The 72,089-nt window shown below is 32.3% G+C and overlaps 3 protein-coding genes, 1 long non-coding RNA gene and 2 pseudogenes across 11 annotated transcripts; 4 read left to right on the top strand and 2 right to left on the bottom strand.

The window, feature by feature from the left end:
• Positions 1-12,362: 12,362 nt before the first annotated feature.
• LOC146887489 (uncharacterized) lies at positions 12,363-13,182 on the top strand. The gene is made up of 2 exons (XR_014993580.1): positions 12,363-12,501; positions 12,633-13,182. It is a non-coding gene; the product is annotated as an uncharacterized LOC146887489 (long non-coding RNA).
• Positions 13,183-14,116: 934 nt separating this feature from the next.
• On the top strand, positions 14,117-16,610 carry ATSLY1 (Sec1/munc18-like (SM) proteins superfamily). Its single transcript, XM_028063752.2, has 2 exons — positions 14,117-14,279; positions 14,372-16,610. Exons 1-2 carry the CDS (start codon positions 14,249-14,251, stop codon positions 16,210-16,212), a joined length of 1,872 nt encoding a protein of 623 aa, XP_027919553.1. The 5' UTR covers positions 14,117-14,248; the 3' UTR covers positions 16,213-16,610.
• A 3,955-nt stretch (positions 16,611-20,565) lies between these two features.
• MEF9 (mitochondrial editing factor 9) lies at positions 20,566-23,586 on the bottom strand. The gene is made up of 3 exons (XM_028061632.2): positions 21,416-23,586; positions 21,246-21,302; positions 20,566-20,955 (listed from the first exon to the last, which is right to left on the bottom strand). Exon 1 carries the CDS (start codon positions 23,514-23,516, stop codon positions 21,594-21,596), a length of 1,923 nt encoding a protein of 640 aa, XP_027917433.1. The 5' UTR covers positions 23,517-23,586; the 3' UTR covers positions 20,566-20,955; positions 21,246-21,302; positions 21,416-21,593.
• An 18,533-nt stretch (positions 23,587-42,119) lies between these two features.
• Positions 42,120-42,985, bottom strand: LOC146887488 (dihydrolipoyllysine-residue acetyltransferase component 4 of pyruvate dehydrogenase complex, chloroplastic-like; annotated as a pseudogene).
• A 4,330-nt stretch (positions 42,986-47,315) lies between these two features.
• Positions 47,316-48,289, top strand: LOC146887487 (zinc finger BED domain-containing protein DAYSLEEPER-like; annotated as a pseudogene).
• Positions 48,290-55,436: 7,147 nt separating this feature from the next.
• On the top strand, positions 55,437-70,631 carry MAA3 (P-loop containing nucleoside triphosphate hydrolases superfamily protein). 8 transcript variants are annotated; one of them, XM_028063649.2, is made up of 21 exons: positions 55,440-55,768; positions 55,876-56,056; positions 56,155-56,311; positions 56,845-56,978; positions 57,073-57,282; positions 57,473-57,664; positions 58,480-58,515; positions 59,835-59,920; positions 60,147-60,194; positions 61,327-61,438; positions 61,510-61,615; positions 61,894-61,991; positions 64,623-64,730; positions 64,810-64,902; positions 67,031-67,084; positions 67,470-67,528; positions 67,627-67,711; positions 68,931-69,299; positions 69,604-69,726; positions 69,820-69,906; positions 70,141-70,631. In XM_028063649.2, exons 2-21 carry the CDS (start codon positions 55,955-55,957, stop codon positions 70,351-70,353), a joined length of 2,472 nt encoding a protein of 823 aa, XP_027919450.1. In that variant the 5' UTR covers positions 55,440-55,768; positions 55,876-55,954; the 3' UTR covers positions 70,354-70,631. The 8 variants fall into 8 exon arrangements, with proteins under 8 accessions (XP_085527245.1, XP_085527246.1, XP_027919450.1 ...); XM_028063647.2 differs by having other exon boundaries at positions 55,871-56,056; XM_028063648.2 differs by having other exon boundaries at positions 55,853-56,056.
• The last annotated feature ends 1,458 nt before the right edge of the window (positions 70,632-72,089 follow it).

The following is a 72,089-nucleotide window of genomic DNA, read 5'->3' as shown; positions in this document are numbered from 1 at the left end:
TTCATAAGCATAGGACACAACAAACACATCAACACATAAAAGGTGTTTCCAATCTTCTACTCTATAATATTTTTTAAAATATTGGTGTTTCGATGTTCATAAGGTTTATGGATCTTTCTTTGTACTATATTGATATGACATGTTGTTGTATCTTGGGATAAAAGTGTATATAATGTTGTTTATGTCTTGTGCAGTGAGGGCGTTTTCTCTCTAGGGATAACGCTCTGCGTGCCTCAACCTAAGTTATTTCTATTCCTTTCTTCAATTATAATTGTATCATATTTTTTTTATTATTTGTTAGACTTGATGAATATTCTATTATCTATATATCTATGTTATTCTTATATAATTATTATCATTTATTTTTATTATTTTCCCAACATTCTTAGAGAGAAAAGTGTGTTATTTTAGTTTACTAATCATTATTCCTTTTATTGTAAAATTCAGAGATAATGTTATGTAATATATTTGTCATGGATATGATTAAGTCATTCTCAAATACATCTGAAAAATTTATGGGTAAAATTTATTTTTCTACTGGCAACAACAAATAAAATATGGTTATACTTTTTTGTGATATATAGAGCTACTAAGTAATATGTTATGATATTTTTGATAAATATATTTGATGTCATGGACATACTTTAAGTGTTTTGCCTAATAATATTTATAAAATATCTTATCATACTGAATTTTTTTTAAGTAAGGGGAAGCACTTAAATTGAAACAAGTTTGTTGAAATATTTTATGTAAATATTCTTGTGAAAAATAGTTGAGTTTGAAATGATTAATAATAAACCTATATTTTATCATAATCGTGAATTTAAAAAATTCGTTTATTATATGAAATTAAAAGGATTTGTTTTACTTGACACCATGCTTATGAGTTTTATGATTTAAAATTACCCCCTTTATTGCCTCAAAGTTTAAAAATTTATTTTTTGATGTTTTGATCGTGTGCCTCTGTGTTGAGCAAAAACATCGTTTTTATCTTTAATGCTTGCTAAAGTTAATACTATTAATATAGGTGTTGCATATGATTTTCCATCTGAAAGGTTTCATATCACTAACCTTAAGTTAAATTATGTTTAACTCAAACGATTGATTTATAGACTGAGACTAATGTTCATATGCATGCTAATAAAAAAATATTTTGTTTATACAATAAATAAAAGAAAAAATATTTTGTTTATTACTAAGTGGCTTTTTAATACAATAGAGTTTTTATTTCTGGATATGGTGATTTTGTCGTTAAAGGTATATTTATGATAGTTTTGTTTAAGACGGCTTATGCCTTTATCTTCAAATAAAATATCTAGTATTTCTTCATTGTTATTTTAAATATATGATAATCATGTTGTGAAATAATATGATAATTGAATTATGATTGTTAGCATGAAATATGAATTGGCTTGGTGGTTTGGTATTGATTTAGCTTTGGCAGGGTGAGGGTTTCAAATCTTGGTGAACTCAAATTGAACATTTTTTTAGTCATTTTTGGTTTTGGCATGAAGGTGAAGGGTTAACGTAAACCCTAGAGAAATGGCAGCCAAGAGGGGGGAGAGGCTGAAAACGGATTATAAAAGGGGTCCATGAATAACAATCAACATCACCATTAAGTCTAGGTTCGTTTTATATTATTACCTAGTTTTTAGGACACCTTTAAAAGGCTAAAGTGAGGTAAAGGGAAGGGTTTGGCAAGCTGGAAACTATACCTACAGAGAGAGCACGAAAACTCTAGAATTGGGTGAGGTTGAGTGAGAGTTGAGGGGCTGAATAGAGAGGAACCAAGGAGGGTTGGTGATCAAAGGATAACTTCCCAATTGTCAAGGTTTAAAGCTAAAAGGATCCAGGTTAGGGGAGCTTTTATATGTTAGAATTTTTATAAGTGTATTTGAATTGATGGATATATATATATATAATTGTGATTATTGCTCGTTTCTGGTTGAATCTTTGTGTTTCTGGAAAATTTCCAGAAACCGCCTGGCGGGCTGTTCATAGCCGCCAGGCAGCGCATGTAATTATATGTGATCTGGGTTCCTGGCCGAGGAACCGCCTGGCGGTGATGAATTTTCGCCAGGCGATGCGAGTCTGTTGGGCTCGATTTCTGGTGATTTGGGGTGTTTTGGATTGAGTTGATCGGGGAAAAACAAAGGGATAATGGTTACTGGAAGTTCTAACTTGTTTTCCATTGATTTTGAGCGTAATGAAAGGTTTAATCCGATGGAACAATGTAATTGAGTTGTAGGGTTTGGGAATTGGCGGTTTTGTAGAACTAAACTAGACAAAGTTTATTATAATAAAACTAATGTTGTTGGAATTAGACTAAGCGCGGATTGATGGCACTCGTATTAGGTTCTTGGAGAGGATTGGTTGAGATAGGAAGAAAAGGGGGCATCCAGATGGTATGAGGATCATTTTCGCAGGGGCTGTAAAACTGGGAAATTGCCCAGAAATCTATGTGCCGCCTGGCGGCACGGGCTTTGCCGCCAAGCGCCTTCACAGCAGTGTTGTTCCTGGGTGGTTGCGTGAGACAGTGAGGATGTGGGGGGATCTTGAGGTCAGGTTGAAGAGTGAATGAAATTAGGAAGGGTGAGGAGGGGGAATGAGAATTGTAACAGTTAGAGGATTGAGTTGAGGTAGCAGGATTTGTTGACAGGTCTTGGGTGGTTGTAAGTGGGAAGTTAGAGACAAACTTGGTAATGGTAATGAGTGAATTATGAATTGATAGGTGAGGAATATTAACATAAGATAAATCTGTTTATTTTATCAAGCATACGAGGATATATTACATGGATGGAAGTGGAAATTTTGGTTAGGGAAATGTCCACTCGAGGGCTGATGTACTATAGTAGTGTTATCTTAGCTGGAATTTGAAAGTAGAAAATGTATATATGAAGGTTGACACTGAACTCAGTGGGATCTGACTTGGAATGCAAACAACGTAGTACCCTTAAAGTGGAGGATCTTGATAAGAATAGGAGGTGCATCTAGTAGGTAAATCAGTAATGTTAATAGATGTGAGGCATTGTGGCAGTGTGATACACTGAAGCTTTAACTATTAAACTTGGTTGAGTGACTAATGAGGTCTAGTTACGAATCCTTGTGACTTAATTCAGAGCAGTACAGTAACCAGGGGTGCAATTGATATAGTGCCTGGCGGTGGGGGTTAGGCCGCCAGGCAATATCGAGGCAACAATGGGGTTTGGTGCAAGTGGCGCCTGGCGGTGAAGGAGGTCCCGCCAGGCGATAGAGAACAAACAAAAGCGCTATGGGGTCGCGTCCGCCCGACGGTGTGGGAGTTTATGCCAGGTGGTTGTTGTAGAATTTGAAATTATTTTGAGGCGCTTGGCGCCTGGCGGTACGTGTCCCCCGCCAGGCGGTCTGGAAGTTGTAGCGCCTAGCGGTACGTGTCCCCCGCTAGGTGATGTAGTGGCTGTAAGTCCTAAGTTATTGGACTTAGTAGGGTGATCTACAAGGCTTTTAGTGATGCCTCAAAGGTAAGATTGCTGGGTTCCTTGAGTTGAGCTCGGAATGTATCCCTTGAGTTGAGCTCGGAATGACATCCCTCGAGTTGAGCTCGGGATGGCGGATGAACACGAGGAACCCTTGAGTTGAGCTCGGGTTGGCGAGTGTTGCCGGTGTGAGTGTGCTGGTTGTGGCCAGTACGGATGGGTCCAGGTAGATTGCCCTCCTCAGTTGTTGGTTGACGAGTTTGGTAGTCTTGGGACATTACGGACTATGTTCGTAATTGGAAACTCCACCTGGCGTTACGGTGTATGATCCGTGGCATTGGTTCCCGCACGTGCTCTGTCGGTTGTGGCCGACAGGTTTGGCAGTAAATTATCTTGGGGTAATCACTAGAAGAGGTAGAACACGAATGGTTTGGTTGTGGCCAGACGTTAGAGAATTGAGTAAGCTATGGTATCTTGATTTTTGTAGAGTTTACAGCTGTATAACTGATTATTTGATTATTGTTATGATTTGTTGTTTTCATAAGCTCACCCTATCTGCTTGTGTTTGGCGATGATCGTGTACGCGGTACACGTGAGCAGAGAATGTTGATGTAGGTGGAGCCAGTGAGGATTAGTCACGGAGCGTGGAAAATGCTTGGGAGTTTTATACATTTTTGTAATATTTTGGGTTGGACTATTTTGTAAACTCTTATGAGAGGTTTTATTATGTTGTTTCAGTTTTATTAACTATGGATTTTGCTTTTATCCTTGTAAGTTAATAAAATTTAAATTTTCCGCGTTTTTGGGAAATGAGGTTTATTCATAAATGCGGCAGCTTTATAATTTTAATAGTTTTATTTATTTAAATCAGTAATATCCTGACGGGATGTTACATTGATAATGACATAACTTAAATGGATTGACATTTAAGTTGTGTTGTTTTTGGTAATGACATTGAAATTATATTATTTTTATACATGATAAAGTTAGCAATATATATGATGAAACTTTATATTTTGCTTGTCATTCTCAAATAGAATTCCTTATGGGTTATGAAAAAAAAAAGGATAACCACATTTAAAATAGTTCAAAGCGTGGGGCAAAGGTTAGCATACCTCTTTATAAGAAAAGAAAATTTCATTGTTATGTATTGTGAAGTGAGTGAAATTTCTTACAATATTATAATAGAATATAAGAATGTTTCTGTTAAAGGATAAATTGAAAAAAATCGTTTGTGATACCTTTAGTGATAATATTATTTGTGATTCTTTAGTAATGATGTTTATTATGTGAAATTTCTTGAGATTATTGAAGGATATATTATTACAAATTGAATTTTGATTTTTGGTGACACAAAATCAACTATTGGTTGTGTTTTTACTTTGGGTGGATGTGCAATATCATGAAAATGTATTAAACAAAATGTTGTCTCACGATATACCATGGAAGCAAAGATTCTTGTTGTAAATACTATTGTTGCTAAGACAAATTTTTATTATCTACATGATTTACACTAATCAAGTGCCAACCCCCCCCCCCCCCCCTCCATCAAATTAAGAAACTAAAACAAGTTGAAAAATAAGAGATTGAGGAATTTATGCCTAAACCAACACACCCAACAATAACACATCCCTACACTTGAATTATGGATGACAAAAGTTTTAAGAGGGCTCTTATAGAAGATGAGGCAATCCAAGCATTGAATTAGAAGTTATATGGTGACATGGTCAACCAAGAATCCTCTTCCAAATCCTTTTATGAGGAAAACTTCATGACAACCATTTAAGACCCCTACATTCTATGAGTTGTGTGAACTTTGCCTTCTAATGGCACTACAATGTTATTTCTTTAAGAACTATTTTTCTATCTCTTGAAGAAATTATAAAAAATTCCAAAGGATTCAAAAGTCAAAGGTTTGTATGGCCTTTTTGAAACCTCACCAACCATTATTAGGCCAAACCTTTTGAAAAAGTTAAAAGTTTTACACTCTATCCATTAAGGAGATCCATAATCTGAAAAAGGATATGAAGTTATATGCTCCAAAGCTTATAACAAATCTTAAGGCATAGGCTAACACAAAAGCTAAAATTGAACAAACATTATTCCTCAAGCTAAAGGATATTCAAAAAGCTCTAGATCAAGTAAAATTATTGTTACTGCTAATCCTATTCGAGATACCAAGGGGAAATATCCTCCTTCATTTGAATCTCAAATAACAACACTTATACCAACAATCCCAATGAACAATGCCTCTGCCAACATTTTGTACTCGACTTAATGAGTGGTCTAAGTAGTCCTTAATGAAGAAAGGAGAGAGAGACACAAGCTTTGTTCTATGTGATAGAGTAAAGAAGAAAAGGCCAAGATTAATCAAATTGCCACATCCTTTACTTTGTAGATTCAACAACATTTTTCATAACTTTAAAAATGATTTCCATCTAAAACACCTTATTCTCCTGCTAATCCACCAAAAGATCAACCTTTCTCATCCCAACCAATCAATTAGCCACTTACAGCTAAGCTAAAAGAGGACAACTTTTTATACTTAAGATCGTAACTTTTTCTAGGGGTGGTAACGAGGGATGACCCGCACCATTTAGTCGTATCCAACATTTTACCAACAAAAGTGAGTTGGGGAGGATTGGCTCGTATCAGAATCACATACTAGTTTTGTTGTATAAGAAAAATCTTAAAAAAAAGAGACTTATGTAAATGTTGCAACAATAGTCTTCTTTTAATATTTCACACCTTTGTTGTACTCCATGAGTGTACATTGGATGTAGAAAATAAAATCCAAATAAGCTAAATAAAAATAAGATTAACAACTACATAAAAATGTCAAAGTTAACTCTTTCAGGAAAAAGAAAACATAAAAAAAAATTATAATTTAAGCTACTAAACAACTATAGTAATTAACCATAATCTTTTCTTGACTTCAGAAGTATCATTATTAATTTTCCATTTTAATTACATTGGATATAGCCTCGAAAGAACTTTCATCTTCCATTATTTCGTAATTATAATTTTTCCCATTATAATTTGCATACCTTTGAGCAATGACAATAAATGAATTAAAAATAAAAATAATAAAATAAAATTAGGATAATTAAAAGGATTATTACCCTTAGAAAATTCATACTTCTAACTAAAAGTGCAAATAATTACTTGCACATTTTTAAGCAAGAGATAAGTCCTATATTTGTTAAGGATCCGAGAGGTAATTCGTATGTTTGTTCCTCACTAAAACCATAAGATATTAGTAAGTTTCATAATCAAATTTTGGATTTCTATTAGATGCTTTATTTTTCATGTTCCTTTATGCACTTTCTCTATACTATTCCTAAATTTCTAATGTCCTCTCTTATGCATTAATTTTTTTTTTCACCTTTAGCGTTTGACTAATTTCAGCTTACTATGAAATGCTTCCCTTTAGTTTTTAATTATTAACATATGTTTACAATTAAATAAAAATAATAATACTTTAATAAGCGATGAGATGAAACAAATTGATATGAAAAGGGGATGAGTGTAGATTTGAGAAGAGGAATCAAATGAAGATGTTCATAATTTTTTACCTTTCTTGCAAGGAACACATAATTCTAAGGACAATTATGATGTCTAAGATTTTTGTCTTTTTTTTAGTCGAACTAAGATATTGTTAACTTTGATTCTTATGTTGTCACTCCTAAACTTCTTTTGGACCTTAAGAAAGTGTGCAATCAATGAGAATGAGTTGTATATGTAAAGTTAAAAGGAAACATAGGTGCTAAGCGTATTTAACTAGGAAGAGATGCCATTCTAATTCAAGATGTTAGAGTTACTATCATACCTTGACTCTAATACCAAAATATCAGCACTTTGATTATTCATAACTTTTCAAAACAGTGTATATGTATCAACCTTTTCGTGAGCTTATGATTAAGATATGATCATTATTACATATATTCTATTTCAATAAAAACAAATTCACTCTAATCTAACAAGAACCATGAGTTGACATGTTTTAACAAAATCATGTCTTTAATTTTATAGGTTGAATTCTCTAAAAATGAACTCCAGCAACTAACACTGACAAGACTTTTTATGTTTGATATTTTAGGAATTTTACGTTTGTTTTTGGTTTGCAGAAGATGTAAATTTACGTCTGTAAAATTATCAATGTAAATTTATGTATGTTGGCTTTATAATAGACGTACTTTTACATTTGTTGCTCTTATACAAATGTAAATTTATGTTTGTTGTAGACAAAAAACTTAAATTTTAGAGTTTTTTTTCTCTATTCTACACCAAATTTACATATGTTATTGTAATACCAAATATAAATTTACATATGTTAGTGTCCTAACAGACATAAATTTACGACTGTTAATGCAATAACATGCATAAATTCTTGAGTTTTTTTTTTTTTAAATTGAAATGGTTTTGGCATGAAACTAAAACTTGAAAAATATAAAATATCTAGAACAACATATACATTTCAAATATAACATTTCTAGAAGATAATATATAAATTCAAAATAAGTATGTATTAAATAAAAAAGGTAATCCAACTTCGAACAAAAAGCTAACAAAAACCTAATCTTCTACATTGTTTAAGAGATAATTTGCCCACTCTAATCTTATTTTGATCATTTTCTCCTTTGATATGAGTAAGCAATCCTAAAAAACCTAAAATAATGATACAATGTTATTATGTATAGTTTTCCTCAAACCATACAATTCATGCACAAGTTATATAAATGTTTAGCATTGTCCAATTTTGAATCACTCATGCCTTAATGATAGTTTTGATCCAATGCATGATGTAGTACCCATATTTGTAGAACTACTCTACCTATTAAACTAAATTGGACATAAAAAGACAATTATGAAAGTTGTAACATTATCCTTGTGGTAAGGTCTTTAGTTCATTGTTGGGTTTCTTATGAATGGAACATAACAAGACAATTATGGATTTTTCAAGAATGAAAACTTCAATGTATCAATCCAAGTAAAACTTTCTTGGTGAGTTTGTCATCCATGTTATCAACCCTTATGTTCTAAATTTTTGAATGCTTTGGGGCTCCAAAAATCCATACAACGATGAGCGACTTAGCTTCACACTCATTGTGTCCATGTAGCTAAGACAATGAATTATGTTAGTTTTGAAATGGTTGAAATGCCAAGAAGGGGGAGGGGGGTTGAATTGGCTAGTTAAAAATTTAGGCTATCTTGAAAGCTAAAAACCACATTTAATTGAATCAATTATATCACCAAGTTAGGATGCAAAAGCTACTAAACTGTATACTTTTAATCGGTCAAAAATAGAGTTAATCGATTGATTTTACTAAACAGATTCTATTATGGTATAATCAACAAATTGAAACAGAAAAACAGTCGACTGAAATACTGGGAAAAATGCAGAAATGCAGATTTGAGTTTTAAACCAGATTAAAAGAGACATTTTAACCTGTTGAAAAACCATTCAACAAATTAAAAGACACACCAAAGACCAAATACATCAAATTAATGCTACAAGGTCTACAATATGAATTACAAACTTCAAATATACTTTCTTAATAATGTAACTATGTGAAGAACACACGTTCCAGCCTTGATCAACATGAATACCATCAAATCTCATTTCCTTCATCAATGTAGGCTTCATTCCAATGGTAATGACTTCAAGGTAATTCAAAAGGGCTTCATCAAATCTTCATCAAATCTTCAAGAGGCATACCACCTTGGTTTCACATGTCTACAAATTATACGTTAAACGCAATAATTTTAATATAGTAAATGTAGAAGACACATTACTACGTTGAGACACCAGAGTTGGATGGTAGAAATGTTCAATATCTTGTCTCCACCATACACTTCCATTGCATCAAAAAGGGAAATGTAAAATGAGACATGAGATTCGATTCCAAATACTCGAAAATTCCATTATATTTTTATTGGATTTCTATTGAACTTAGGCATAATGTTGACAAGATTTGAAAACGATCATCCCATCTTTTGTCATGTCGTCATATTCATCAATAATAGGGTTTTACACCTTCTTTTGATGACAAGGAACTGAAACAAATATATGCAAAACGTTTAGCTCATCTATTTATAAATATAAAAAAAATTATTTAAAAAAGGCAATGCACAACCTGTTTTGTGTAACATATACCATGAGGCTAAGGCATAAATGTGCCTAAGGCCTCACCTACAAGTTAAACCTCTAAAGTTGGCAGAGGCAATCAAGCAATAGAATCTCTAACCTCATCAACCATCACATGTGTTTATTCTGGCTATATAGGAACACCGTATGGTTGTTAAACCCTTTGTCACTTAAGGATTCAACAAAAATCCAATTCCCCTCTTTAATGTAGTAGAGTGATAATCTGAGCATGTGAAAATTGAGTTTTGTTGATTGTGATGAGGGACTACAATATAATACTCTAAACAACATTAAAATGATCCTAAAATACCAATGAAATAATGCATGAACTATATTTAATGTTACAACTAAAATTGGGTAGAATGCATATTTCTATAATTGAAATCTATGGTTTTGATATCTACAATGATTTTTAATGAATGGAAATAAGATATGAATGCATGGAATGTGTTAAGAAATGATAATGAACATATTTTGTACTTTAAAAGTAGCTAAAATGACGTCGAACAGTGAAAACAAAAAAGTGTTTGTCAAAATGCCTAAGAAAATCTAATATGCAACAAGAGTTTAATGAATTGTCTAAATGAACTAAAAAAATATGATTTATGCAAAACTAAGACTGGGAACAAGTTTCTATACCTAAAACTAACCATGATATGCATCCAAAACTAGTAAAACATAGAAAATGATCAAAATTAAATTTCAAAACTAAAGTTTGGCAGAAATTGCAATGAATATAAGTTTTGATAGCTTTTCAACACAAGGCTCATATGGTCTATCATGCAAGAATTAGTTGTATATCATGCAAATGCATGGAACCTATTTGAAACATTAAAATTATGCTTTTTAGAAAATAATTAGGAAAAAACAGGAGAAGTAACCCATTCAATGTTTATCCCCAAATTCCGATCAATCAATCACTTAATATAATTCAAAGTTAACAATACATTTGCAATTGCCACTCAATGCAATCAACTTCCACTCAACACAATCAACTATAAGGGAATTAAAACAAATAGCAACAATGAGGGTTTCTATTCTATTATATTTTCTATTAATATTATTTTATTTACAAGCAAACAAATTATGGTGACATAAATTTATCGTAAATATATTTATCTTTCAATTTTGTTAATTTAAAAATGTAACTTTTCTTTTTTTTTAATTTCTCTCTATGTTTGGATTAATCACACATAAGATTTTGCACAAAAAAGAAGAAGAAAGAATTAGATAAATGATGCAAAAAGCAATATGTCATAACCGAGATCACGACGGGACGACGAAAAAAAAACGGGTTTGAAAAAGATTTGGAGTCGCCACCATAGTTATTTCTAGAAAACTATGAAAAACTATAAAGATAAAACAAGTCTGCGAAAAATCAAATTTTCGGATCTGAGAGTCGATTACGTGCCTCTAATTAAACATGCAAGTTGATGTGATTTTCAAAATGCTAATTTTCCCAAAAATAATAAGACCAATAATACTAAAAAGAACCAAAGTATTTTTTGGTTTTTTGGGTCCGACAATGATTGACCTTGGTCCTACGTATTCTCATTAAAAATGAGAAATCAGGGTTACGTAGTTCTTTTAAAGATATTTGAAAAACTATTTGGAAAATGATTTAATTTTTTGGAGGTGAATCTGACAAGGACGGGCCTTGCTCCTACGTATCTCGCAATAGAGAATCAATGATCACGTAGTTTTTAAAAAGACTTTTGCTTGAAAATGTTGATGTTTTTGTATTTTGAAAATTTTATGTTTTTCTTGGTATTTTTGAATTACTTGAAAATATGTCTCACGACGCGAGCGGTCGGACGAACACTACAAGAGAAAAAAATTATTTTTGGTATTTTTGACAATGAGTGTCACACGGTGCGGGCGATCAGATAGACACTAAAAGAGAAAAAAAACTATTTTTGGTTTTTTGAAAATGAGTGTCACACGGTGCGGGCGACCGCACAGACACAATAAAGTGAAAGAGAACATTTTTCATTTTTTTAGATTTTTCTATTATTTTTTTGTAATTTTTGATAATTTTAAAATATTTTTGTTTTCTCTTTTTTAGAAAGAAAATTATAATGGTGGAATTAAAAAAGGATAAAAGTGGAAAAACAAAAATGTAAGGGTGCTTGAATAATGTGTGAGGTGCATGAAGTAAACACAAAACAGACCCAAAAACAATAAACAAAGACATATGGGTGCAAGATTATCACATGTGGGAATGTGCAAGTAAAATATAAAACAAGCCCAAAATAAGAGTAATACACAAATGAGTGGTGGAGTCAGTAAACTTGGTGGTGCAGGAAGTAGTCACTAGAGGTGTGTGTAGTGAAACATGGGCTGCAAACAGTAACAACAAACAAGTCCAAAACAAATATGGGGTGTGGGGCTAGCAAATATCAAGGGTGCGTAGAGAAATACACAAATAGTCCAACACAAATATTGGAGGTGCAAAGATTAAAAGCAGGGGGTGCGCAAGTAAATAACATGGTTAGACCCGATTTCTACTCAAACTAAACCTAATTAAAATTAAAGCTTCTTTTTTACCAATGGTAGCAGTCTCTTCTCGTTTCCCCACAAGCCACCACGACTCCAGCGGCTGGACATGCGCTCACCTTTTGGCCACCACCAACGACACCGGCATCCGCTGGAGGCCTCACCGGCGATGCCATCGTCGTTCACTCCTCCTTGTGTGAAACGCTCCTGCACTAGCATCAATAGTGTCTCCCCCGTTTCTTCAGCACGTTCGAGACATCACGACTTACCACCATCACACCAGCCTTCGCGACTGGGACACGAGAGCACCACAAAAACCAAACCCCTGACCGTCGCGACCCAAACCGCCTCTGTTCTGCCTATTTAAACTCTGACTCACCAGCGGCAACGCTGTCGGCGATGGTTCTATCTCATTCTCACTGTTTCTGATTTGTGTTGGGTTGAGATGATGAATTTGTTTTTAGACGAATGAAGATGATGATGTGTGTTGAAAGGGATGGAATTTGTGATTTGGTTTCTATTTATGCTTGTAGAAAATGTGGTGTGTATGCGCGATGACAAAGATGTTGAAAGGGATTGAATTCGTGGAGATGGAAAATGGTGTGGTATGCTGGTGTGCATTGTTGATCACAGTTAAATGGTGGATGAAACAAGTTCAACGCCTTAAAGATAAAATCCACTGCACCAATCACGACTCCATTTCCTTTTGGTTGTAAAATTGCAACTTTTACACAGGTTGATGTTTTGAAAGCAATTGACAACTTCAACAAAGACATAATCTTAGGAAAAGAAGGAAAATGAATCATATGGCAGACAAATGACGATGAAGAGACTCCAAGGGGAAGGTCTGAAGGGTGAGAAGGAATTGAAGGCTAAAATGGAGGTTCTTATTGGTCATTATTTTGGTTGGCTTAATGATGGACAAAAGACAATTGACATGGTTAGGTACAATATTTGGATTTCTCACAAAACAATTGTGATTTGGATATTTTTATTAAGATAGTTGGATTATATAGTATTTGGATTTCTCATTGTTAAACTTAGATATGGACATTGTAATAACAATTATTTATTTTAATGATACTCTTGATTATCTACTATAATTATAAATTCTCTACATTGCAAGAACTATTTTGAACTTTCATGATGATTTCGAATGTGTCCAAAATTGCGTACATATTGTAGAAAAAACCAATTTAATTAAAATTGTCAAACACGTTACCAATTGATCAAATCAGTAATTACCTACATATATATTCATATATTCATAAGTAATTAGCTATGAATATATTCATAGATAAATTGGTTACGACTAATTTACTTACAAACTTTTGCCTATAGACAATCCATAGATAAATTAGTTTTACCTATAGGTTTTGTGTGTTATTTACAAATTTTTATTTTATATAATATATTTATCTAAAATTGAATATTTTTATTATTACTATTAAGACGATTTAAGACAATAATAATAATAATATTTATTTATTTATTTATATATTTCATGGAGATTTCGAAGATACGATTTTATGTCAAAAGATAAAAACATAAAATTAGAGAAATATAATCAGTTTGTTATGCTTATTCTTGTATTACATTTAATTGCATTCTCACATGAAATGTTATCTTATTTATTTTATTATGTGTTAAATTAAAATAATATTTTGACATATATTTATAATAATTCAAATAAAAACTTAATCTTTTTTTCTTAATTAATTATAATGTTTAACAAAAGAAACTGAAAATTGCAATTAAACGTGAACTAATTCGTACCGGGAGAGTAAAGAAAATGGCGGTTGTTTACTAAAATAGTGGTGGTAAAAGTTTTGGAAAAATACTTATCCAGATTTCCTTGACAAAGAAGTCTTAGACAAAATAATAATAATAATAATAATATCTGTGACAATATTTTAAATAACAACAAAAAGAAAAAGAAAAACGTGGCATTTTCCTAAAAAATTGGTAGTATTAGGATAGCTACTTAACGTTGAGCAAAATTAAAAAAATATAATAATAATAAAAAAAAAAGAGTTGAATAGAAATAGGTGTAAGAAGAGGAAGAGAGAATGCATAGTGTATTTATATCTGAATCCAGATCCACCACCGTTTCAGCAACCCCAATTCCCATCGCTCCGCCGTCACAGCCATGTCTCTGAATCTCCGTCAGAAGCAAACAGGTAATCACTCTCAATTCCGATCTCTGCATTTTCCGATTCCCAATGAGCCCCGTCGTTTCAATTGCCACGCTAACCATCCATTGGCGTTTCAGAATGCATCGCGCGCATGCTCAACCTCAACCAGCCGCTCAACGCCACCACCGGCACGGCCAACGAGGAAGTGTACAAGATCCTCATCTACGATAAGTTCTGCCAGAACATTCTCTCCCCCTTGATCCACGTCAAGGACCTCCGCAAGCACGGCGTAACCCTCTACTTCCTCATCGACAAGGATCGCAAGCCCGTTCACGACGTTCCGGCGGTGTACTTCGTCCAACCTAACCAATCCAACGTGCAACGCATCGTTTCGGACGCGTCTAAAGCACTCTACCAGAGCCTCCACCTCAATTTCTCCACCTCCATCCCCCGGCCCCTCCTCGAAGACCTCGCCGCCGGAACCCTAAACTCGGATTCAATTCAGCGAATCTCCAAGGTCCACGATCAGTATCTGGAGTTTGTAACCCTAGAGGATAACCTTTTTTCGCTGGCCCACAAATCTTGTTATGTTCAACTCAATGACCCTTCTGCTGGAGACAAGGAAATCGAGGAGCTTGTTGAGAAGATCGTTGGTGGGTTGTTTTGCGTGTTGGCCACTCTCTCTGTTGTGCCGGTTATCCGCTGCCCGCGTGGCGGCCCTGCTGAGATGGTTGCTTCTGCGTTGGATCAGCGCATTAGGGATCATTTGTTGTCCAAGAATAATTTGTTTACAGAGGGTGGGAACTTTGTGAGCTCGTTTCAGCGCCCTGTGCTGTGTATTTTTGACCGGAATTTTGAGTTGCCGGTGGCTATTCAGCATGATTTTCGCTACCGGCCTCTTGTTCATGATGTGCTTGGGTTGAAGCTCAATAGGCTGAGTGTGCAGGGGGAGAAAGGTGGTATGAGGTCTTATGAGTTGGATTATGCTGATTCGTTTTGGGTTGCGAATGGATCGCTGGAGTTCCCGGAGGTTGCGGTTGAGATTGAGACACAGTTGAACAAGTATAAGAAGGATGTGGATGAGGTGAATAAGAGGACTGGTGGGACTCATGGTGCTGAGTTTGATGGGACGGATTTGATTGGGAACACGAAGCATTTGATGAATGCTGTGAATTCTCTGCCTGAGTTGACTGAGAGAAAGCAGGTGATTGATAAACATACGAACATTGCGACCGTGTTGTTGGGGGAGATCAAGGAGAGATCCCTTGATTCTTATGCTAAGAAGGAGAATGACATGTTGGTTAGAGGGGGCATTGAAAGGGGTGACCTGCTTGGTGTGCTCAGGGGGAAGGGAACAAAGATGGATAAGCTTAGGTTTGCCATCATATATCTTATTTCATCTGAAACCATTAATCAGTCTGAAGTAGAGGCTGTGGAAGCAGCTCTGAGAGAGTCTGAGGTTGATCCTGCTGCTTTTCAGTACGTGAAGAAGATCAAGTCGTTGAATGTTTCACTGGCATCAGCGAACTCTGCCAGCAGAAGTAATATTGTTGATTGGGCTGAGAAGCTCTATGGGCAATCAATTAGTGCAGTGACAGCTGGTGTAAAAAACCTTCTATCTAACGATAGGCAGCTAGCATTGGCAAGAACAGTTGAGGCCTTGACTGAAGGTAGGCCAAATCCTGAAACAGATTCATACCTTTCCTTTGATCCCCGGGCTCCTAAGTCTGGTTCAGGAGCAAGTAGCAGCCATTTGAAAGGACCATTTAAGGAAGCAATTGTGTTCATGATTGGTGGTGGTAATTATGTTGAATATTGTAGTCTGCAAGAGCTTGCACAACATCAGCAGCCTGCCAAGCATATTATATATGGAACAACGGAAATTCTAACTGGAGTCGAATTTGTAGAGCAGCTTACGTTATTGGGGCAGAAGATGGGTTTGGGCAATGTTGGTTCTAGTTCTACCTCAGCTCAGTAGTTCACAGGTGAATGTATTCACATTTCAGTTTACCAAATTATTCTTTAGTGTGCAAAGGAAAACCCTCAGACACAAGAAAAGTCAATCTGCTTTTGTTTTTAATTGTCTATAAACGATGAAGGATTACGAGCCTTACACTGTTTTCTTGATTATACAGCTAGTGGATTGCATATTTCTTGGTAGTTTCCTGTAGCACAGTCATATATGCTTTGTCTTCAATGTAGTGGATAGTTTTTTGAGAAGCATGGTGCGCCATTTATGTTTATTTTCATTCTGTGAGATGTTTTGATTATTGAGAATCATTTTGTATTAATTAAGATTGATCTGTTTGACCGATTAGGGAGTTCCACCTTAATCATTAATGTTCAACTCTTATAATGAAGATATGTTTATTATCAGGCTGATGTCTTTTATCATTTTTATAATTTTTCTCTTTTGTTGTCAATCCTAACATCAAGTCAAAATCGACAAACTGTTTGATGGCACATTTGTTCTGCTGTCCTGTATTTTACCACCACTTAATGGATTATCATCTCAAAGAAACGACTAACTTTTTTGCATAGCAAGCTTATGATGTTTTGGTTTGAATATGCTTTAATTTGACTATTTCTATGTTTTTAAATGGACTGGTGAGAACGTCTTATTTTGTATGCATTGGATGCCATACGGTTAAAATAGAAATTCAGAACTTTCTCTCGACTCCTGACAAAAATATCAATTTTAGTTTTATTTGTTTAAATTTCGAGATCAGCTTTCCATGAAAACATTTTCTAAAGGAAATCCAAATTCGAAAAGTTTCAGCCTACCTCTTTGTTTTCATTCTTAACAAACCAAGTTCATGCTTCTCGCTGTCAATATCTAACCCCATTTGCTTCCCTCTGCTCTTCTGCACACGTGTTCATTCCCATCCCTCATCTGCTGTGCACAAAAACTCGAAGTGGTCTTTGTTTTCTACTTTTCTATCCTTTTTTTTTTTTTCCTTTTTGCCTATTTCCTGTTTTTTCTTATTTGTGTTAGATTCATATCTTCTCCTTGGTTTCCAAACTAAAAGTTTTGTCCTCCCTCTTTTTCTTGTATGTCATTTTTCTGTCTATTTATCTCTATTGTTTTTATATCATTATAGAATGATATATAATGGGTCTATATTTTTGGTTGAGTGCTAGTAACAATATATTATTAGTTAGAATTTATTGAAAATTACAATTTTTTTGTGGTTCTCATTTCTCATATGATGATTTTCCTGATTTACAAATGAAACGTGTTAAAATTTGATTTCTAATAAATTTCAACCAATAGTAAAGAGAGTATTAGAGGAAGTATTGTTAGCATAGCTGATATTTTATTTCATTTTAAAGTTGATCCTTAATTCTCCATTTTTCGATTTTCAGTATATTATTTTCCTCTGTTCAAAGATCACTGATTAATAATAATAGGTATTTGTGGGAGTTGCAAGTAAAAGTAGTGATTTAAATATCAGTTAGTGCAATTAGGGTGAGTTGCTCTGTTGTGGAGGATTCCTGTTAGGAAAGGTTTTTCCCCCTCATTGATTGTTTGATTAAAATTTACTTAGCACAATTGCATAAGTTTTAAAAGCTGTGGTGTTATGTGGTTGTTGCACTTTAAATGATAGGGAATGGATTAGCTTGAGCAACTGCTATTGGGCATATGTGCAGGGGATAATTCTTGACTCATTTTTTATTCCAAGGGCCAGACATAACTATGCACCAATAAATTAATCCCTCAAAGTGGAGTTAATAAATAAATGAAAACTATGTTCAATTATATTCCTATAATATTATAATTTTGAGAAAAATAAATGTATTATTTTGAATTAGGAAAAATATTTATTGAAAATAAAACTATATCCAATTTTGAGAATAATACTATATCCATTTTTCAATACATATTTTGAGACCTAGCAAATGATTCATTGTTGGTTTGAGAGAGTTTCCAAAGGCATGGCACTGTTAGAATGTGTATTCTGTCGCATGAAAGGATAATTAATACTTTTTGGTTGAAAGACTCTGTTGTTCATCTAAGACTCGCATGCAACCATGTGTAGGGTGTTATGAGTATTTTGTTTTCTTTTAAGTAACTGATATAATATGTCATATGCAACTATGTCTGGCAACCAATATTTTATGCATAGGGGAAATACATGTTTGTGATTTTTTTTATTCTTGGAGTAATACTGGTATCCCTTTATATTAATTTAACTTTATCTTTGCGAAAAATGGAAAGAAATAAATAGGAAGTTAAACAAAAAGAATGGTCAAATAAGTTAAACAAAAAAGAAATAAATTCAAGGCAAACTAAAATTTTTCCAGTGGTAAATTAAGTCTCAAATACAATCTGCAATCTGCCAGTAGGGTGAGTCAAGTAAGTTTTTATGAGATTATCATGACAATGGTGAATATTGTAAAGAAAATATAATCCTATATGAATTTGAAGAAACTTCTTTTAGAGACATTATATCTTCTAGGGGTGAGCAAGAATCGGTTTGGGTCGGATTCAAATCCAATTATCTCAATCTGACTCAATCTGAATTTGAAAATTTAAAATCACATCCGACCAATTATTGTCCCGAATTAGTCGGATTCAAGTACGATTATATACGAATGGATATATCGAGTTATCTAAATAAAAGAGAATTTTTTTAAGAAAGACAAAGAACGGTAACAGAGAAAAATAGCTCGTGCAGGGTGGAGGCCATGGAATGGTTGACTACATCTTTGCTGCACTCCTTCTCAGATCCTCAAAGTTTCTTTCCTTAATCTATAATTTTTTATTTTCCTAAATAAAGAGGAACCAAAACAACCACAGGTAGCCACACATTAAAGAAATAAACGAACAAAAAAGGAACCAAAGCAACGGTGGCCACCAAGTGGGAAAAACCCTAACGCCCTCCACCACGGCGACATCGACAGCAATAGCGCCACTACCGTCTCCCATAACATCGACAGTAACGACACCACCAATAATCAAAAAGATTCGACACCAAGAACATCCTTCAGAGTGATGAAGGGCACAAAAGAAAAATGAAGGAGGAGAGGGAAGGAGTGAGGGCTACCTTCAGAGTGACGAAGGGCATGGAAGAAAAACAAAGGATGAGAGGGAAGCAGTGCGACGGGATAGAATTAGGTTAAAATAAAATTTGAATTTTTATATGTAGCTGATTCGGGTCGAGTATCCATGAAATTAAAAATTAAGAATCATATCCGACCGCAACGATCCGTTTTTATCTGAATATTGTTATCCATTACAACCCGACCCGTCTAAAACTAATCCATTAACAACTTTTTTTCTCGGGTCGGGCAGATTTGGACTGGCCCGCATAATATGCTCAGGCCTAATATCTTCCACAAATCTTTTGTTATGGGTGTGGTTAAATTTTTATCAATTGAATGCTTATAAACATCTTTAAAAAAAAAATAATAAAGATGTTACTTAGAATCGAACTTATTGGAGATGATGTAAAAAGCATTTGATTCTTCTCATGACTAGATCCAATCTCCTAGTCCCTGTGGAAAGGAAAAAGAATTTCACGTTCTAGTGTCTATGCATTCACAATTAAAGGTAAGAAGTACTAAAAAAAAGAAAGTTCAGGCAAATAATAAAAGAAAAGATTAAATATATTTTTGGTCTCTTAACTTTCAGTGAATCTTGAAATTAGTCCATTTTGAAACTTTGAATCAATTTAGTCTTTCATCTTTCGAAATACGTAAATTTAATTATTTTAATCAAATTTTGTTAATTTATTTGATGTTTCATATGCATTCCAAGATTATATTTGAGTTATTTATACTATTTGACACATTTTTGCTTTAATGTTAAGTCAAATACTATTATGAAATGCGCTTGAAATGTCAAATAAACTTAACAAAATTTGATTAAAAACACTAAATTTACGTATTTCAAAAGATGAAGGACTAAATTGGTCCAAAATTTCGAAATGAACTAATTACAAAATTCACTGAAAGTTAAGAGACAAAAACATATTTAATCCTAAAAAAAAAAAAAATACCTGAAATAAATGATTGAGAACTTTGTAATAACACATTCATCCGTGAGCCTCTAGGATTTAAGTAGTATTTATAAATTTCATCATTTATTACTAAGTACAATTTTGATATTTATAGAATAAATTCTAGTCACTCATAACTTTCTAACTTTAAATAATTGTCACCATTGATAATTCTGATTTTTGATCTCTTCCATTAACGAGTTCCTGAACTTGATTCTTCAAAATCCCCACTTTCTAACAATCTTATCATAAGAAACATCACTGAAAAATCGAAACCTGTGGGAGTTAAAACATACTTCATAGAATGTGATGATTTGCAGAAGAGTGTCGGATACTAAGTTCAGCCCATTATAAATTTCATCCATAATACTTTGTAGCTGACAGATTTTAACTAATAATTTTGGAGAAACAAAATAATATATTCAAACTAAATATAATGAGTGTCCTATGTACAAATTTATTAGAGTTTAGTCTGTACCGGTTACAACGTAGGGTAGTGGAATTTTTTTTACTTCACCTCGTTTTTAAAGTCTGCCACTCCTTTCCAAGTATACACTGGTTCAGCAACCTCAAAGTCACTTAAACTTCCAAAATATTGGTTTGTTAGGTCAAACTTCCGACGCACTTTACCAGTGCCAAATAGAGCCACATAGAACATTTCATGGCAGACAAAATTCTTTTACAGGTAGGAACAAGTGACGCCTTCAGCATATGGAAGACTGATCCAATGAACGCACAAACAAATAATATTGTTAATAATAATACTATATATCCAATTTCGTAAAGGGTGCTGAATGCTTAGAAAAAATAAATCAGTCCTCAAAACACTTATTTGCATTATGTTTTCCATCTACATTCTATTCTTATGTAAGGCAATGCAATCATGAAATTGTTATTCCAAATGAAGTTAATCACGGGATCAACATCTTGTAATAAGGTTACACACATATCATCATCATCATAATAAAATATTTATTTGAGGATCAACTAAAAAAATAGTAACACATACCTAATCTTCCGGCCAGCCAAAGTAGAAATCACGTAATGTTGACACTGGCAAATTGATCTATTAAAAAAAACAGAAAATAAGCTGAGATTTATGGCAGCTGATACCACTACGCTACTAATTCACAAAGTTAAGTTCATCCAAAAATAAAAAAAAAACCACCTCTTTCTTACCTCTGAATGTTTGCCAGAAGACATGTTTCTTCCCTTTCAAACCAATTATTCTACTTTAAAATCTGCTTAATCACAGTATTTGTATGGTTATGTTGAATGCGACCATCTCTAACACTAAAATTATCTGACATCTATTGTAGACTGAAGATTTCTAAAACAATAAAGTTGTCACCGGCAATCAGTCTACCCAACTATATCCTGCTTGCTTCTTGACATTCTTTTCTTCCATCAAAACTCTCACACGCTCAGCATCTTCCCATTGTCTTAAATTAGCATACATGTTATATAACAATACATACGGAGCTGAACTTTCTGGTTCAAGTCTGATCAAAGCATCAGCTGCTACTATGGCCAATTCTACATTATTATGAACTCTACAAGCACTTAGTAATGCACCCCACACAGCCTTATCTGGTTTAAATGGCATGGTGTTAATCACATCCATAGCTTCCTTAAGCTGCCCCTGCCGTCCCAAGATGTCCACAAGGGAGGCAAAGTGCTCAACCCGTGGCTCAATACCATAGTCGGTAACCATGGATTTGAATTGTATCCTCCCTTCTTCAACTAGTCCTGCGTGAGCGCATGCATTTAAAACCGAAATGAAGGTTATATAGGTAGGGTGAATTTTAAGCCTTTTCATCAGTTTGAAAAGCTCTAAGGCTTCTGCCGCTAAGCCATGAGATGCATAGCCTCCAATCATTGCATTCCAAGTGATCACATCTTTATAAAGTTTTCTCTCATTAAATACAGTGCATGCATCAAGTATTGACCCACATCTCGAGTACATGGTAATAAGGGAATTATTTATCGGTGAATCAGGAAGAACAATCTTCGTGACAAGCTGATGTATCTGCTTGCCTAGGTAAAGATCCACCAACCCAGTACACACACTGATAACTGATGATAATGTGTGTTTATCTGGTCTCTCTCCCTCAAGCTGCATCTGAGAAAATAGCCTAACAGCACCTTTATAGTCTTCATTTTTCACATAACCAGCTATCATCGTATTCCATGAGATCAGGTTTTTGTGGGGCATCTTCTCAAAGAAATATCTTGCAAGATTCAAGTTACCGTTCTGCGCAAACCCACAAACTATCGAATTCCATGAAAGTACATCAGGACTGGGCATTTCCCTGAAAAGCTTTGAAGCTTCATCCATGTTCGAGATTTGAACATATCCACTGATCAGAGTGTTCCAAGAACAGGTATCACGCTTCACCATCCTATCAAAGAGTTCCCTGGCAGAGACTATGTCTCCCGCTTTCACATAGGACATCATCATTGAATTCCATGAGACCACATTTCGCCTGAACCTCCTTTGATCCTTTTCACCACCACCTCGATCATCTGGAATCTCATCAAAAAGGCGCCGAGCTTCTTCCACATGACCTCTTTGACCATAACCTGCAATCAGGGTGTTATAAGCATGCACCAAATTATCCTTACCACCATCATCACCACCAAATTCGTGCAAAATCCCAGCAGCCATGTCCAATTCACCGTTTCCAACAAGCCCTGAAATAAGGGCACTAAGAGAGGCCGAATCATGCTCAGGCATCGTCTTAAAAAAACCAACTGCCAAATCCACATCTCCATTCAGCAAGAACCCAGTGATCACAGCATTGGAGGACACAACATTACGCTCCGGCATGGCATTGAAGAGCTTCAAAGCCTGGTCCATCCTGCCATTTTTAGCATACCCACTGATGACCGTGTTCCAAGAGACACAATCTCTCTGGGGCATTAGCTCAAACAGCTTACGTCCTTCCTCAATGAACCTACTTCCACGACACGAAAAGTAACCCGAAACAATGAGATTCCAGGACACGATGTCCCTTTGGGGCATTTCGTCAAACAACTGGCGTGCCTTGACAATCTCTCTCCGATGCACGTACCCACTGATCATGGAATTCCAAGTAACAGCATTTCGGTGCTTCATGGAATCGAAGAGAGCTCTCGCTTCTCTTAATCTACCATTTCGAATCAGATTGGATATATATTTGTTGTGTTGGTGTAGCCCTGACGTGCAATAGGTACGGGTTAGAGAAGCTGAGGCATAACAACAGCTTCTTCTGCTTAATCTTCCGTACAAAGTAGCCATTAACAAAATCAAGACATTGAACAACGTCTGAGGTCAAGTTTCTACGATGTCATAATTCTTATTGGTAATATTACATCATAATAATATTTTTTATTGACAATAAAAAATCTCCTAAAACAAATTCTATTACGCCTTGAATACTTATCTTGATTCATAATTAAATACTTATTTAATAAATGGTTACGAATCACACAAAAAAAATCATATCACAGATCTGATGATGAAACTTGCAGAAATAAATTGTAGTAATTTATAAGCTTTACTAAGAAATTTATTGAAATGAACTATAATAAATATACAAAGAAAGTATGTTACTTCCTTAATTCAAATAATTATTTAAAAAATTCATCTAAACAGTTCTTAATTTTATAAAATTAAACATAATTGTTTTATAAGTTCTTTAGGTTTATTTTAATAAGTTCCAAATAAAAAATAATTTATCTCAAATTGAATTGAACGAAAATTTTCAATTCCTTTTATCAATGACAGCATTTAAAAATATTAGTATTCAGGGACGGAACTACATTGTGACATAGGGAAGCCACGGCTCCCCCAATTTTTTTTTTGAATTTTTTTATATATATTTATATATTTTTTAAAATTATATTTATATATTATTTATATTAAGTTTATAGTACGAAAAATTATAATAAGAGATAAAATAAAAAAATTTAATGGAGACATTGTTTTATAAAAAAAGATTAGGATTTTTATTTCTGGCTATAAGATCTTTCCACCATATAAATTATCATGAAAGTGTATGAAAAGAAATAAATACAAAGAGATAGATTGAAAAATAGAGGTTGAGAGACACATAGATTGAGATTGAAGTATACATTCTTGCATGATTTCTCACATATCAAGGTTAGTATCTTATTATGATTTATGTATATTAAATTTATTATTCTTTTTAAGATGTTTCTCCCAAATTAAGTTTATCTCAAATTAATATAAATCCTAATTATGATTTTTGGGATTCTTTTATGAGATTGGTATGAACCCTAATTATAATTTTTCCCAAATTTTAGGGATTTTGTGTTTTTCGTTGCCTATGGTAATTTTTTTAAGTTTTGAATTTATACCATGTTGCTTATTTAATTAAAGTGGTATGAGTTTTGTTATGTTTTGCACTATGATAATTATGATTTGTGAATATAAATTTTATTTTTTCTAGATAGGCGAGGGGTGATAAATTTATATTAGAAAGATTATAATAAAAAAATTGATTCTTTTTTTTTAAAGAGGAAGGTATGTGATAAAGATGAAAAATTTTTTTTATCTAAAATGGTATTCATGGTTTGGTATCATGATATAATAGTGAATGATAGTAATATTTTTTTTGAATTCTACTATTATGTGTGCTTGTTTTAAGCAGAGGAAATGAAGAGAAACGATGAATAGCATTTTTTTTCTAAGTAAAAACAAATTATATATAACAAATCTAATTTGGCACCCCTATATTTTTTTTCCAAGTTCCGCCACTGTTAGTATTATTCTTTTGCATAAATTTAAAATAATCAATGTTTAATATAATTAAATATTTTCAAGAAAGTTTTAATTTTTTTATTAAAGTTTCTATAAGCATAATATCAATTAAATATTGTGTATGTTTCTTCTATTTTCTTGATGTAAGTTGGCTTACATTTAACATTTTTATACATTTTTGTAGTCTTATACTACGTATATACTTGTTTGACAATAGATGTATTTATGAAAAGTAAAAGAGGTTTGATCGTCTTTTTGAAACATTCATGGAAATTAATATTTTTGTTAAACTTGGGTGACTAATATGATAATGTTAAGGATTTATTAGATGAATAACTTTTTGTATTTGGTAGATCTTTTACTGTCACTTTTAGAGGTGTTAATTTTACAGTCCCAAAAGTCCTCTCTCAAGTGGGTTAGGGTCAGGTCTAAGGTTGACCCACTAAAATACTTTAACTAATTCTTAAAAACAATACTTTGAGTCCGACAGTCAAAAAGTGTCAGGCCAGGTTGACGTGGGTCAACTCGGGACAACAGCCTAGACGTGTCGGCCCGAGTCAACTTTCTTGATGGGTTGGTCTAGGCCGACAGCCAAGACAAGTCGACCTGGGTCAACGGTCGAGACAGGCCGGTGTAATCAATATGCCCTCTTAAATTCTTTATAACAAACATAAGCATAAGTGATCTATCAATTAGTTGTTGACCATGTGTATTCAAGAAAAGAAAGTGTTACTAATGGAAGAGAATGACTAGGTGAAAATGACTACTTTTGAAAAGAATAAGAACAATCAAACTAAGCTTAAATGAAATACATTTTATGTTTCTAGTTTTATTTTAAGACTTTGATTTTCATTTACGCCTTTGGCCTTTGTTTTAATTTTATGAAAATTGGTTTTCCTTTGTTGGATAAATCTAAAGTTATTAGTTTTAGTTGACTACATAACAATATTGTATTATTTTACAAAGTAATAACACTTTTTTCTATTAACATAAAGCAATATCAGTTATAGTTATATGCATGCTATTGTTAGGTCAAAGAATGTGTCGAGAATAAGAAATACTCTATAATTTAGCACCAGAGATTCAGACATATCTTTATTGAGAGAATTAAACAATTAGTGAATGATAAGATACTTAATACTTTGAATTTTGTTGATTTTGAGACCTATGTAAATTTCAGTAAAAGAAAGCAAAATAAGACATCTAAAATTGGTGTAAACAAGATTTCAAACCTACTGAAGATCATTTGTAAAATATTTGTTACCTAGAAATGGGTGTTGTAGTGTAAAATACTTCACCATCTTTATAAATGATTACTTATGATATATGTATCTCTCAACTTGCTTCCTTCTAAGGATGAAGCTTAGGATGTCTTTTTAAGATTTTAAACTTTGATGTAGTAAACTTATTTTAGGATTATGCATCTGATGGTTGTAGACATCATAAGCTAGTTAGAAAGGTCATCTAATAGTTATGTAGATATGCTTGTTGTAGAATGTTTAATAGTTTTAAATTCACTAGACTCATCTATAAGTATGAAAGTCATATGACTTACTAAACATCGTCTAATGGATTGTATTCAATTTTTTAGTTAGAAGTCATTATGTACGTCTAGGTAACATGTAATCGTCTATAGGCTTATATGTTGGAGACTTGTATTTGTTGTAAATGAAGAGGTTGTATACACAAAGTTATAACAAGCTAATAAACAAGACATTTTTCTTTCATACCTATCTTGCTTTACGATTTCTTTGTTCTTTGTCTTTGGTTTGTGTGATTTCTAATCATTATTGCATTCTTTCTTTTGTTGTTCCCTGGACACAACAAATTGTTATCAAAGTTGGTTTTCAATCTTGTTTTGTGTTTAAGGTCAAGATTCTTACAAAAAAATAGACGCATATTGAAGACTAAGAAGTTTAATAAAAGAACAATTTCAATTTATGGAGGAACAAGATAAAAGCCTTGTTTTAAGGAGCAATGGGAGTGATCCACTTTCCACAAGCACATCACATATAGAGAAACAACTACTAGACTAGATGGAGAAAAAAACTCATTTTATGATTTCTTTTTATCGTTATCAAATGAGGCTTTTTATGAGATTGTGAAGGAAAAAACCTTTATGGCGTTGGGTCTAACATTGGAGATCTTGTTCACAACAAAGTTCATTTGCTACAATTTTTATTAAAAGGGAGTTTGTTTAGGTTACGCATGAAGGAGAGTATAAAACTTAAGACTTGTCTTGATGAGTTCAATTCAACCTTAATGAAGCTCCGAGACAATAATGTCAAGGTAGAAGATGAAAATGCAACAATGGTTCTACTAGACTCTTTCATGAGAACTTGTTGAGTTCTTTGGGCATTGAGATTGTTGCATAATGCTTGAAGTTTAACCTTTATTCAATAGATTTCTTTCCTCAAGGCATTTGAGACTATCAACGATGCATCATCTTCAGGGTTAATGATCATCAAGAAAGATAAAAAGGTTAAGAAGTTAGAGAAGAAAAAGGTTATTCCTAAATATGTTTGTAGATATTGCAAGTAACTTGAACATTAGAGGAAGGATTATTTAAGATTGGGGAAGTAGGATCAGGCGATAGTTATAGTTCAAAAGCTGGAGTCTTTTGATAACTACTTTAGGGTTCAGCATCATAGTTCTAATAGGTTGGTATTGGATTGTGGGTGCTCTTTTCAATGTGTCACCAAAGAGACTTATTTACTATGCTTAACAAGTTAATCATGGTAACATGTTGATGGATAATGACACTTATTTTTGTATGAACAAAGATACATAATGGCAATTCATACATAGACTAACATCACATATGTTCACAAGCTAAGGAATAACCTTATTTATTAGAGTCTTAGATATAAAGGGTTTTAGATGCAATGTGAAGGGTGGAGTGATGCAAATAAGGGGGTAGTGGTTTTATGATGATGTAGTGGTCTATGGAAGGAATCTAATCTATATTTCCTTCACATGTCAATTTTTGTTGTTGAGAATAAATTTATCTTATCCTCTTATAGTGCCTCTAGTAGTGTAGTTAGACATAAGCGTCTAAGACACATGAGTGCTATAGGGTTGAACATCTATTCCAAACAAAGGCTACTTAGAGACCAGAATATGAGATTTTTGTTTTATTTTGTTTTGTTTTGTGAGCATTATGTGTTTGGTAAGTAACACTAACAAACCCTTTCTACAAGGTTGCACAGCGGGGTTACATCCAAGCAAATTGTTGGGACCTACGGAAAATTCCTATTTCTTTTAATTATTAGTGATTACTCAAGATTTACATGTTTTGCTCCTATTATCAAATTGAGTTGCAGGAAACAATGAAAGAAATAGTGCAATGTTGATTTCCAATCACACATTCCAAAGATAAAGGAAAAAAACATACAAAACAAGATAAGATATTATAAAAGTGCAATAAATTAAATATCTTTGTTAAAATACACGACTATTTCATGCATTCCCGACAACACACATGGGTTACTCTTATATAGAGTTACATGGTAATTACAAGTTAGTTGAAAAAAATTAGGAACTTCTAACTAAGACAAAATTTTTACGAGTTTGTTAAATCACCAACTAACAAGAGTCTAACACTAATAAATGCTTTAACTAAATGAACCCATCTAATAACAAGCAACAAGCTCTAGTAGACACTCTAAGCTACTGGATGTTGCAATTAGACATTTTTATTCTAGAAAAAAGTTCAGAATATAAGATCCTAAAAACTTGACCTTAGACTACTACTACTTTTAAATTAGAATTACCACCAATAATTAATATTCAACAATATCTTTGGAACAAGCTCATCATCCTCATCTACTAGGATGTAGTTTCCATTCTTAATTACATCCATCACATATATATGATATAACTCAAAGAACACAATCATGTGTTGTTTCTAGAAATCAAAACTTTAACCCTTAAACAAGAGCAATTTATTTAAGGCTTGTCCTTCGTTTACCATTGCAACTAGGATCATTTTCTCTTGTCCTACAAAGAAATAAGTCTACAAGCTTAGATTTGATACCAACTAAAAAAATGGTTAGCCCTAGAAGTTTGAATAAATCTAAAAAGTTATCATTGAAGATTTTTCCTTTTTGTTCTATTAGATTCTTAAAGGACATCTAATGGTTTTCTAAAATGGTTCACAAATTTGTTCTAAGACATTCTATAGATCTCCAAGGGAAGTAATGCATGGGTAATAAAATAGAGAAAGTAAACATTTTTTGTTTTTATATTGATTCACCCCTAATGGTTTATGTCTAGCTTGATAAATGCCCAAATTGAGTTAAAATTAATATGATTTGGGCACTTATCTAGTTTTGATTTTTGATAGTTTTATGATAATTAACCCCCATTTAATTTGAAGGAAACACTAGAAAAGAGAATTGAAGGAAAATAAGAAGAATTGACAGAAAGTACTGCAAAATTGGGCTAAACTATGTTGATGCAGCTAAGTGGCAGAAACGGTGTTGAGCCACAAAGAGCAAACCCTCATGAAAAGGAAACTTCACACACCAAACCTGTAGCTGAGTTATGAAGACTCCTTCCCAAAGAAACTACCTTCGAAGTTGAGCATCAAAGCATGAGGTTGAGCAACAAAAACAAATCTACATGGAAGGGAAACATCTACTATTGAGTCACAAGTGCATCGTTGAGCATTACCTTAGACAGTTTATTAAAACAGAGTTGCACCTTTGTTGTAGGAGATCTTTTTGGAAGCTCTTTGGTAGAAGTTTTTAGGAGATTCTTAGGGAACTGTATATTTTTAAAGAGTTATGGCTACTTAAAGCTTTGTATTTGCTATCATCATAAGGAGTTAAAATCTATAGTGTTGAGATATGATGTAATCCTTTGAACTATCTTGTATTGGTATTGTTTCATTTATCAAAGAATGTTTTTTATTTTACTTGTTTGTGAATTAGTTTATGTTCTTTGTTGGATGAACTGATCACTCATTATATTTCACTGGCTTGGGATTGAGTGAGAACTGATTTCAAGTTGTGGTCCAACTAATTCTCCTCATGCTTTTAGATGCTAGGAATAGATTTAAGGTTCTAGCTAGTTATAGAGTCATGAACGTAAAGCAAGTGATTCATTCAAATAGTCACTACGGAATCATATTGGAGTTTGATGATCTTAAGCTCTAGATGCCAGAAATGGATCTAGAGTTACATTTAAAGAGCACTCTCAAAACATGAGTAATTGCATCTTGATACATTAAAACATGATTAGTACAAGAGAGGGATAAGTGATAAAATAAGATCTTAACATGTCTTTATCATATTAATTTCAACTCTTTTAATTGTAATTTGTTTTATTTCAATTCTCACACAACTCAACCATTGTTTTATTCCAATCAAACATGTTATGAACATTGTGTATTATTCCAAAATTTTTTTGGATACGACACTTGTTGCTCTACCTCTACCTAGTATACTTGCTGAAAAAGTGATTGTGTTTGAGCACCAACATAGCTCTCTAATACAAATTGCAAAAGGTTACACTAAACAAATAATTGTTTACAAGTATTCTTCATTGTTGTTTTTTACTTACTCGCATAGACTCTTCAAGTTATCTGCTAGACTTTCACACAATGTATCTTCTGGCTAGGTACATAAAGTCTCTCTAGATTATACAATAATAAAATCTTGTTTTACAAGGTGTTACAATTAAATAAATAAACATCTAATATAAACACTCCTTGTCTCAAGAGTAACTTCACACAAACGTGAAGGGATTTACAATATAAGTATTCTTGTTTCAAGTCCTTTATTACATCAAAATTTTAGGTGTCTTTTAGTGTCTTTGAAAGAATGGAATTTTTAGTACTTTCTTCCAATAATGCATACAAAAGGAAGTTTTCTTGCTTTTTAACTCAAGCAAGTATTATTGCTTTTTATCGTTTACCCATAAAAATGTGGGAATATGATCATTATCCCTTTTACTGAAATGTAGTTTCCATTATCTACTACTATTGACTATGTATGCTTAAAAAGCTTTGATTGATTAACACTTTGGTAAACTTTTTAGACGAAACAAAACTTAATATTATTTGTTGTCATCAAAACCCTGGGTGACTTTTTAGGCAGATGATTAGTTGTAGAATTGTGTCCAGTCTTTAATAAACCATCACTACTTTAACACACATGACGACTATTTCATTGGATTTAGTTGTTGGAAGCCTTGTCTATGGTCAAATAAAAACAAATTTGCATTGATTTAGTCAAATTTTAGGTACATTTTTATGCTAACTAGTGGAGCTATATCCTGGAGATCTAGAAGTGCCAACTACACTTTATTTGTTACTTTCGTCATAAAAGCTAGTTTGTTTCTTATTTTGAGGTTATCTCACCTAGTGCATGCTTAAAAAGTTGTATACTTGTACTTCAAACTATTAACTCTATCTCAAAGTTGTTAACCTTGGGAAGATTGTCTATATGATTTAATGAATCCAACACATATGAACTTGAAGCAAAGATCATAAAGTTAGAAGAATTCATATGACATTAATACTAGTAGTTGTGTTTAAGTAAGATGCTTTAATATTTGATAGAATGTTTGATTGAAATCATAGTTGATAAATAAGTTTGTTTAAATAAACTAATAGTATAATAAAATATGTTAAAATGTTCTACAAGAATATTTCAACTAATTGATTCTACTTTTAATTTGTTCAAATATCTTGATTATCAAAGATTTATTTTTGGTCAATATTTTAGTATGTTAAAACTATATTTTAACAAGTTAAAATGTTCTAAGCTTATGGGATATACACTATGAATAGTTCAATTTACTAAAATAATTACCACTTAACTAATTTCAATAGTTGGTTTGTTACTTGTAGTCGATTGAACATATTAGAGAATATATATATATATATATATATATATATATATATATATATATATATAAAAGTAAACACTCAACTCTCTTGAACTAAAGTCTTTTGAAAACTCATTTCAAAAACTTGTTGGAGTTGAATTGTGTGTTGTATCATGTGAAGCGAAAAGCATCAAACATTTCTTGAGAAAATTTTGCCAAATCGGTGTAGATTGCTTTGAGTAAAATATTTGTGAATGATCTAGTGAATCAATTTTAAGGTTAAGTTGTTCTTTAACTTTGTCTTGTTAAGTTCTTAATTTTCTAGTAGATTTCCATAGGTGTGCAATAAGGTTTGCATGTTTGTGTAGACTTCTTGTAAGGTTCAAGAAGTATTATTGTGATATTGTGTCCTGCTTGTATTGTAACTTTATAATATCTTGATTTTTAGTGGAATGCTTTGCTCAGGTTACAAAATAGACTAGATGTAACTCTTAAAGAGTGAACCAATATAAATCTTGCTTTTGTTCTTGCCTATTTTTCTTTAAGTTTCCTCCAATTCGAAGTTCTAAAAAATGTATCATAGTTGATCTTTGATTTCATATTAAAGTCGTTCAAGGAAACTAAAGTAGAACGTAACATTTAACAATTTCAGCCAGTATGTTAACCTGATCTATCTGTGACATCAATTCATTGAGATTGATATATTTCTCAAATTATCAATCAGCTAAAAACAAATTTCAACTAACTGAATAAAAAATCTGTTTACATTTTATCTCACATGTTTGGTCAAAATGGAAGTAATAAAGATTTTTTTTAGAGATCTTTTTGAGAAACGAGAAATTTAAAGTGAGTTCAATTCACCCTTCTTTTAAGCTTGGTTTGATGTATTGTTGTCGAAGTTGTCCTACGATAATAATAGAAGTAGAAATAAACCCATCAACATTGATTAGAAAAGAATGTATAAAGCGAAATAAAGTAGTTATTATGTATGGTACTAATAAATTATTTATCGACACTCCTTTTACAAGTACACCCTTAATTTTGATAAAAAAGTATATTCAATTTATTTTCCTCATTTATTTATTTTTTCAAATACTTATTTATTTTTGTTAAACATCTTAGTTATAATTAAAATAAACATAAAATTTATTTATTAAGTTATAAACTAAGAGTGAAAATTTTGATATATTAGGACAGATAAGAAATAAATCTTCCTTTTGGGAGAATAATAGTTTATTGTAGCCATTATATTTCTTTCTTCTTCTTTTTTTAACAAAAGTGATTCATTTTTAAATAATTACCCATTAATTGTCTCATCATGTGTGAAATTATTTAAATTTTTTTCACAAAATATCTTGTTTTGTATCAAATTTTATATAAGATTTTATTTTTGTTTTCACTAAATATGCACTTTTCTTCGTCTATAACATTATTATGTATTTGGTAGGATGGACAAAAAATATTTATTTGTGTATGTTCAATGCTAAAATTTGTGAGAGAAAATAATTAGATATCAGTGAATATGAAGACAAGTATTTAATTATCCGTGTATTGACAGGGCAAGTATGGATATCATGGTATCCAACCTGCAGACATCTGTTACACGCTAATAATTATTACAAAATTATATATGAATTTTCTTTTCAAAAATTAGGTGATCAAAATAAAATTATTAATGAAAGACTAAATCTATTTGCATTAATATTTTAGTACGTAATTTAATTTGAATTGTACTTTAAAATTAACTTTTGTATCTAAATTTATATTTTAAAGACTTACTTTTATATATATATATATATATATATATATATATATATATATATATATATATATATATATATATATATATATATATATACTCATCGTTATCCTTCTACCTAATTTAAAAAATTGAATATTAGCTATATCCGTTAACACAAAAATAGTCATTCAAGTCACCAAATTTATGCCTGACTTAGAAATAACACAAGCAAAAAATGTGTGGTGACATTTTTGAAAATAAATGAACAATAATTATGTTTGATCCCTATAGAACAAACATAAATTTGCGTCTGACCTGATGTAAATATATGTCTGTTCTATAAGAGCCACACGTGGAACAACTTTCTCTTTGGCTATTTTGTTGCATTGAGGTTAGTGTCATTATGAGCGTGACTATTTTTGGGGAACTCAATCATGGTTATACATGAATGTGCCCCTTGTTTGTTTTGATAAATAAATTATTATTATAGTAAATAAATTATAAAAAACATAGAAATGATGCATTGTACCTTGTATTTAAACTTATAGTTGGTACTTAAGTTGAATTTTGTATTCTAGAACGCATTTAGTAGGCATACTTGTCATATCTTACACAAAAGCGTGTTACCTTAACAAACACATTTGACCTTGTATGCCCTGCTTCTCAAACACATTGGTGCTAATACTACCATTCAATATTTATTTTTTATTCATTAGTAGGATTTAGTATTTATTTTATGTTTAGAAATGTATATTATGTATTGGAAATGTTATTTTGTTAAATGTATATTTTGTTATGAATAGTTTTTATTTATGGGTTTTAGTTTCGGGCCAAAACCAATTTAATTTAAAAGAAAAACACAAATGTTTATGTCTACCCATGTAGTTTGATGTAAATTTATGTTAGGAAAATACTTTGACATTAATTTACATCTCTTACAACTACGTTAGACCTTTAATAGATGTAAAAGACCCAAAATTATAGATGTAAAAAGCCTCCTTTGTATTAGTGATCCAAAATCGTACTTGATCAACGCAGGGATTTTCCATTAATGTTGGGATGAGTTTATACAATACTAGCGGAAATATGTTCATTTACCATCCCTAACTCGACCTTTCAATAACCAAAATATAGGTTTCTTAGATCTTCTAGCTAACAACGGGAGTCCTAGATATTTAGACGTCCCAAGGCATTCATTAACACCGATAAATTCTACAATTTTATGTCTCATACTTTTACCCACAATGCTAGAAAACAATACCTCATATTAGACAAAATTCATGTATTAAGATAGTGGAATCAACTTCATTGAACCGATTAAGTGAGAAGAGGTTTACCCCATTTATATATTATAATTTTGTTTCATCTTTAGTTAGTATAGGATTTTCATCACATTATATCATATCGAGTGCATTCACGTCAAGGATATCGAAAGTGAAAATTGATAGGGACACAATAGCAAGCCACACAATAAGCTTAAATGTCAACTATGGTAGACTCTTAATGAGTTTGATATCATATTAAAATAATAAAATTTAAGTATAACTTAATCTCATTAGACCAACTCAATGCAAAAAAAGTTTACCTCATTTTTTTTAGGAAGTGGACTTTAAGCCTAACTCAACCCTTTGTAAGTTGAGGTCTACACCTACTTATATACTATAATTTGGCTTTGTCTCTAATTGATGTGAGATCTCCAACACACATCTTTCACACGAGACAAATACATATTGAGCATGACACTAAATATATATGGGTGGTCCAATAGCGAGTAGAAAACAACAAAAATATGAAAAAAATAAATTAATTAATATTTTTGTGCTTCAATTTAAATAATTTTTTTATTATAAAATTTATACAAAAAAATTATAAACTTTTCAAATAAAAAGAAATATTGTCATACTTTTAATTGCAACTTTCTATCATATTTATAAATAAAGCACATAATCTTATGGTTAAAAACTATAATATAAAAAAGGAATTTGTTATCTATCATATTTTAACAAACAAACATATTGCAAATACAATACAATCAAATTGTAAAGCAATGTGTAAGACATATTTAAACGTAACAAGTGGTATACTTCGGTTCTTGCTTTTTAATTCAAAATTAAAAAAAAAAAAATCAATCATATCATGAAAAAATAGATAAAAAAATTCATAAAAAAAAAATCAGTTTTTATATATTTTTTATTTTATTGTTTAAGAGTTAATCGGTTTGAAACATCTATCATAGTTCAAATTCATGCATACCTTACATGCTTTAGGTTAAACTAATCCAATATAATGTAACTTTTGTCATTGTTTGGTACGAGATTACATTGTATAAGTTTATCCTCATCGTGTTTCTTATACATTGTAAAACTAATTAATTAATTAATTAATTAATTAATTAGGCCTTGGACGGTGTGGAAGTAAGCCTAAAATTAGTTTTGTGAAAAAAGTTTCTTGGCTTTCTAATAATAAAATTTTTCAAAGAGCCTAATTGTCACGTGCATGTTTGATAACGTGCAAACTTTGCAACCCTAATGCTAACTACATATTCTCAAACCCATGCACTATTTAATGGTCGGTATGCCACTACTTTTAGTTATACTAACACTTCATATTTCTCCTTTTGTTAGGTTATTCTTCTCTATCTCCCACCCTTTCATGCCTTTTTTCTTAATGTGTTTTTACTTATTGTAATATTTTTCCTATTTATTTTTCATTTTGGAATTAACTTTCTTTTTTTTTTCTTGTACATTCTCAAAGGGAACCTTTATATTCAAATTCGTGAAAAATAAATTCAAAGGAACTCACATTTATAGCCAAACCTGTCGATTGCTTTTGAGTAAGTTTCATTCGTCCACGGGTATATATTACTTTCTTATGTTCCTAGACAAATATTATTGGTGCTATGTTACAATTTTGCACAAAAATATCTTGCTTATAGTATAGTTATTATGGTTATAATTTGGAAGTAAAAGATGTTCTATTCTATTTCTAATATGACTTGTATTGTTTGTGTATTTCATATTCTCAATACATGTTTGAAATAAAGTTCGCAAACTTTAAATTAAATTAAACTTGTAAAAACAATGCATACCTTACTTGTATTAAATCGACTTTTTCATTACAATTTTTGCGTAAACATACAAACATAATTCGAACAAACCTCTAGAGGTTATAAAATGGCTTTGTAAATAGATTAAAGAAAAATCATTAACAAATATTAATTAACTTATAAAAAAAAATATATATAAATTATACAATATTATTTTATCCCTTTACTTGTATCACATCGTTGATTTAATCGCGTGAAATTTGTTGGATACGAATCAATAGTAACTAAGAAAACAAAAAAAATAAAACTTTATTTAACTGAAAAAGTTCTATACATAAAGTTTGTTTGTCAAATGTTACGTATGTATCATACATATAAAGTTCTTGGAATATATATAAAACATAACACGAAAGTGTTAAAATAGTCAAGTCCAAATATTATTTAATACATATGATGACTGTTTATCTAAATTTAACGCTACAAACACTTTCAACTAGACCCTCTTTTATGTTTTTTTATATCAAACATATGATTTACTAGTCAATCTTTACAATTATTTAATTATTTACTTTAATTCGAAATCATGAAAAAGTCGATCTATTTATAGGTAAGAAGAATATTCAAGCTCTCATATTTATCTATTTATCCATATTTAAACATACAGAAATATAAATATAAATATAAATATAAATATAAATATAAATACACCAATAGAATATATTGTTATATATTATTAATACAATGTATTAATATTGTATGTATATACACCTAGCTGAGTTGTTATAATCAAATTATTCAACTTTTGTTGGTGACATGCAAATAGAAATGGTTTAAGTAAATTTATACTTAGAGAACTATATAATGGGTGCTTAAACAAAAAGATGTTAGGTGCATATTGAGTGGTAAAAGTGGATGCAATTGTGATTATTTAGAATAAAAGAAAAGGTAACACACTACTTTCTTGTATTAAATGAGTAACCGTGATGTGGTGTTCGTACAGAACCGATAACATTGTGATTTGGTAAATGTCAATTGTCAGAGAACACCCAACGAGCAATACGGTGGCGTTTAACGTCTGAAATCCGTAGTCATATGATGGTATCACTTGTACGACAACGATCGTAACTAGCATATCGACCAACAAAATCTATTCTCACAAACTTCATTTTTTGCAAGCTTTCCAACGGATTCCTCTTCCACTGTTCAAAACTCAATTTGGGGCTTCCAAACCCCAATTCATCCAACGCACACTCTCTCTCGTTCTCAAAATCATTTTCCATAATTATACAATTAAAAACACAATCTTAATCTTTACTAAATCCTCCTCCAAGATTACCTAAAACAACACTACCAAGATTTTCGATTCCAACTATGGTCGAAATCATACTATCCACAACCAAAAACGCTATCCAAAACCAGTCTTTTTACTGGAAGTTTTAGATTACAGAAGAAAAAAAAAACATGTTTGTTTGCAAAATCAAGAAAAAGCAATAATCTCGTATTGAAGAAATTGATAACCGAACCCAAATCGTAGAACGTGTGGATGAACAGAAGAATAGGTTAGATGGGTCAATCTGTGATAGCACTCAGAAGAAGAAGAAGCAGTGTTCTGTAAAAGTGAGAAACAAACTGAAATTTCCGGCTATACATCTAGAAATTTCGAGAACTTTCACATAAATTAACCAAGCATGCAAAAGAGTCTAAAGCAGTGAAAAGCAATACGTACAAATTTTACATCTTGCAAACTCTGATAGTTAGCTTAGGTAAGTTATAAGAGCATGATGTTAATGTGATTTCCTATTTGCGGCACCGGTTTTTGTGTTCCTTTTCTTCTTGGCTTTGGTTGCAGGAACAGGCTCGGTAACGCTATACAAATCTTTTACACAACGGTACCTCTTGGTGGTGGTGGCGGCAAAGCTTTCATCTTGGGAGTCGACGGCGGTTTCTGCGACGGAGGAAACATCGCCACCGGAATCGACCTTGCTCTGACGCGGTTTCCCTTGCACCACACTGTAGCTGCAGCTGTTGTTGCTACTTTGGTGATCCTCTTCAGAATCTCCGCTGCTGAGTTGAATGAGTTGCTTCGCTGCTTCGATCTCCGAGTGGGAAAACGTGATCGGCTTCTGGGTGCTCTTGATTTGGTATGTAGCCATGATTTATGGAACAGAGAGAACGATGAATGGTGAATTGGAACTCAAACTGCTCTATCAGACATCGTTGTTTTTATACTGTTTCAAACAATAGGTCGGTTATTTGCTCCAATGCCTTTTCTTTTTCTTCTATTTTATTATTTTGTTCGATTCCGTTTTTGTAGGACTCAACTTTATTTGTGTTGTTTTTCATTCAGTTTATATCATATGTATGTAAGAGAATTACATGTATACCTATTTTACTTATACCCTATTTTATCACAGGAAATTGATAGTTTATAGATCAAATAAATGTTTTTAAAATATGTATAATGAATGAGTTCTAATTTTGCTTTCTATTCTTATAAAATTTGTAATGTTTTCTTCTTTCAATTTTAGTCTTTGGATGTTATATCATATAAATGAATATATGTCGTTTGAATTTTAGTTAATTGATCATTTCAACGTGAGTATAGTGTCTCATAATATATTAGAAATAAAAATGACTATTGTAATTTTAGAGGGACCGAAATTAAATAATTTTTTAAAGAGATTAAAATTAAAATTTATTAGTTTTACTCATTTTTTTATGAACATATAAATTAAATGTTAACAAATATTAAGATTTGAAAAAACAGTATTTTTAATACCTCTAAAAAGTAAATGTAAATATTTGCATATATATATATATATATATATATATATATATATATATATATGTAATCAAAATAAAAGGAAATCATTCAAAATGTAATTAAATCAAATTTAAATATAATGACGTAAAAACAATTAAAGATAAAGTAAAAGTGAAAATTTTAAAAGATCGAAAACCTTTAATGTAAACTAGAGATACATAAAATAGATAAAATAGTGCATGGAATATTAAAGTAATGAAACACAATTATTTATGTAACGTGTTTTTCTTACATTAAATATAACACATACCTCCCTTTTACTAATAAATGTTCCATTTTAAGTGTAATTAGTAATTTAATTTTTATATTTAGATTTTTAATTTATTTGAGTGTTTGTTTTTGTGAAAATGTTTAATGTGGTCCTTTTCATCGACATTAACATCGTTTAGAAATGTTACTTGTCAAAATTTAGATTTATCATTTGTCAAAATTCAAGATTGTCATGTGTCAAAATTTGAGTCATCTTCTAATTTGGAAATCCTATGATTTTGACACTGGCATGTTTCAAGCGAGATAATTCAGATTTGACATATGATACTTTCAAATGGTGTGCCAATTTAACGAAAGACCGAATTGAGTTTTTCTTATGAAAATAGGGAACCAATTGAGTATTTTTTTTTTTTAAAGTATGAACTCAATTGAGTAAAAGAAAAATATAGAAATAAAAACGAATCAAATGTCAAAATATAAAGACTGAATTACTAATTAAACATTTAAGTGAATTTTTCTTACCAAATTTGGCCAAGTAGTCTCTGATGGAGGCTGACTGAATTGTGGATCTATAACTAAGCTTTGAATTGCCACATGGGGAGAAGTCCACCTGCAAAGACTATGGCGCTCAAGTTAGCAAGAGAGTGAGTAAAGTGATATCAGATTGTTGTACTCCCTGTGATAGGATGTATTTATAGCCTTTTTACCCTACCAATAACAGGTTAATGAGTTCTATTACTATTAACTGATTTTTTTAATATCACATATAATATCCTATATCTCATAAATATTATATTTTTCTTTATTTTAAAGAGGTTAATATATCACATGGATCTCACACTTGGATCTTTTCCAGTTCTCTTAGAGCTTACCTAATAATAATAATAATAATAATAATAATAATAATAATAATAATAATAATAACAATAATAATAATAATAATATTGTGAATATAGGTAGGGTAGGTACATAAGCTCCCCGAGCACGAAATATAATAACTTTTGCAGATAGACCAAATTATTAAGTGGACGATTTTATATGTTATTTTTATCTCATTGTCAAGTTGCAATCGAACACTTACATTGTGACACTTTTAAACACTTAATTTATACTCAGATTTTCGCGAGTAAGTCCATAATCGAACACTCGTAAGGTACTTGAAGTTTTTCAAGTCAATGATTGGATACCCATAAGGTGTTTTCTAAGTAAGTCCATGATCGAACATTCATAAGGTACTTGGAGTCTTCCAAGTAAGTTCATGATCGGACACTCATAGGGTATTTGAATTGTGCCAAGTAAGTCTGTGATTGACACTTATAAGGTACTCATATTCTTCTGAGTAGGTCCATGGTCAGACACAAATAAGGTACTCAGATTCTTTCGAGTAAGTCATATTGGGTTTGCTTTTTGGAATACTTGTGTGTTATAATATTGCGTTGCTCTTGCTTTTGAGGTATTTTTCATGACACGGGTTTCCTTGTGTACTTCTTCTATAAGATTCAACTCAATTGTTCGTCTTGCTTCTAAGCTCGGTCAACACGTAGTTAGCTTGTGTTAGGCTTAAGCACCTTTCATTATTCTTTACCACACAAAAGGATATTTGTCCTCAAATTCTTCATGTTTTGGACTGATAATTTGATGAAACATCCTACATTAAGTAATTCTTAGAGGAAATAATTCAATTCGAATATACAAGGTATAATTGTTGATCATTTATCTTATCATTATCATGTTTTAAAATTCTTCTTATGTATTGTTTGAAAAACAATTAGCTTATGTAGTCGACATTATCATGCTTTCTGATTTGAATTATGAATGCAAACTTTTGGTACTCGGGTTGAGACTTTTTAATTTCTGATTGAGGATCTGGATCGATCTCTTCCAAGTCCTCGTATAATGTTACCATCGTCTTTGATTGATGTTCGAGAGTTGTAAAGCCTTTGATGAAATAGTATTACGAGGAATTTTAATGGAATAGGGTCTTATCTTCGAGTTTATCTCTTCTCCCTTCTCCAAGCTTAAGCTTGTTCCTTTACTCGCATGTTCTACCATGTGCAACTACGTATTTGAGCCTCTTATCAAAATTTATGTATTAAGTTTAGATCAAATTGGTGATCCTCTTTGTTATGTTTCTCACCAAAGTGTTGTCTTGTCAAACTCTAGTAGTGAGTAATTCCCTCTTCTTGTGAGGAAGCGTTAGGATGATTTTGGTGAAGTTTTAGGCTTTTAATGAAGGACGGTTGAGCCACCGCTGGACACTTTGTCAGTTTCGTAGAACATTATGCTCTGTCAATTCCAACTGCAACAAGGAATTAGAGTCATTCAATTGATGCCTTTCGAGGTCTCTGATTCAAGTCATCTCCTTCAACCTTACCTTCAATTGGGTGATTGGGGCTTGCCAATGGCAATTCGCAACAACAATGGTTTGTGGAAGAGCTCTAATAGAGAGAAGTATTAAGTGCCTCAACTTGCATTTTTGTGTTTGATCACTTTGAGAAAGAATATGTCACACCCGTCTTTGTAGGTGGCATTGATAATAGGGTGTTAAAAATTGCAGCAACCTTAGCCAAAATAGTCATCATAGTGACACCCTTCTATTTCACCTTCTCATAAAGAGCATTCAATGCATCAATAGTCACAAATAAACTCTCCACCATGTTCTTTGCCATTGCATATTACATTATAGTGAAAGGAACAACACTCGAACCGGGAATGAGAGTCAGCATAACTAGCAATTTCGGTGCAAGAGTTGGAACCGCTGGAATAGGACTCACCAGTGGAGACACATTGCTCTTCATAAGCAGACTAGATCTGACAACCGTCATAATGTCTACCTTTTGTTGCTTCGCGAGCTTTTTAGCCTGAGTTGTGGCCATGGTCTTCCTTGGCCCATCAGAAATGAACTTTATCAAAGAAGAAGGTGGCATAATAGTCTTTGGAGCATCAAAAGAGGGAGCAACAGAATAAGGAGCAGATTAGGCGGCTTTGGCTTTAGCTTCGACGACTTCTTTGAGAGAATCAACAAGAAGGTCATTGGGGGCTCTGATGGGAGCGATTTCACCATTGACAATGACGATGTCGTCGAAGAAGGTCTCAACGTCCATGTCGACCTTGTCGAATTCAACGACGACAACATTGTCGCCCTTGGAGAGCTAGTCGCCTTCATATTTGATTTAGGTGGGGCTAAGGGCAAGCATGAAGATTTCAGAAATATTGGCTTGGACGGAGAAGTGGCAGCGAGGGAATGCAATGAAATGAGGGCATAGGAGGAAAGTGGCAGTGGTGGAAACAGAGAATGAGAAGGAAAGGGTGCTAGGGAGAGATGACATAAACAAGCAAAGGATTCTTGAGAATGTGTTTCCCCTTTGATTTGTAGAAGGAGATTTGTCCCTGATACAAATTCTTCTTCTCCTTCTTCATTTTCCCTTCCGCTATTGAAACACGCTACACTATTTCCATTAAAACAGCTCACACTAGCGCGCATCCACTAGAGAGTTATGGTTTTTCTTTGAGAAAGAAAATTACAAGACTAGAGTGCTTATGGACTTCTTCTTAATGTCACCACTATTGAAACTTATAACATTTATCAAGACAAATGTTATTAAAGCAAAGAGAAAAATGTTTTTTGACATTATTTTCTACACATATCGAATAAAATGTTCTATCATAATAAAATATTCATATAGAAAGCACAAATATTCACAAAGAGTTAAGAATATATTACACCCAATCCCATGAATGAGGGAGTTAGATACTCTTAAACATTTTGAATACAAGAATAAGGGTGTAGATGAATGTCTCCAACTCTATAATGTGTTTCTACCTTCTCTCCTTTTAGGTCAAGTGTCCTTTTCCTCAAAAGTGTTGTTTTGACCTTTGTTAGACTGTTAATTTATAGAATGTGGTGCTCAGCCACAAAGGCAACAAAGATAGAAGAAAACCCTTCATAAAAAGAAACCTCCATGGTTGAGCACCAAAAGTTAGGCTGAGCACAACTCAAAAATTTCTATAATAAAGACCTTGTGTCCTCATTTTAGGCATTGAGTGGAAGATTAAAAATGTAATAGTAAGGTAGAATTATAGTTGGAGGCTCAAGAGAAATGCTCTTAATGTAAATCCTATGTATAGATGTTGTTGGAATTGTATTGCAATATTCTATGGGTAGATGAACTCTCGTGTTGAGGTAAGATGTAATCAATTCCAATCCAGTGTACTCCTATCTATGCTTTCAGTTAATAGTTTGTGCTTTGAATTGTTTTTATTGCTTGGATGACTTGATCATTCGTCTTATTTCACTGGTTTAGATTGAGTTGGAACATTGGTCTTAAATTGTGGTCTAATCAAATCATCTCACTCTAGCTAAAGATTTCCACATGATTTATAGGGTGGACTGAATAAAAAAGTCATGCACTTAAGCAAGGAATCTTTTAACCAAAAGTGGAGGAATTGCACTGGGTATGAAGTCCTTAGGTTCTAGACTACAAGAATGGGTTTAGATCTACCTTAGAGTACTCCCAGAACATTGAATGAATTGCATATTAAGTAAACAAGATAGTAGTAGAAGAAAATGAGATGAAATCCAATCATTGTCTCTATGCCACTCAATCTATATAATATATACTACTATCAATATTTTTCAAATACAAAAAATTAAAAATTAACTACCAATATACTTGTTAAATCCCTATCGATACAATAAGCCACATTCAGTTGTACTACAACTGACTTGGTGCACTTGCCAATAGGTCACACAAGACAACCAGTCACCCAAGACTGACACTCTCCGCTCGAGCGAGATGCGTGAGCAACATCAGACTCAATTCTTTGCTAATCTCGCCTAGGCGAGCCTGGCTCGCTTGAGCGAGAATTGTAGAATTCTGCACGATTTTACGCACACAAACATTGCAACAAGGTCTAAACCATAATCCACTCCATGCCAAACAATTGAGAACATTGCACCAAACAGGTGAACACAATTTTGACCCCAAATGATCCCCAAAATCCAAGTTGAACCATAAGTCACATTTACAGTACCCAAAACTCATGATTTTTCATACCAATGATAAGAAATTTGACCAAATGTCATCAGAACAATCAAATCCCACCCACATCAGTTTGAACACGAAATTCAAAGTACACAAAACAATAAACATGCAAAACAATACAATTTAAACAAAATTTCAGGTTCAACTCCCCTAACCTGGAATTTCCTTCGCTTATAATTTGAATTATGCGTCTTCGAACCCATACCATGCTCATCATCAAATCAATGCACAACCACTCAAGCAATTTATGTTTTGTGATAATTCACATAATTCTATAATTATGTTATTACACCACATGCCCATGCATATTATTTAAATATTAATAATAAATCAAACAACACATAATTGGCATACATAGGACTCAAACACAAGTCCTCTCATACAATCGAGTACTCTCAACTATTTGAACTAGTACTTTTCCACGTCACATCAATCCATATCTAATGTCATAAAGGCTCCCACTATCCGTATTTATTACTTAATTAATTAAGTTTCACAGGTCTTACACTTAAGGCATGTAAAGTGGAAATTCATATTTTATTACTCATTCATGTGTTGAATACATTATAATTTAGTAAACTAGTATATTAATTTATTTTATTTTACAAGTGTCTCTTTGTATTTTTATACAAGTTATTATTACAATAGAAGATATATTTGACCTCTACAACATACAAAAATGTGAGAACAAATAAATGTTTAGTTCAATAAACTTGGAAAAAATCCCTAGAAGTAAAAAAGCTTCAGTGAAGTATTTACACATAGAGATGTGTGGGGGCAGACGCATCTACTTCCAAAACTTTCTTCTATATATGGTGGCAGTAATTAATGATTAGAATTTTTAGTTCCATAGCCTTTAAATTTTTCCATAATCATGTCACATGAATGATTATATTAAACATGATTTAGTCTTTTTTTTATATTCAAAATTTAATTTTTTGTTGTGTTTTAATATTTATAGAATGTCTAATCAAGATACATTTTTCCTGATGGATGATGGCTAACAAAGAACATTTGTAGAACCAAATGCAAATGTAGGAGATTCAAATCAAATGATGTTCCTATAGATTCTATTATAGGAGACACCGAAAGTTCAAATCCAACTATTAATTCAAGAAGATTATTGTCAGATGTTTGGAATCACTTTAAGAGACAAAAGGTAGATGGAAAATGGAAAGCGATATGTAATTATTGCGCCAAAAGTCTTTTGGGTGACGCAAAGCAAGGTACATCACATTTGAGAAGTCATTTCAAGAGTTGCAAGCTTCGAACAACATGAGACATCATACAATCATTTTTAAAAACTCATAAAGAAGGTAGTTAAATCGTAGTTATTGGCAACTATGTGTTCAATCAATAAACAGCTAGAGATGCAATTCGTAAGATGATAATTCTACATGAGTATTCAATGTCAATTGTTGATCATATGGGCTTTAAAGAATTTCGTGATGTTGTTCAACCTTAATTCAAGGTGATTTCTCGAAACACCTTAAAAAAGTATATTATAAGAAAAAGAGAATATGGAATTAATGTTGTCAAGGATTCAAAGTCGAGTTGCAATTACCAATGATATGGACTGCTACTAATCAAAATAGAGGCTACATGACTATAACAACTCATTTTATTGATGATTTATGGAGGCTACAGAGTCGAGTTGTGAGGTATAACATTATACACTATTTTAATTGTAATTTTCATATTAACTTTGTTCTTCTTGACTAGATTAATGAAATTTGTCTTTCAAATATAGGTTTATGTATGTGCCTGCTCCTCATACTAGTCAAGTTCTTGCTAAATTGTTGGTTGAATGTTTAATGGATTGGAATCTAGATAGAAAAGTTTCTACTTTGACAGTTGATAATTGCACTACAAATGATGCTATGATTGATTGCATTTTAGATAAGATCTTAGGTAGGTCTCTTATTTTGGGCGGCCAACTGTTTCACATGCGATGTTGTGCACATATATCGAATTTGATTGTTAAGGATGGTTTACCCATAATTGCTAATGTCATTGAAAAGGTTAAAGACAATGCTAATTTTTGGACAACTATACCTAAAAGAGAAAAGAAATTTATAGAGACATGTGCTTAACTGAATATTCCATTCAAAAGAAAATTAGTTGTTGATTGAAGAACAAGGAAGAATTCTACATTTTTAATGCTTCAAGTAGCCATACATTACAAGGAAGTATTTGATCGTTTATCACAACGAGAGAGTCAATATAAAGCTTTTCCTAGTGCACATGATTGGGAAATGGCAAATGAAATTTGTCAAAAGTTGGAAATATTTTATGATGTGACACTCTTGTTTTCTAGTATTCTTATCCAACTGCCAACATTTTCTTTCCAAAGGTATGTCAAATTAAGTTGGCTTTGATGGAATGGGTTAACTCTCCCAATTCTATTATTCATCAAATGGCTGCATCTATGGTTTTAAAGTTTGATAAGTATTGGAGTGTGATCAGTGGAGTGATGGCTATAGGTATTGTGTTAGACCCTAGGTATAAAATTGATTTGTTGGATTATATTTTCCCTCAGATATATGGTGATCAATCTGATTATGAAATTGAAAAGGTGAAGATTCTTTTTAAGGACTTGGTAAGGGAGTATGAAATGAACATGAAAGGTAAGAAGTTAGTTTCTTCATGTCAAAATCCAAACATGAATATATGCCAAAGTGTTGATGGAAGAAAAGATGCTTGGAGAGATTTTTCAAAACATCATATTACAAAGAAAAATCAACCATCAAATTATAAGTTGGAACTTGACTATTACTTGGAGGAACTGACACAACCTGATTCAAATGAAGAATTTGACATTTTAGTTTGGTGGAAGACTAATGGGTTAAAATATTCAATTTTGCAAATGATTGCAAGAGATTTTCTAGCCATTCCTATCTCAACAGTTGTTTTTTAGTCTTTTTTTAGTACTGGTGGTCGATTTCTTACTCCACATCACAGTAGATTACACCCAGACACTTTAGAGGCATTGATGTGTGTTCAAGATTGGCTATGGATTCACATAGAAGGTAATTAAATTAGCACTTCAAATTACATATTTATATTCATTCAAATGATGTGCTATGACAAATGAATTGATTTTCCTTTTTAGGTTCTTCAAAATTGAAAGTGAACAAGATGAAATTTAATACAATACTAGAGGAGATAATTGATGATGATGTTAGTAGTTTTCTTTTTAATATTTTAGACTAATTTTACTAATAGTGTCACTATGTCATTTATTGATGACTTTATTTGTGTTTTATTTGTTTCAAGAAGCAAGTGGTCAACATGAAGATATTGGAGAGGAAACATAGATATTAGTTTGTTCTTTTTAAAAGAATTAATTTTTAAATTTCTTATATTTGGATGTATGTTTTAGGTACTATTAATTTGAATTTATGTTTTAACTTTTATTTAGTTGTTCATTAACTTCTATTCGGATGTATGCTTAATTTTTTTTTCACAATTTAATTTGGACCTCATTTAAAAACTGATAATTTTTTTTAATATTTACAGGTATCCAATGGGTACCTGTGGGTGGAAAAACATTCGCATGTATTTTTTATGCGGGAATCCAACGTGTAACGGAGTGGGTAATATGTACGATTTTTTTTGCGGGTCAGGTAGCAGGTAGGCACTATTTGTGCTCGACCCGCCCATTGTCATCCCGCCCATTGTCATCCATAGTTATGAGTAGCTAAACACCTTGTTGTTTGAGGTTCACATAACTACTCGACTCATATAATTTATCTTCTTTTTTTCAACATAATTTCGCTCTTTGATCAGTTATTTTTACGTTATTTTTCATGGTTGTTCGACCAGGTTAACTAGATCATTATTTCATAATTTTAGTTGTGTTTGGGAAACATTTTTATAAATTAAGATCTCAGTAATAATTGTGGTACATCTTACGACTAGGAATAAGGGTAGGAGTTATCAAGTTAGCTATAATTCATAGTTGTTAATGTTGATTATTTAACATCATTCAGCAAGGAATCAAATGTGTCGTCCTTAAGTAAATTAAAATAATTTATATGGATCTTGAATTAACTAGAATTAGCTACGTAATTAAACTTATTACCCTAAAGAAGAGGAAATTACACGGGAAGGGACATTGAATTCAATATTCCACAACTCGTTTATCATCTCATTCTTAACTATCCTTTTTTGTTATTTTTGAATTTTAAATAATTTGAATAGTCGTTTCTCATTTATTCCAAAACCTAAAATTTCCTAATTGACCCTTTATTTCTTAAATATTTTTTTCTCTTTTATCATCACATATTTAATTAGCCTTTTATTCTTTGACCCATTTGAGTCTTTTACATTGATATCTATTCAAAAGTCAAAATCTCAATTTTAAATTTCTTATTTTACTTTATGAAATATTATTTTTTTATTCCCTTATTTGAAAATATCATAAATCATTTTCTTATAATTAAATAATTATATAGTAAGTCTTTGTGGATTTGATACTTGGACTTTTATTTATTTGATAGTTTCTTGATAGAGGAATATCTCCTGAAGTTTAAGTGGTACGAATTTGAGGACAAATTCTCTTCAAGAAAGAGGGTATGATAGAGGACAAATTCTCTTAATCCAATACAATCTATGAAACTTGGAATTCCAAAGAACATAAAGATCATGGCTTGGAGCACATTTATTGAATATTTTAGGCAATTAAAAGTATTTGTATTTTCTTTTAATTTTTAAAACACAGTGTAATTGTTGATGGGCAAGTATAGTAGTCGTGCAACGAGTTGTTGGGCGAGCTTAACTCGGTGGGTGAAAAGTTTGTGTTTTTTTTTTTCAATTTTCAAGTTATTTTGGACATAATATCTTTGGGTTTTCTTTTAGAATGTCTTAAACAATTGTGGTCTATATATACTTAGGCCAAAAACAAATGTAAAGACCTTGGTTGGCCATTAAATTAGTTTTCATTTAAGAGAGGATTCTCTTAGTTCTTGTTATAGAACATTAGTTCTTATCAAATATTGAATTCTTTATCGTGAATCTTCATTGACTCATCAATTTGCTAGATTGTGGCGACACCCTACTTTGGTTCTTATCAAATATGGAAATCTTTATGGTGAATATTCATTGACTCATTAATATGCTAGATTGTGGCTCCCTCATCTTTGTCTTAATATTGCGTTCTTATATGATTTTCTTTATTTCTGTTACGGGAGGAATCAAATTCAGAAACAAATGTGCTCTTTCCTATAAAGGATCTTATCATTTATTGAAGTGTAGATCTTTAATGCACTTATCTTTTGGAAACCTAGGTGACATTTTTTTCCTTTTTTTTCCTTATTCATCTTTTGTTTTGTTTTGTTTTAAATTTACCTTGTTTTTTTTTCTTGTGTTATTTTGGCCAATAACCTTCTTCACCACATTGATGAAGTTTGTTTCTTATCAAAGCCTTATTTAACATGATAGATCCAACCATGTTCAACTATATCCCATTGTGACTATTTACATTTTCAATCATTCATTCAGTGAAAGAGTAATTGTTAAAAAGCTTCCAAAGCAAGCAAACCCTACCCAACTTTCAAAAATGACAATCTCCTCACTGACATCCCCATGTGTTCCTTCATTTTTTTCAATATGGTTAGAGAACAACCAACTTTGTGCATATAAAGCACTAGGTCAACATCAAGTTGCTCAATTCTTGTGGTCTAGGCATAATAACCTGATAGATTAAAAATTATAACAAGTTAACAAAATGTTGACTTGTCTTCTTCCTCCATAATCTTTTCTTTTCCTTGTTGTTTACTCCCCACTGAAAGGAAACTACATTGAAGCAAGCTTCAAGGGTGGAAGAAATTTCTTGGGGGCGGAAGGCTTCAATGGAAGTAAAAAGTCACTTGTTGCATCTCACCATCATTCATTAGTGAAAAAGAATAGGATAAGAACTCAAAAAATAACCTAATAATACTTTTAGATAAGCTTGAAATTGATGAAAAGTTAAAGTTTTATTATGCATTCAAAGTGTTTTCAAGGTTTTAAGAGAAATTTATTTATAAATTTAGATATCTTCTCTTGTACTAAACTTAAATGAAACTCAAATTCAAATAGAATCCAAATGTAATGTACGTGTAGCTTGCAAGATAGTTTAGTCCTAAAGTAGCTTGCAAGACAAGTTTCTAAGCAGTTAAGGCAAGATTTTAAAGACACTTGCAAGTAAGCTGTCAAAATGGGTTAGGCTTTACATTTGGGTCATGCTAGGTTGTTTTTTTAGCCAACACATAAATAATATGTATTTTTTTTTGGTTTGTATTTGGATTGTATTAAAGTTTATTTAGATTTTAATTATTAGAATTTAGTTTTGACTGAAAAAAAATAAAAAAATTTGTATTTTTTTAGTTAAGTGAACCCGTGAGCCAACTCGTTTAACCGGCTAACCCATGGTGGACTAGATTGAGTTCAAATTTTTTTGGCTCGCTAAAAAGTGAGCCGAGTTGAGTTGGCTCACTAAATCATCAACCCGTGGTGAGTTGAGCCGAGTCGGGCTGGATTACCCGTTTTGACAGCTCTATTTGCAAGGCAAGATTCTAAATAGAATTTAAAGTCAAACTTCTAAAAAACCTTGCAAGGCAAACTTCCTATGTAAGGGGTGCTTTCCTTGCTCATTTATACATTTGTGTGACACCTTCATGCTCCCTAGGTGGATTAGCTTGGTTAGTCATGGTTTCCCAATTTTAAAGCTTAAAATTGTTTACTAATATACTAAAAGAAAACTAAAAAAATTTACAATTTTTTTCATCCTATACAAATTTTACAAAGCTAAGAAGAAGACATTTTAATATTCTACTTTCCAAACAAGTATAATCTTTTTAACTATATCTTCTTATTATTCAATCTTCTTAGTCATGGACCTTCTTATAGGCCCAAATCCTTTCATGGATAGTCCTCCATCACAACGATTCTCACTCGATATGGATTCAAGGATACTTTTTCAAAAGGAACCATAACAATTATCATAATGTTATGATTGCTTAGAAGGTTCTTCAGGAAGTGAAACATCTAACCTGAGTTCCTTAGTTGCACCATGAGAGTGAATAATACACTATTATTACAAGGACTTGGACCACAGGTACCATGTTAAGGGTACTATAGAGAAGACTTTGTATAAGAACAACTTCTCAAAAGAACTACTTGGAAAGTTGATATTGTACCACCTAATGTCTAATGAAATGAATAAATGGCCAAAAAACATGCGACAAGGTGATATTCCATAAACATTAATGTAATATTCCATGTTTTTAAGTTGTCCACGTTCTTTATCTTCCATGTTTTGAAGGGCATCCCCTTCATTATATCTCATTTGCTGTAGATATTAAGGGATTAGAGGAAGATGTTACTATAGGTACTCAACGTTTTTGAACAAGATGATGAGACAATAAGACCTCATCAACAAGCTCTATAGTCTCAAGTTTATAGTAAGGTGGCTTATATTGTAAAGGGGAAGATACATTGTTGTCTAACACCCATATACCAACATGAACATCAAAATGATGCATTTGGGCATCAATCTTTAAACTTTGTGCATTACCATTAAGCATGACATGGTGTTAGTGGAAAACAATAAGTGCACCGATCACACTGGCAAGTAATAAATATTGTTCTCTTAACAAGGACTTGTGCAACACATGACAACTCCCACAATTCAAAACTCAATTAGACAACAAAGTTCACAAAAACACTAAGAAACTCTTTTTGGTATTTTATCAAACAGTTGGTGTGCAAAAGAAATTTAACGTATAGTATATACAATTGTCAAGACTAGATTTCATTCACTTCACTCACAGGCATTCACAAATATCTCAATTACAAATTCAAGTTAAAATCAACTCACAAGATTACTCAAATCCTATTCCTAATGACTTTAAGCACAAATGCGAGAGTGGTATAATCCAATAGAAAGGTTGATGCACGACAATGTGTGATGGAGGTTCAAAGATTGAGAGATCAAGATGGAGAGAAATTTATGGCTGATTAGAAATGAACAAACAATGAAAAGATCAAGGCTGATCAAGGATGAAAAATCATTGGCGCAAGGAGTCACGATTCTGATCTGACTCAAAGGAGGAAATGTTTAGGTCATTTCACGTTTTTGAGTTTTTCTGAAGAGGATTTTTTAAGGGCAGCTATTAGGTTTGGTAGGGGAGCCCTAGAGTGTGCGCGAGTGAGAAACATTGAGAGGCTAGGGTTCGAGGTTCTTGTGCGAGTGTGAGGCAGAGTGCATTGTAAAGGAGTTCTCTCTTCTCTGATGAGTACAAAAATATTTACGAACCAAACCTAAAATAAAATAGTATCATAGGAAATATAAACCATAAACATAATTTATTCTAAAGTATAATTGTATCAATTTATTACAATTAAAAAATTAAAAAACAAATAAATGTATCAAATCTTAGCAAAATATTTTTTCTACATTTGTAAACACTAAAGCAAAAATTATCAAATAAATCATTATCAATTAGAAACATGGATTAATCAAATCTATATTTACAATTAAAATGGTTCTCAACTAGAGATGTCAAAAAAATTGTACTCGCGGGTATTCCCAGATCAAACTTGCAACGAGTAAGAATTAAATATTGTAAATAAATACTCGTAAACTTGCAACGAGTAAGAATTAAATATTGTAAATAAATACTCGTAGGTAACAGGTACATGTATTTTTTATAACCACACGCTAACGGGGCACGAGTATCGTAGTATTTGTACCCGTGGATACCTGTACCCACCCATTATACTCTAATTTAAATTTAAAAAAAAACATGATTAAAATATTAACCCATTGATTTTGAATGAATTATCTTTTATCAATTGATTTTACAAAATCTCTATTTCTTGTAAATTGTCAATGAACAGTATTTAAATGGGTCATTTGGACTTTGTTTGAAATTTATAAATGCTATATATTATATTTTATTTGAATTTATGGTTAGAATGTGTTATTAAATATTTACTTTATTTTTGTAAATACCCATGGATACCCATAAATATCTGTGAATATTAAAATAATATATGAATACCTGTAGTAATATAAAGACGAGTACAAAACAAATATTTATTTAGCGGATAAAGTGCGCAAAAACTACTACCGTACCTATCCACCGTATTGAGATCCCTGCTCTCAACAAAGATAATCCATTAAAAATAACTAAACATGACATGACGGTTATTAACAACCTTTTAAATTCATTATTCATATTCTTATTACATTAAAACATGTATATAATTATATAATTGGTTACTTTTATAAATAATTAATTAAAAATAAAAAATGTTATAATTTAAAATATGTGTAATTTTGTAAAATTAATATTAAAAAAATTATATAGTTGTTATTTTTAAGAAATTTTATTATTTATTAAAATAATAAATTATTCAATTAAAAAAGGAAATTATCAAATGAAATGATAACATATATAACAAAATACATGTTGAGTGAGTCTAATTTGTATTTTCAATACATTTTAATATTTGGGTTAAATATGTTTTTATCCCTCATGTTTCAGTGAAATTTAGAATTAGTTCCTCATCGAAATGTTTGACCAATTTAGTTTTTCATCTTTAGAAATAGGTGAATTTAGTCATTTTATCAAATTTTGGTAAGTTTATTTGAAGTTTCAAATGCGTTTTATAATAATATTTAAGTTAGCATTGAAGAGAAAATGGGTCAAATGATGTAAACAATTCAAATACTATAATGAAACGTGTTTAAAACGTCAGATAAACTTAATAAAATCCGGTTAAAAGAACTAAATCCACGCATTTCCAAAGATGTAGGACTAAATTGGTCAAAAATTTCAAAGAGACAAATTCCAAATTTCACTTAAATTTCAGGAATCAAAACATATTTAACCCCTTAACATTTTTATTTAATTCAGTTTTGTATGTTAACAAATCAATTAGTCAATTTCAAAAAGTTAGAAATATAATTTATATTTTTAAAACTGAAGTTAATTTATAATAATAATAATTTAAGATATAGATTAGTATTTTATAAAATATTTTTATTTTATTTTAAAGTGTAATTATTTATACCATCTTTACCTTTATATAAAAAGAATATTCTTTTGATATTCAGTTTCACTCTTAATAAATAGTCTTTTTAAAATTAAAATAATTTTCTTTTCAATTTCACTTTAAATGGTCTATTTTTTAAATGTATTCATTATTTTAAATATTAAAATAATTATTTATAATAAAAACCTATAAAATAAATAAAAGTTACATTTTTATTATTTTTACTGATATAAACAGACGTTATTATGTTTTTAAATATATATATATATATATATATATATATTATATTAATAGTATTATTAAGTTATTATATAAAATAAATTTATATTTATTAAAAACAAAATGAATGAATGAATAAAAGATGAGAATATAATTATTTGAATAAAAAAGTAAAAAAACATATTTTATAAAAAAATATTTAAAAGCAATTATTAATTTTTTAAAATTTAATAAATAAATATATTATAAAAATAAAATAAAATAATAATTACAGATAAAAAATATTATATATATAGATAATATTTAATTACAGATTACAGATAATTATTCGGACTGACCCCAACGGTTAGCCCATCAACTTGTTAGGAAAGAAACGAATTGGATCAGGATCTTTAACCCATGGTCTCTTTTAATCTGGCCAGCCTTGCCGTCAACCCGTTGGGTTGTAGCACGGGTTGACCGCACCCGTAACCCGTTAGTGTAAAAAAAATTGGGTTGGCTGGACCGTGAGTGTTGGCAGCTTCCTTTCCTTTCTTTCCCTAACTCGTTTTTCAGAAACCAACCACACACACAGGCAGAGAGGCAAACGCACTACACGGCGACGTGACCAACGGAGGAAGACGGAGACGGCGGCGAGGTGACCCACGGAACACCAACAACGATCAACCCTACTCTCCCACTTCTCCCGCCCCTTCTCTCCCACTTCGCATCTCCGTCAACTGAACAGCGACGGCGTGACCCACGGAGGAAGACGAAGACGGCGACAGCGACGTCGTGACCCCTATTGCCGGCAACATTAACAAGGTTGTATTTGTTTGTGTAAAAGAGTGCTTCTGTAAAACGTGGACAGTTGCAGTGACAGTTTTCTTTGCTATCTAAAACTGACAGAGGTATATGATATATTAGTATAGAAAACGTGGACACACTAGGGGGAGCCGGTAGTTCCACTAGAGTTGGAGGTTTGCTTCCCTTTTCCCTCCATCGGTTGTTATGGCAGTGGAGAAGGAACAGCTTCAGGAAGAATCCGTAATCCGCCGCTTCTACCAGATTATTCTTAGTTGGGACTACTTTGCTCTTCTTAAGGAATCCAAGGCAATTCACTTCATTCCTTACTATTTTTTCTTTTGTTTCTGTGTTTTTTTCTTTTTAATTTTGCATTCCTAATGTCTTTTGGAATATGGTGTTTTCAGAAGCAGAAGAACAACGAGAAGAAAGGGATTGCGAAGTCGACACTCGTGAAGGTGAAGAACCGGTACAAAGACGTTGATGACTATATTGAAACTTACGAACCGCTCATCTTTGAAGAAGCCAAATCCCAGATCATTAAGCAGAAAGAGGAGGAAGAGGGTATCTTTAATTTCAATTATTTTTTCGTTTTTTGAGAAGATTATTATTCTTGCAGTAGCAATGTAGCGCAGTTGTTAATAGCGTTTGTCTAAGGTCTTTAGCCCTTTCTATACTATTCTTGTTAGTTGGGTGGTAGTGACTTTGTAGCATTAGTCAGAGGACTGTTAAAGCCTTGTCTAAGTTGCGGTTCTCCCTTTCTCGCTTCAATTTAAATAATAATGGGTTTGCTTTTCATGTTTTAAAGTTAGAAGCGTCAACCAACGTAGTGTGGTATGGTTGACAAATGAATCTACTTCTGAAGCACATAATCAAAGGTCCGATCCTAGGTCTGTGTTAATGGGAGAGTATCTATTAAGAGAGACTTGCCCTTTTAATAGACTTTTGGATTAGTCTTTTTAGCTGTCGGTTACGAGAGACTTAATAAATCTTTGGATTAGTCTCTAGCACTTTTCTGGGATACCCTAGGGACCAAAATAGAAGTTTGAAGGGTCTCTTTTCTTAAGATTTTTTTTTTTTTGTTTGCCTGACCACAGTGACTGATTGGAAATTGGGGGTGGTAAAAAGTTGGAGTGAGGCAGATGACTTTCATTTTATAGAATTTCCGTGTGAAATTAATGAGGGAGAATCAATATCACAGAATGATCTTTTGCTGCTTTCGAAAGATAAGGTACTACCAGTGATAACAAGTTATGTGTTTTGGGCTTTGAATTGTTTGCCTATTCGAATTTGAATTGATTGCTTGTCTGTATTTGTCGTTGCAGTTTGTGGATGACAAAAGATTACCAACTGCTTATGCATTTGCTTTGGTGGAACATGTCCGGAAATTTTTTGATACCCGACTTGTTCGAGTTAGACTCTATCTTGCTGGGGAGTTCTTAAAATATAATACAGATGATGTCAAATCTTGCTCTAGGCTGTTTAACATGCGATCTCATGTATGCGAGACAGAAAGACAGTTATATTTTATGAAGGTAACTTGTTCTATCATGTACTTCTAGTGATATCAACATTGTGTGTGTTTCGTGTGGAGGCTTCCTTCCTTGATTAATTGTATTATTAATTTATAAAAGAAACCTAAAGGTTTTCAGATTTTTTTTTCTTAACAGAAGACATTTTCTTTTAAATTAGTTTTGCCTTTGATCCAATGTGAAAATCATGCAGCTATGCAGCTTATCTACTATTGCTCGTGAATATTTGGCTATTCGAACATTAGGCTGTCTCCCATACAAGGATTTAATATTAAGTGCAGCTGGAGAAGATATTGGCCCAGAAGTCGAGGGATGGAAAATCCCAACACCGTTGAAGGAATATGTTGAAAATACTTTTAATGAGTTCCAACGTGAGGCCATTACAGTAAGTTTTTTTATTTTAGAAGTTCAATAAAGTAAATAAAGCTAAAACTTGTTCATCAACTCAGGTTTTTTTTTTGTCTTTCTTCTTCTTTTAACCAATCCAATGGTTTTTTCATTTTTTTATGTTACTGATATATATTTTGGAAAGAATAAATGTTGGATTATGACAAGAGGGGGCATATTTTCAAGTTTGGATTTGAAAATGCTCCTTGTTTTCCATGTTTCTTTTCTTCTGTACTTGTTAAAGGCTTGGCTTTTTCCAATTTCAATCTCATCTTAATTTCTTTTGGTTTTGATATAGGAGTCAGAAAAGAAATGTAGGAGCAAATGACATCCAAAATAAACTACCTAACATCTAATTTCAAATGAACCGTAAAACAATAAACTTAAATCACACCTTTATCTTCCCATCTTTATAAATTCTTTATCATTTTCATTTGTTTTATGAAATTCTTAGCACTCTTTTGGAAGATAACGTGTTTTTGTTGATGAACCCTTTTGAACGATCTTTTAAAAATTTAAAAGCTATGTTACGTTTATAATGTCTGAACAAATTCTTCTTTCTCAAAGTTAGTTTTTGTAAGTCGAAGCATAATAGTTTAGCTAGGTCCCTTTAGTTTAAAGCATATTCAAGCATGCACAATTGTTAGAAAAATCTACACTGCAACATATGTCATCATAATAAGTTAAAAAGTCAAACAACGAAGATTAGAAAAACTGACCATAGAATCTTGATAAGAAAGTGAAGATTGTTAGTAGTTTTCATTCCTTAATAAGATGTAAAGCTCTTGTAACCTTTATTTATTTCTGTTCCAGGCTGGTCTATCATCAAAAGCCTTTGTCCTGATACAGGTAGGTCTCTTTTTGGCTTTTTTCTGTTCTAAAATTCTTTTATTGTTTTTTTCATATTTCCCTTTTCTTTTATCAGTTATGCTGAATTATTTTTATGAGAAGACTTGTTTGTTAAAGTTGGGAATTAGGGTAATTTATTTCGAAGAACTGCTAATTTGAAACTTTTTTCATAGCCAGTTTGCCTTTGATTTAGTTGTGTTTTCTTTCTGACCTCCAAAAGGCCTGAGCATATTTTTCTTTTAACTTTATGTAACAAAAAGAATAACCAATTAGACTACTTGAATTGGTTTTGTTAGAGTGAATAATTAGTTATATTTGGTATGATTCTCTGTTACAGCTGTTAGCTTCTACAGCTGTCAGCTATACTAACTATAGATTTGTTGCAAGCAGTTGCATATAAATAATCTTGTAAACTTCTTATTTCAGAAGTATGAAAACAATAAACAGCTCAGTTTGTTTGTATCATTAAATTTCTTCAGCATGGTATCTAGAGCTAATTTTTTTACCTTTCGTCTCCTCCGAATTTAGGGTTCCTCGGCATGACCTCTTTGCAATTTCCTTCTCTCTAATCTCTCCTCACAGCTATCATGAGTTTATTTGTGACTTTTTTCATCTCACAAATTTCTCTTCATGACATCTTCATCTGTTTTGTATGGCTTGCATTGCAATCCTTCTAAACCTCTACTGTTGAAAAGTTTGATGACTCAAATTATCTTCATTGCGGCAACATGTTGAACCGGTGATAAAATCGCATGAGCTATGATGATTTGTTGTGAACTCTGTGGTTCTATGTCGCTATCTCATTGAAGATGATTTTACACTTGATCATGTTAATCCAAAGTATGAAGTGTGAGAAGTTCAGGACCAAATGCTACTTGTTTTGGCTTTAATCTACTCTTTCTAAGTCAATTTGTCTCACCTCCTTGGGTCCACTCACTCCTATAAGGTTTGAGAAAAGGTTCATGTATGTTTTAGTCTTCAAACCTCAGATGCACGAACACAGTAAGGTCATATATCGAGTATTGAAATATAATGTTTTATTAATATTTCCTTTGAGTACCCAGCTTTAGGGTTAGGGTTTTAGGCAAGTGTCTTGCCTCTTTTTGCATTATATATATATATATATATATATATATATATATATATTTACATCATTAGGAAGCACAACAGTGAAAGAATATACACTGTTTTTCTATCAATCTTATTTGTTCAACTATCCTCTTGCAAAATGCCTGTGAGACATCTGGGTTTTTATCAATACAAGGTAGCTTTTTTTATTATAAAAAATTTTTTAATCGAGCCTAACCAACTCCTTTCAGGGGCCCCCAGGGACTGGGAAGACTCAGACCATACTTGGGATTCTAAGTACTATTTTGCATGCAACTCCTACAAGAGTGCATTCTAAGTAAGCACAATATTTAGTATATGTCTGCAGTCTTCTATTTCTAAAAATTCAGTTTTTTGTTTCAATTGTTGTCTTCAGCAAAGCATTGTGTTAAGAGGTGTGCCTGGTAGAAGTGAGATTTTGAAGCAAATTTTGCTTCCACCAAGCAATTTATGGTCATGTTTATGCTTAATCTTTCTTTCTCTTTATTCATACATATGTTTATTGATATTTTTCTTTTTGGAAGCAGGACCTATGAGCTAAGGCAGGGACCACAATTACCTACTGAGGAGAAGTAAGATTTGCTTTGAGAATATTTACACTTTACTTGGTTAAGAAAACTTCTTGCCACGGATGTTGGTTATTTCCCGTGATTCTGGCATGATATTTCTTTTAATTCCCCATATCGACCATCTTTTATAATCCTTACCTGTTATGTTCCATATTAGTCTCTTCTTGCTTTGTGTTATGCATGCTTGCTCTCTTGCCATGCCTACCTTCAAGTAGTTCATAAACAAATGTTGTGAATCAAGTAGAAGTGCAACAATAAGGATAAACTTTGATTTTTGTATTATATCATAAAGAAAATAGCTGTAATTCAAGTTAAGTGCACTTTTCCTTGGTTTCTCTTCACTTTAGTTTGGTTTAACTTTACATCAACATCGTAAGAAGCTGGGAAAATTGTTTAAAGGTTCTGACGGTTTTTGGGCTTTGGCTAATAGAAGTAAGAGATCTAGATGATTACTTATTTGACATTTGTGTTGTTGAAGTATGATAAGGGAGAGAGAACCTACTGGCTTAACTGTACTTTATAATTCTCCAAGGTCCAAGTAAAGTATTTTGATTAGAATATTCTTGAGGATGTTTTCAAGAAGTTATTTTAATTAAAGTACAATTCTAGATGATTGGAGTATTAGTCACATAAGTCAGTTTATTTAGCTGAGATTATGTATGCAGGTCAATAGCAGAGTACCCTTCCAAACTGATAAAGTTGATTTTAACCTCTATAGTATCTCTTGCATGTTGGCTCCCTCTTTCACCCTTTTTTTTTGCCGAATTCAGAATAATTTGGTTTGGTTAGATGATATTGAACAAGAGCCTTGTAATATTTAGTTTCAAAGTACATATCTTGCAAAATTACCTTGGGATGGTGACCACTTCTGTCCCAAGATCAATTAAAATAAACCGAAGATGGTTTTTATACTAGCATTATTAGTGTTGAAATGTAATGTTATTTTATTATTTTTTTTATATCTACATACCAAGCTTGTGTTGCCTCTTTTTGTAACCTTTGTATATATACACCAATCACAGTTTAGGTTGAATACACTGATGTCCATCTTATTTATTCAAGTGTTAGCAGAATGCACTTTTCATATTCCATCATGATAGAAAATTTTATTTTCTTTTCCCTTTTCCTATGGCAGACGAAGACATTGGGGACTAGCGTCTCCATGGCTTAGTAGTGTTAATCCAAGGGATAGTCTGATGCCAAAAGATGGTGATGATGGCTTTTACCCAACTACTGGAAATGAACTAGTAAGTACTCCTTTCATTGGTTAAAATTGTTGATCTTGCAAAATAACATCTCTAATGATGGGTTTTATCAGAAACCTGAAGCTGTAACTTCAAGTCGTAAGTACCGTGTAAGAGTGTTAGTTTGCGCCCCATCAAACTCTGCCCTTGATGAGATTGTGTTGAGGGTTCTCAGTGGAGGTATTAAGTTTCTTCAATGCATTTGTTCGGGAAAAAGAGTTTTTCTTTTTGCATTCATTCCCTTGCCATGATTTTGACCCTCTTGGTTTTGTGTTTTTGAGGGGTGGGGGGCGGGGTGTAACTATTTCATATTACAAGCAGACTGAACTCGACCTACCAATTCTTGTTTTTTTTTCTTACATTCCCTGTTTACTTTTTGTCTTTTCGTTTAACAATTTCGTATTCTATTATCATGATTGCATATTTATTTTTGAATTTTTATTCATGGATGTTCTTAGGTGTACATGATGAAAATGACCGTGTTTATTGCCCTAAAATTGTACGGATTGGTCTCAAAGCACATCATTCTATCAAGGCTGTTTCTCTGGATGAACTTGTACGTGGAATATTAGACCAAATGTGTTTCAATTAGCTATGCTGCCACCATCATTATATAATCTTTCATATCACTACTGTAAACTTTTGTTATAATGCCATGATTATGCCTCGGCAGATCTGGAGGGGAGCTTAGCTATTAATTTAACAGTTTTATTAACATCAACGTTTGGGACCGACTGATTTGTGCATCTAAAAGTGGTATTTTTCTTGATAAAGAAAACATTTGTAGATCAAAAGTATAAAACATAATGATTTTTTCTTTTTCAATAAAAACTTACCACCACTTTTAGATGTTAATATTCAACCCTAAGGGTGATGCTGACATTCTCCTGAAATGAATGAACAGTCTTGATATAATGAGTGACATGAAGTTAGATGAAAAGGCTCCAAAATTTGTTCCTAACAAAACATTGATTCTTTAGAGTTAATAATGCTGGTGGATGTGTTACTGGAACCTGTGAAGGAGGTTATACTTCATTTCATTTTAGATTACTTAAGCTTCTAACCATCCTTCCTATTAAACTATAGGAAAGATTGAGATTGAATTCAAACTGTGTGTTTCTAAGACAACACAAATATTATATTTATATTGAGAAAAAAGAATCATTACAATAAATAGAAGAGATTTTACATCCTCTAATAATAAAGATATGATATGGGAATAAGTAAAAATGTTTCCAACAATATGTATATATAATCTATATATGCTTGATTATTTAGGATTTGTTCCTTATTTCTATAATGATAACATTCCCTCTCAAGTTGGAGCATACAATCATAGATGATTAGCTTTTTGCAAATATACTTGGTCCTCTTAGCAACTTGGTAAATATGTCAACTAATTGTTCACTAAAATTGACAAACCTAGCGGTGATGTCTTCAGACTCTAATTCTTCTCTTATGAAAAGACAATCCGCCTCAATATGGTTTGGTCCTCTCATGAAAGATTGAATTATAGGTAATGTGCCTTGCTACCTAGTTGACGCATATAAGGTGCATTTCAGAACTTTCTTCTAATATAAGCTCTTTGACTATTGTCATTGCCATGTATTATGCTTCTCCAGATCTTATCACAACATTTTGTTTCTCATTTTTCAACATGTTAAATTATTTCAGTAAGGACACAATACCCTGAAGTGTCGCTTGGTGACCCTGCCTAGTTGGTGCTAGGATACCTAACAATTTGAGTATTTCACTTATCTTAAAAAATGAGGCTTTGCTGTGAGGATTCTTAATATACTTTAGGATCCGTATGATGACATCTCAATGGTCTTGACAAGGAGAGTTTAAAAATTGACTTACTACGCTCATTGTAAAAGCAAACCTAGACGAGTCACAGGGAGGTACTTTAGCATACCAAACCTAGGATCAGAATATGGTTATCCTTAGTTGGGTACAAGTTGATACCTTAATCCATTGTTATGTCCGCAGGCATAGCATTTCTTCTAGAATGTCAAAGCAAATTTTCTGAGATATGACCAAAACCATCCTTGGATTGTGCAACTTCTATAGCAAGGAAATATCTCAGGTGTCCAGGATATTGTATTGAACTTTTGAGCAAGATAGTGTTTTAGTTGTATAATACCCTTATTATTACGACATGTGATGTTAGTATTGTCCACGTGTACAATGAAATAAATACATCCTTGGAGAGAATGAAGATAAAATAGAGAATGATTAGCACCACTTCATATCATTCCAAATTGTTGGATGACAGTTTGGAAACACCCAAACCATGCACATAGTGATTGCTTGAGATCATATAGGGACCTGCGTAAACACATAATATTAGATGACTTTTCCTAAGCAACAAATCCAAGAGCATGCTCCATGTAGACTTCATGAAGATCACCATGTTGTATTTTTTATGTCAAGTTGAAACAGAGTCCAAAGTGAATAGCTGCAATGGAAAAGAGAAGTCTAATAGAACCTCCTCTTCTTTGTCCATATTCTGGATCCTTGTTTGCATAATGTCATTTATGATCTGATGGCCTAGATCCCTGAAAAGCAGGTAGTTTGTCTTTGTCCACAAAAGGATCGATAGTATGCTAAATTTAATATTGACAAACCTGCATTATTTTGCATGCTTTTGATCAATAGGTATCCTTGCAATGTATCTTAACTCAATATTGAGAACTATGTGTAAGCTGTATTGGCACTTGAAGATGTTGAAGCTTCATCACTCTTCACGGAACTGAAACTTTACCAACATTTGTGGGCAAGGATCTCTGATCAATGAAATAATTTACCTTCATGTCCAGGCTTCATATATCTTATAATTGGGTCATCTAGTCATACAATGTTATTACTGAAAACACATTTGTATGTAGATTTCAAGCCCAAAACATGTGCATCTGTCATGGCTTTATTTATGATGTGTACCAATCATCGATGATATGGTGATCATTTTATACACCTTTTTTGGAATAATGTTCTTAAAGAAAATAAATTTTGAGCATAATAGATATTCTTGTATTTGGTTCATACCTACCAATTTCACAGTATTCTAACTACTGAATTGGTAGTCTAAGCATTACTTACAAGATTGCTGTTTGTATTGCAATCTGTATTATTAATATACTTAAAGTGTGATTGGGTTGAATTTAAAGGTTGAAACTTTCATATGCAGATGAAACAAAAACGCTCTGGTGCCAATAAATCATCCACCAATAAGCAGAGTACTGCAGGAAGTAATGATGACAGTATCCGAGCTGCAATTTTAGACGAGGCCACTATTGTATGTATACCCACACTTTATGTTGAATGCACAAGCAAAAGCAATCTGATTTTCATAGTATTTTCTGTGTGCTTTGCAGGTGTTCTCAACTCTCAGCTTTAGTGGTTCCCATGTTTTCAGTAAACTAAATCGTGGATTTGATGTTGTGATTATAGATGAAGCAGCACAGGCTGTAAGTGTCAAATCTTCTTAGTTGTTGAGTCACTTTTAATATTGCTTATAATATAAACTAACTTTACAAAGTTTGATCTTAAGAAGTTGCCGAGGTGCCTCAAAATATTCCAGCAACTAATTTTTATTTATTTTTTAATTGCAGTAGCAGATGGAATAAATTTCATGACCAATAATCCCTGAAACTTAAGCTATCATGTGAAGACATAAAAATTATTTTATATTTTAAATCTTTGTATCTCTTACTTGCCCACACTGGACTCCTTTGGGCTTGAACTGTGAATAATGCACAGACCCAGCTGTATTGTGCTAGAATATAACTTTTCATTAGAAAATAATAGGGAGGAAAGGATTGAAATCTAGACCATATGATCATAGAGATTGATAATATCCCATGAACCAACTATCAGGAAAGCTTAAGCTGAGGTAAAAGATAGAAACACTTTTAGATTATAATGAGTTTTCAAATATTTTGGGGCTGGAATACAATTTTTAGCCTCTTGGAGTAAATAAGCAACTGAGGACTAAGTCTAAAGTCTGAAGTATATCTGAAATCCCTAAAAGTTGTGGTCACTTGAGAGGGCCTCTTTTTCTTTAGTGAAGTTTTTTAATGGGACAGTGTTCCGAAGAATTTTCCTTGTTCTGGGGATTCCACTTGTATCATTACTCAGATCCTCCGGCAAGCTAAAACATGCTTGTTTTCTGCATTGGAATATGGAAAGTGTTTAACATCAAATTCATTAAATTTGAAGTAGAAAGTGAAATTGAATCAGTTCTTCATCTACAGTTTAGTATCATAACAATCTTCCTGGTTGTTTGGAACTTGTGGGTTTTGGTATCATTTAACAGTCAATCACTCATTTTGGTGTAACGCTTAGCTTTTCTATTTTTATAAAAGAGTAAAATTAAAATTTATTTGAAGTATAAGGGATCCACCTTATCACGAAAGGAAATTGCAAAAAAAAAATGGTATCTGATGAAGTTATCTAATAATTATAAATGGGGTGGAGATTAAAGGTAGAATTAATACAATTACAAACCACAGTAGGTAAGCCAGTGGAAGATTAAGATGGGACTAGAATAGTTGAAGACACTAGAGCAGGGGATTAATCACTATATAACATGAGAAAATTCTGGAGGCATCTGATAAGGACACTGATAAGAAATGAGTGGCAAAGGACGGCTGCTGTGGTTGGAAATAGGTTGTTGATTTTTGAGAATTCAAAAGTTGCGGATGAAAGATAGGATTGCTTAGATATGGCAGTGGTAACATTTTGAATTTGGTTTCTGTTGGGTAGTGAAGAAAGACATTTCCTTGAAAAATGCGACATTAAAGGAACGAAAGAATCAATTTGTAGTAGAGCAATGGGAACTTGGGTGTTATGGGCGCCTAAATCCCACATCAGGCTGCAATATGGGATGCATGGTGAAGTATTCAAGTGTTTGCTTTTGCCCCTTTGATGTCTGACTTTTGAGAATGAGTTCCTCAAGTTCTTAGGTCCTTGTCAATTGGCATCAGATCAGACCTAGTTGTTGGTGTCTCAAAAAGGGTTACCTACACAAAATTCTGACGATTAGAGGTCCTGACCAATATAGGAGTTTAGTGAAGTGTCATACAGAAAGTCACCAAGATGTCAACTCTGAGGAATGGCGCTTTGTGGGAACTTGGTAGTATATGGCGCCTAAGTCTCACATTGAGCAGTACAACTTGGTGGAGTATTTAACTGTTTGGTTCTTTTGAAAGTAGGTTTCCCAACTACTTGGATACTTGTCATGGAGTAACTGTGGTCTACCAAGTCAAGAACACCCAAGAAGAGAATTCGATGGGCAAGATAAATTTATCTTTACTTGATAAGTATCATACACGAAATATGTAGAACCAAATACACAAGGAGGAACTTCGTAACAAGATTCTTTAGGAACAGTATTTATTTACTAAACTAGACTAATAACTGTAATCTTATTTCCTAAATTGCAATGAAAATGGGCAATCTTTGAAAGTTGAAAAGGTTTATTATTATGTAGTTTCCTGCTCTATAACTTATTTTTGTAATGAGCAGATTAAAGATTGTCAATAACATCTAACGGAAGAACGATGTTACTTATTTTATTTCAACTCTTTATGACAGGTGGAGCCTGCAACTCTTGTTCCGTTAGCCAATCAATGCAAAAAAGTTTTTCTGGTACTTTACATCGCTTATCCTTGCATTACAGGATTCTACATTATTTTACTTTTTACTTATCATAATATATATGTGAACAATATTCTATATCATGTATAAAATACAAATTTTGAGGAAAAAATGCATTTTGACAGCTTGTGCAAAGAAAGAAAATCCATTATTCATATTAGCTCTTAATCAAAACAATGTGAAATGGTATACAGCAGCAATGTGATGGATAATTCATGTCTATTAATTACTAATGGTTAGACAAAGGCTTGGTCAGTGGAAATATATTTGTACAATTGTTGAACCCTTTTAAAAGCTTGTTGGGTTACAGACTTTTTAAATAATTTTGACGATGTTGTCCTTATTGAGGCTACATTTTGTTGCAACATTTTTGAAGGTTGGTGATCCAGCTCAACTTCCAGCAACTGTAATTTCGGACATTGCTAAGAATCACGGGTAAACAATTAGTTTTGTGGTGGTTATGATTTTAATACATTAAACCATTCTTTTTTCTAACACATGAGTTTTTGGCTTTATTGTTTCATGAATTTAAGATATGGAACAAGCTTATTTGAAAGATTGATGGAGGCTGGTTATCCAGTTAAAATGTTGAAGACCCAATATCGGATGCATCCTGAGGTTGGTGCATTCTGTTAACTTGTTCTATATTAACTAGGAATTTGGCTAAATATTGCTCGGAAGGTGTGGGCAATCTTTCCCCCTTGAATTAGGTTTTGGAGTTGACTTAGGCCATAATTTATTTCTAATACATATGTTAAGCAGAATCTTGCAGAATTAATTTCTCTGACATGTCGTCTTCGTGTGGCCAAATAAGTATCAATTGGTTGAGACTTAAGAGTTGCCTTATTAGCTGCTGGGGAAATACCGGGGCCATGTTGTCACTGTTGCTTAAGTGGTATTATAGTGGTGGAGTTTTTAGCAAAATTTTAGTGCATTAGAATTATGCTTTTGAAGGAATGACTTTTAATGATGCCTAATCAAGAAACTGAGCTAGGCAATATTTTAAATTGAAGAATATAAAGCAGAAACCGTACAGAAAATGTTTTAAATTGAAGAATTACAAATGGAATATCTAGAGAATATTCCAGGCTACACTTCTACACTTCCTAAACTATTTTTCGTAGCATTTGATCTTGATGTGATATTCCATGTTTACTAATAGGCCCACAACGATGGTATATATGGAAAAAGAGGGGGGTCAAGGGAATAGAAGAAGGGACAAATGTGCCTCGTAAATTAGACCTGCTTGTGTACTAGTGTAAAAGGAATCAAGTGGCACCAGCTGAAAGAGAAAAGTAGGGCAGCTGGCAGAAAGAGAGTGGAGATGCAGCAATTGTGCTGGAGGGAGAAGGGAATCTGAGAGAAGTTCTTCCCCAGGATAGGGAGGGAGGGGGTTTGGGTTTGTTTTCCTAAATTACCATTCTGCAAGGGAATTCTGATCCATTCATAGTTTTATTTCTCTTAAAAGTCCACATTTTAACAGACAATTCTCCTCTATTTTTTGCTATATTTCAATATAAATACTACTCTGGTCCGATTCAAATTCTGTTGTGTAACACACTTCTAAAATCCTGAAGTTTTTTCCCTAGGATTTGATTGCATCACATAACAGAGAATATAACCTGTCTTAATCAGTTTTATCGTGTTTCATCAAGGTAAAATATAAGGATTATGTTAATCTCATTAGTATTTGGTCCTTGAGTACCTCCAATGCTTTTCTTTTTTATTACTTTTCTCTGGAGAAAATTCAGCATTATATTCTTTTTTATTACTTTGATCTTTTTGAAATTTCCTATGAATTTTTCTGAATGGGTTTTATCATGTTATGACCGAACAGATAAGAAGCTTCCCCTCCAGGGAGTTTTATGGAGACTCATTGCAAGATGGGGATGAGGTGAAATCACGGACAATACGGGCATGGCATGATTACCGCTGCTTTGGCCCCTTCTGTTTCTTTGATATACACGAGGGAAAAGAGGCTCGGCCATCTGGAAGTGGTTCATGGATAAACATTGAGGAAGTTGACTTTGTTCTATTCTTGTATCAAAAACTGATTTCACTTTACCCGGCACTCAAATCTGGTAACCAAGTTGCAATTATATCACCCTATAGTCAACAAGTCAAACTCTTCCAAAAACGTTTTGAGGAGATCTTTGGAACGTCAGCTGAGCAAGTAGTGGATATATGTACTGTTGATGGTTGCCAGGTAAACTAGCTTAGTGTTTATCATATGATATCCTTCATGTTCATTTTTGCTTTCATTGTTGATTATTTAACAGTAAATTATGCAAATACTTGAATAAGGTTTTAATTGTTTACCATTTGAAATACAATAAACCTGTCATTTACAAGACTAAGATTACGAGTGCATAGACAGGTGGTTATGAACTGTTGCACTGCACCATAGACGAGCCTTCATTGTGTAATTTCGCTTGATTAAATTATAAATTTAAAGTTTTAAAAAACTTCAGAAATCGGAGAAATAAATCATAATTTACTATCTCTTTCAGGGACGGGAAAAGGACATTGCAATATTTTCATGTGTGAGGGCAAGCAAAGATAAAGGCATAGGTTTTGTGGAAGACATCCGACGAATGAATGTTGGGATCACTAGAGCAAAGTCAGCAGTATTGGTACTATGTTCTTTTTGGTTATTGTGATGAGTTCATGGATTTCATTTGGTCCATACACCTGAATATCCATCCATTTTTATGTTGTTGATATAGGTGGTTGGATCTGCCTCAACATTAAGGAGGAGTGAACAATGGAACAAGCTAGTGGAAAGTGCAGAGAAAAGGGACTGTTTATTCAAAGTATAAACACTGATGAGTCATTTATACGTATCAATACATTGAATTTGATCCATTGAATAAGAATTTTTATTGAGCCTAATTGATCAGAGTTTGCACGCTCCATTAGTACATGTTCCTTTTCTCTATGATGTCTACATAAACATTCGTTTGTTGGTCCACCTGAATCTATACTAATAAATTCCTGATTAGATTATGGAACCAAGAAATTTTTTACTAAACAATTTTCATCTGCAGGTTTCTCAACCGTATTCATCATTCTTCAGTGATGACAGTCTGGCCTCCATGCAAACAAAGTTGGCCGAACCATCTCAGGTGAGTGGACCCACTGATACAGTGGATAATGATGTGCAGCCTAACAATGCTGGAACATTTGATGATCAAGCACAAGCTGAGGACAATGACGATGGCGACGTGGACATGAATGATGCGGGTTTTGATGAGGATTAGGGTTAGTTGAGTTGTAGAGCGTATAGGTGTAATTTATGTCGTTTTCCTGTCATGAGGATAAGGAAAATGATAGTATTCATTTAATGCAGAAAAGGACACTGCATAGTCACCGATTTTCTACCAAGTATATTAACTGCAAGTAAAAATGTACAGTTTTTTAACATATTAGGTTAGTTTTTCGACCTTAGTCGCTTTTTTACCATTGAATGAAATTCTGTATGCTTTATTGCCACATGACAAGTTTGAGGATGAAAGCAATTTGAAAGTTACTTTATTAAGTTGTACTTTTTAAAGAAGCACTGCTACTTAAGGCTTGTTAAAATATTAAAAGTGAGATTGAAGGTAAGAAGCATTCTCAATATATTTTCACAACCTTTAATTTTTGACGTGCCTAATAATAATTTAATAATTAAATTTAAATAACTTTATCTTTTTCTAAAGTTGAGAGGACCGAGTGTCTCGATGGAAGTCAAACATTGGGTTGATGTTCTTACAAGGTAAATGTGAACACATGGTATAACCTGTGAGGTCAGGTTTTATTTGCAATAAAATAATTGTTTTATCTTAAAGATATGGCAAACAAATTATGATGCTATATTTTCACTCTACTATTCTCTCCCTTGTTGTTTGCTGCTTATTTAAAAGCTTTATTAAATGAATAAGAGTATTCATATATTCTTTATGTACTTTTTATGTTCCTAATTTGTGTACCTAGGACATTTATTACAAAAATCTTTGCAAATATAGTCACAATCGATTCTTAATAAAAGGTTTATGTAAGTTTTAGGTCATTTTAAATTTAGATATTTTCAATTGAGTCTTTGTTAAAGTTTTTTTATCTATTTAACACTTAAAATTTATATATTTTAGGTAATGCTTATTTCCTGGGTTAAGAAATATAAGGTTTTTGTAATTAGTATAAAATAATATTATAATTTGTCTAAAATAAAGAATGACTTTTATGACTTTCATGGAAAATATGTTAGATAATAGGAATAGTTTCATTAATTGTCGTAATAAAGACAATATTTTGATCGTTGTAAATGGTGATATAGAAGTTATTAGAACACATGACAAATAGACTCGTCAACAACAGTAACTAAGACAATTTTTTGCATATTATAGGTAATAATGTGGATGTTATCGGGAATAATTTTTTTCCTGTCGAAAAACATGATGAAGAATCCAATCAACGGTGGTGACGAACATGATCCTTTGTTCATTTTAGATGATGATGTGAAAATTATTCAATAATACGTTGATATCGTTATCTAACATATTTTCAATGAAAAAAATAAAATATACTTATCTTTTTATACTAATACAATATTATTTTATATTAATAAGATAAGTTCATATTTCTTAACATGAAAACAAATAAATTAAATGACGGGACAAAATAACAGTCATGTCACTCAATTTGTGAAAAAAAAAAATTGAATTATCGAAACTCAATTAAAAAATACAAAAAAACTTTAAATTTTCAATACACAACAAAATTTAATAGAGACTTAATTATAAATACGAGGGACTTGAGAAATACAAATCTTTAATACTAAAACATAAGTAATATTCAGCAGATAATATTATATGTGATTCATGGGAAGAATATTATTGTACATAATAAGTAGGTAGTTGCATAGGCAATTAGAGTTGAAAAATAAATGAATGTTTATAGTAATAGCACATGTTTTTAGTTTCATAATGTTGCACAAGGCAAGGCCAAAAGCAAAGAA

This window comes from Vigna unguiculata, chromosome 3 (genome assembly GCF_037176805.1).
Source record: "Vigna unguiculata cultivar grain cowpea cultivar isolate G323 ecotype 2 chromosome 3, ASM3717680v1, whole genome shotgun sequence".
Classification (NCBI taxonomy): Eukaryota; Viridiplantae; Streptophyta; class Magnoliopsida; order Fabales; family Fabaceae; genus Vigna; species Vigna unguiculata.
This window is presented reverse-complemented; position numbering and strand designations above follow the sequence as displayed.

Excerpts from the sequence above, each read along its gene's own strand:
- ATSLY1 (XM_028063752.2), top strand. The coding sequence starts at position 14,249 with ATGTCTCTGAATCTCCGTCAGAAGCAAACAG. Across the intron at positions 14,280-14,371 it reads TCTCCGTCAGAAGCAAACAG|AATGCATCGCGCGCATGCTC; the intron begins GTAATCACTCTC and ends TTGGCGTTTCAG.
- MEF9 (XM_028061632.2), bottom strand. The coding sequence starts at position 23,516 with ATGGCTACTTTGTACGGAAGATTAAGCAGAAGAAGCTGTTGTTATGCC.
- MAA3 (XM_028063649.2), top strand. The coding sequence starts at position 55,955 with ATGGCAGTGGAGAAGGAACAGCTTCAGGAAGAATCCGTAATCCGCCGC. Across the intron at positions 58,516-59,834 it reads AAGCCTTTGTCCTGATACAG|GGGCCCCCAGGGACTGGGAA; the intron begins GTAGGTCTCTTT and ends AACTCCTTTCAG. Across the intron at positions 61,992-64,622 it reads CTGTTTCTCTGGATGAACTT|ATGAAACAAAAACGCTCTGG; the intron begins GTACGTGGAATA and ends TTTCATATGCAG.